The sequence below is a fragment of the Lonchura striata genome, chromosome 5, assembly GCF_050655825.1.
Source record: "Lonchura striata isolate lonStrDom1 chromosome 5, ASM5065582v1, whole genome shotgun sequence".
Classification (NCBI taxonomy): domain Eukaryota; kingdom Metazoa; phylum Chordata; class Aves; order Passeriformes; family Estrildidae; genus Lonchura; species Lonchura striata.
In genome coordinates, this window is record NC_140707.1 from 59889779 (window position 1) to 59961867 (window position 72089).

The 72089-nt window shown below is 39.4% G+C and overlaps 3 protein-coding genes across 9 annotated transcripts in view; 2 read left to right on the plus strand and 1 right to left on the minus strand.

The window, feature by feature from the left end:
- Positions 1–5157: 5157 nt before the first annotated feature.
- Positions 5158–38498, plus strand: BDKRB2 (bradykinin receptor B2). Of its 4 annotated transcripts, XM_085580688.1 has the most exons (3): positions 5159–5512; positions 14266–14407; positions 37338–38498. In XM_085580688.1, the coding sequence occupies exon 3, from the start codon at positions 37340–37342 to the stop codon at positions 38480–38482; it is 1143 nt and encodes a 380-aa protein (XP_085436814.1). In that variant the 5' UTR covers positions 5159–5512; positions 14266–14407; positions 37338–37339; the 3' UTR covers positions 38483–38498. The 4 variants fall into 4 exon arrangements, with proteins under 4 accessions (XP_085436815.1, XP_085436814.1, XP_085436813.1 ...); XM_085580689.1 differs by lacking the exon at positions 14266–14407 and having other exon boundaries at positions 5158–5512; XM_085580687.1 differs by lacking the exon at positions 5159–5512 and having other exon boundaries at positions 5519–14407.
- Positions 18218–48501, plus strand: BDKRB1 (bradykinin receptor B1). Of its 2 annotated transcripts, none has more exons than XM_085580690.1 (2): positions 18218–18314; positions 46551–48501. In XM_085580690.1, the coding sequence occupies exon 2, from the start codon at positions 46605–46607 to the stop codon at positions 47688–47690; it is 1086 nt and encodes a 361-aa protein (XP_085436816.1). In that variant the 5' UTR covers positions 18218–18314; positions 46551–46604; the 3' UTR covers positions 47691–48501. The 2 variants fall into 2 exon arrangements, with proteins under 2 accessions (XP_085436816.1, XP_021405343.2); XM_021549668.4 differs by lacking the exon at positions 18218–18314 and adding an exon at positions 43858–43994.
- Positions 48502–70864: 22363 nt separating this feature from the next.
- Positions 70865–72089, minus strand: part of ATG2B (autophagy related 2B) — a 45159-nt gene continuing 43934 nt past the window's right edge. For all 3 annotated transcript variants that reach the window (XM_085580686.1, XM_021549703.3, XM_085580685.1), the window contains exon 42: positions 70865–72089. This exon is cut by the window's right edge and continues 3189 nt beyond it. The gene's annotated coding sequence lies outside the window, so the exon portion shown is untranslated.

Below are 72089 nucleotides of genomic sequence, written 5' to 3' on the forward strand. Positions count from 1 at the left end.
TACATAACTGGTGGTTTGACTTGCTGACAGTCTGATAAGTATTGTTTGCTATTCCTGAGTTTAATCTTGCTGTTTAGCTGTTCTCCGACCTATTGTGTAAAATAGGGATTTTCTGCTGGAAACCCTTAGTAAGACCTATTAGTGTCCCATTTGTTACAGCATAGTTTGCTCAGCAGTTTGGCCTCCAAGGAATCTGTACCTTGAGTAGTTCACTGAAGAGTGAATTCACTCCTAAAGTGAAGCCAAAACATTTTCACACTGGCACAGCAATTTCTCCTGTTCCATGGCAGGGCTTGATTCCCTGGTGTGTGCACATGGGGTGGGAGAGCCTGCAAACAGCATTGCTCTGGTGGTACATGGTACTGAGCAAAATATTCATAGTGTGGTATAAATACAAAAAAATCTCTGATTTGGAGCCAAGCAGTGAATTTATGTCTGTTTAAGTTTATCCTCCACATTCAAGCCAGTATATTTAGTAGAGTAAGCAACTGAATCATAAGTAATTGAGATGCAACAATCTACAGCAATAGAACTTGGAAATTAAATTTTCATTTAGGCTGCATTAAGGTGCAATCAAACCTTTAGATAAGATGCTGTCTGTAAGGTGGTAGAAGCAAAAATGTGACAGCTACATATGCTACATCATAACCAGAACTCGAGGCTACTGAAGTTGTCTAAAGTTGAAGTCTAGATGATTGCATCACTGTGCTTGGCTTTACTTTTGAGTGAAACAGAAAAGTACTAATGTTCAGTGCTGTGCAGAAGCTTACTGTAAGAAGTCAGGATGACCTGATGTCCAAATAGCTCATACCCTCAAGAGGCATTGACTTATTTTCTTTTTGAGGTTTTATTTTAGACTGAGAATTGTTTCTAAAGGCTGAAAAGATTGTATTTTATCTCTTATTATTTGGTATAAACTGCAAGTAAATTGTATATGTCCCAGCACTGCAGTACAAATGCTTTCAACTTACTGTCTGGTTTGTGGTTCTTTTATTTGGCTGGTTTGTTGGGGGTGTTTTTGTGGGCATGCTTTTAGGATTTTTTTATTTGGTATGTTTTTTTCATTTCCTTTCTTACCCTTCTAAAGTAAATTGAATAGAAGTGGAGGCATTGTTTGTTTCTGTGTATTTATATGATGGTGCCCTGGTTCAGCTCAGTTTATGCAAAAAAAAAAAAAAGGTAATTTTTTTGTTTAACTATTTAACTTAGAATATATAAGTTCTTTGTGTAGCACTAATTCCAAGCAGCATCTGAATATGGCATCTCTGGATGCAGTGGAAATACTTGACACTTGCAGGCATAGAAAGAAATGGGTGTTGTGGTTGCTGACTTGATGAGAAAGGTGGTACATAGACTGGTCACATTACTAACAACATGAAATATTGCCACAGGCTCTTCATAATCTTCCTGGACATCCATTACCATTACAGACAGATGTTGCAAATTTGCAGGTCCTGATTAAAATAAAAGGCTATTCTTTTGATTTCAAGTAGTTTTTGGTTTTAAGTCGTTGCTAATTTAAGTGACCCTACAAGCCAAGAGCACCACCTGGTACAATGACAGGTCACCCTCAGGGCCTGGGGGCTCACATGGCCTAGAAAGCAAATGGGAGTGTGCAATTCATCCTCTCCAGGTATAACTATCCACTGATATGTTCTGAGACTCAGAAAATTGATTTGCAATTCAGTCTCTCACTGCTTGCATCTAAACTACTTGGGATTGTTTTCATGGGATATGAAGACCTGCAAAACTTCACTTCTATTTTTGAGCACAAGGCTTTGAGAAATATGAAATTTTAGCTCTTGGAGGTGAACTAGAAGAGATTTTAGATTATCTACCCTAGGCTCAGAAACATGAAACCTTCTACAGACAGAAATAGCAAATGCATTTTACTTCGACTCTTTCCAAATTCATTCAAAATACAAACAAATCTTTGCTTATTTCCTTACTTTTGAATGGATTTCCAAATTCATTCAAAATTCCTACTTCTTGATACAAATCCTCCTCAGCTGTTCTCCCACCCACCTTCCATCAGCAAGTAACCCAGACAAAAGAGGCACCTCAAGCACCTGGCTCGTGTTTCCAGGTGTGCAATTCCAGCTCCCCCGGAGACAGCACCTGCAGCAGAGAACTCAGGAACACAGCAAGGAGAGCCCTGCACGGAAAGGAAAAATTAACAGGAGCCCCCACAGAAGCTGCAAAGTTTAAAATGAGGGATTCCTGAGAAACTGATCTTTTCTGTACGACCACTGATGAGATAAAAATTGCCTGCCCTGAAAAGTACTAAAAACTAACTGCAAGCAGGGAGAAAACTGGAGCAGTGGAAGCAAGAGGGCACTCAGGAATTTAGCTGCAGCTCTCCCTTCTCCTTGGCTTGCTAAGCAGGCTCCTCAAGGTCTTGCCCTAAGAAGAGGCATCATCAGTTAAGAGACAAGGCCAAGGAGCTGAGGCAGCTGTTCAGAGCCCCAGGCACAGCCCGGAGCTGGCATGGCCCGAGCACGGCCCAGCACGGCTGCCACTGTCCCAGGAAGCTGCTCGTGTCCAGCTGCTGCTTTATCCCAAGTCTCACTTCTGAAAAGTGAACATTAACTTCAGTGAAACTGGGTCTTAAACTCATGCTTTTTCTATAGCAACCACTGCTCTATGCCTTAGAAATCCAAGGTGAGCTTTGGTGCCTGCCCACAGGCTGGTGCATTTCATTACTTTACATTGACAATACGTCTCTGAGGAATATTTACATTAGTATTGTTAATGATATCCAGGTGTGCGACCAAATCTGCACTTCCAGCTGTGAGTTAGTGCTAAGCACACAATGTTTCAGCCTCAAAGGAGCAAATTATGTCCCCTTAGAAAATCTACATTTTGTTTATCCAGTGATACAGCAGTAATAATTTCTGAGATAAATGTTTTGGTACAACTTTGAGTGCCTCAAAGTTTTAGCCTAAGGAACAAGAGCTCTGGGACAGAATTTACAGCTTTGGCTTGTTCCAGTTTGTAACTACTTGCATGGAGGTCGAATGGAAAAGGCAAAACAATGCAAAACAAGTCCCTGACATGTTTGAATAGCACAAGACACAACCAGCTAGCATAGGCACTATTGTAGATTTCAATTGAGATTAGATTTTAATGAAGAACACATCACATTTCAGCCTGTGCTACAGGGAGATGATCCCCCTTCAGCTTCCCTTAGGCCCTTGCATTTTCTTCAGTGCAACACCCCAGTTTTTTACCACATGAGAAACTGTCAGGTGCACCTGGCTCCTCAGCTGATGAAGTGTATGGTGCAAATTCTAAATGGGGCCCAGGTGTTTAACACCATCTCTTAAAAAAACAAAAGAAATGCAAAAGTTTTGATGGAGTTCTGATAATCAGCTGCCTTTCATGATGGAAGAGAAGCAGAGAATCAATAAAAGGACCCTCTCCTACCAATACTAACTATTTATACCCTTGGTGAGCTTAAAAACTATAGAGCAGAGCTTTCTAAACAGAGACATAATTTCTTTACTAATATTCTATTCCTCAAGTGAAACTGGGGAAAACCCTGGCATTTCTGGCAAGAACTTCTTACAGAAGTCATTGCCTGTTTGCTCTTAGATATGCTCATCAGTGGTGATAGACAACTCCTGTCTGCCTCTGTCTTTAAAACTGGAGGAAGAAAGGTTAAAATAACAGCTGATCACAATTAATTAAACAGTAGTCAATCTATTATTAATCCAATTTTTTTCTTAACATCTGGAGTTGATATGAGCTGCAGAAGTTCCAGCTGTGACTCACAAGGAACTCTGATATCCCCACAGACTGGCAGGACAAGGCTGATGCACAGCATGTGCATCACTCAAGCTAATATACTTATTCTCAACAGACACTTCAGATGAAAAAAAATACCAGATTTTTCTTTTGCCTGGCCCCATCTGTGGGTAAATAAAATGTATTTTGATTCACTGTTGAATTTGTTCCCTTTGCAATGGTACCATTTTAAAATAGAAGCCAGGTAGAATAATTTTCTATTTATCAATACACAAAACAAAACAAAAAAATGTTCCAAGCACAAGAAGATCTCATTAATTAAACACAAGAAATTAAAGCAAAAAATGTCAATAGCATTCTTACTTGCTTTCACTTCAAAATTTGCAAACTCATGCAGAAGGATTTGAGTACCTGCCCCTGCCAAAAGGCAAGGACAAGCTCTGACTGCAACTCAGAGTCTCTGAAGAAAAATATGGTGTGGATCTTTGCTCATGCAGAGGCTGCCTAGAAAGTTACTCCCTCACATTCAGGACTTGAACTTTTTGTGACCTATTAGTGGCTTGATGGGGCAAGGACACCAACTTCTGTTGCCTGCAAACCTCAACTTTCCATTATCTCAGAACATCAGTACTGAATTACTGTTTGGAGGTAGCTGAAACATTTATACACACCCACAAGTTGCACTAATACTCACTTTAAATTTCAAAAGGAGGTTATGTCATCTGTATAAACATGAGCAATATAAACAAAACCAAAAGAAATCCCTCTCAGTCCTTCTCACTCAAACATTCATCTTCACCCACCTCTGACCCCCACATCCAGAGAATCACAAGGAAGCCAGTGGATGACACCACTCTCAGAAAAAGCTGTGGCAAACACCCACCTAAATTAGCTCAGACCTACTGAAACCACGGTATTTCATGAAGACATCTGCAGGCAAACCAGGAGTTCAGATGCAGGTCCTGCCTCAGCAGGACCCAGCAGTTCAACATCAGCACTTTTTTAACCAGTATAAGCAATTGAGTTGGCTGAGAGCTGGGTTAGCAAATGCAGATTCAGCTGCAGTTTCTGCAACTGTGCTCTAAGACTTGTCATCAGAACAAGTTGTGAGCAGAAGTATCACTTTCCAGGCAGACTCAGAGGCTGAAGTTTGAGGTAGTCCTTAAAGATGTTCTAGAAGTTTTTCTAGATTTTGTGCATCAAGTCCAGCTAGAAGAAGACATGAATGAGATCAGATTAATGGTAAAAGCAAAGTGATAGGAGCAAAAGAGTCAGAGCATGCATACATTTCTGGTTATAAAATCAGAAATATTTTATAGTAACCTATATCTGATGTTATATTTCTGCTTATGAAGATATACATATACATGTGCATGCAGATATATCTGTATATTTGAGCATGCTCTTGGTTTTAAGAACATTCAGAAGTAAAAATCCCAGTTAACCACTAATTCAGTATTTTAACAATTCACATACAGTAGCAACATAGAGATTTAGGCTGTCAAATTTTCAGACTACGACTTGCTGTGTGAAAATGTAGCCTTTGTAATTTGAGATTGTAATATGAGAGCCAATACTTCTGTGAGGTGAGTAAATTCCATCTGTTTGCTTCAAAGTAGTATTTACAGGTTGTCATGGTTTAATGACAATGGTTTAGTTGCTGTTTAATGCTGTTGTCTCAGCCATCACAAGAGCATTAAGGCAAACTCCAGGGCTACCTGACAGCTCTTTGCAACAGAGGAGTCAGTAGCAGCAGTGGTCACAGGTGAGTCGATTTACTTTTCAATGTCTTGTAGGCAGCTTTTTACAAGCCTGACCTACACTTCTAATAATCTTACCTCCCTCCAAGATATTTGCAATAACTAAACTTGCTAACTGGAGGAAAGGGCAGAGACTCCACATTGCCCTGCACTCTTGCATTGAGGCAGCCAAGGGGATGGCAAATGCTGTTGGATCATTCATGCTGCATTGTGGAAATGGAATTAAAATCATGTATCCATGTATGGTTTTTGAAGCCCTTGCTGGCAGGCAGCACTTTCTGTTACAAGAACAGGAACAAGCATGGGGATGTTAGAAGGAGTTGATAAGCTGTAAGTGGCAGGATGTCAGACCTCAGCCTTGGGGCAGACATGTCCCAGCCAGCCAGGTCCAGGAGCTGGTCATCATGAGGCTTGGATTAGGATTCAATTTCACAGAGTTATAGAATATATTTGGTTGGAAGGGATTTTTGAAGGACATCTAGTCCAACAAACCTCACCCCTGCACACCCCTGTGCTTCCTTCCTTGATAAGGGATTTTGCTTTGAAATGTGTTTTGTTTTCAAAATCTATGGGGCCTCAGGCATAAAACAATAACCTGAAAGATTCAAAATTTCATTACCTTCCTTAACACATGGCTGAAATTATGATAATATCTGACAGGACACTTTAAATCTCACATATTCCTTGCTAAGCCAACAAAACAGCATTTAAAGGAAGTTATACACTGGATAATTAAATCCATCTCCAAATACCATTCACTCTATTTGTCTGTCCTTATTTTACCTAATACCCTTTTCCTGAGCACATGTCCACGAAGTGAGAAGGATAGATTTGCATACACAGCTAGAAGAAAAATAAATAGTTGCTCTTGTTTTACCTTAATATCTTATATCTCTGGGGGTTTGTTTAAACCTTTTTTCTATTAGAGGAAGAAATCTATCTGTTCTACCAGATTCTGGCTTCAGCTTAGTTGGAGATTGCTATGCTGCTATATCTCTACCCTCAGCACTATTACAGTCATCATAAATCATTCAGCCTCAGAAATATGAACCAGTTTAATACTGACATCAACAGAAGCCAAGAGAACTTTTTTTTTCCTTTTTTTTTTTTTTTAGGATGGTAGGTTTCAAGTATTCCACATATACTCTGCAATTTGTGTTAAGAGTTGTTTGGTGCCCCAGATTCAAGTAGCTGTTCTTATTTGTCCTAGATTCAAACTGCTTTTATTTGTTACAAGAACTGACTGCTTATAACTTTCAAATTCATCACAGTCTTGTATGATGAAGAGTCTAAAAACTAATGTGAAGATGTAGAAGAACAAATTATTTAGTCAAAATCATCTAGAGGAAGGAGGAAGCCAAGATGACTAGAGTGTAAATTCATTCAGTCTCACCTGATGAACTACCATGTCCTAAAATAACTTCTTCCCCCAAGATTCAAAAAACATCTGTGCAACAATGGGAAAGGCACATAGGACTGCCAAGCACTTCATATAATGAAACCCCTGTCCCACTTTTTAACCATAGGGTCTTCCAACATATCACCTCCTGAGTGTGTGTGGAGATTCCTCCCTTGAGTGGAGACCCCTCTCCAGGTTACTCCTTGAGGCTGGTCAAAAGAGATTTGCTCATGGTCATAGGTATGGGTGTGTAACATAAATCTCTATATAATTACTTGGCTGACTTTGATATCATGGCTTGGATATTGCTTCAGTAACACTATATTAGTAGCTATAGCTATATATACTGTGTAGTAAATCATACTGATTAATATATTCTAGTCTAATCATTATCATCATCCATTTAAAGAATCATTTTTATTCATATGAATACATATTATTTGTCATCCTTAATCCTATGTGACAAAGTGAAGGCTTAATTACGCCTATAAAGTTCTTTAGACATAAACTGTTGATTAAATCTGGATCATTGGAATTATCCTGACTTAAACTCATTAAGAAAAACATGCAACTTGGCCAATATTTCCCAGATACGGTATAAAAGATTTTGATTTCCCCCTCCCTTTGCCAAATTGCACATCCACACACAATTCATGCACAAGGCATCCCACAGTCATCAACAGACCCAGTATTCTCACTGTTTTCAGTAAAAGTTGTTTGACTGGGTCAGAGAAGGCTACTGTGGAAATCATTAAGAAACCTAAAGAAGAACCTAAAAAAGTTAATGGAAATCATTAGGGAAACTAAATACTCCAAGCAAAAGATGAACTGGACATGGCATCGTGTAGTTTGGAGAAGAACTGCAACTCTGGTAAAACCAGAAAAATACAGAGACCCTGCAATATTTAGTGATGCAAAATCAAGGGACATATGATATGCCAGAAATTTATAACACCTTTATGCTTGCAAAGAATCAGCTAAAGTTTCTTTAGATATAGACAGACACACAGACAGAGGCACACTAGACAAAGGCACACTGAATATTCTAGTATTTGGCATGAGGCACTCAAGCTACTTGCAAAAAGCAAAAAGCACAAGGGAAATATTACAAACACTTCCCCATAGATAAAAGGTTTTTAGAGTCTCCACACTTGGAGTGAGAATATCTGAGACATTTCCCTGGATCTTCTAGAGATTTCTTGAGTGGGTTATTAAAGCTCTCAAATATCACAGAATTAGGATGATACTGCTGCATTTGTGTGAAGCTATGAAATCTAAAGGGCAAAAACATGGAGGGTTTTATTTATGTTTTTTTTAAGGAAAATCCCATCCTCCCCTGAGGTACCATGTATCATTCCACTCACTCCTGTAGTTACAGTCAGGTGTAGTATTCCTGTATCTGCTTGCCTGCACATCCTTTCAGAGCTGAAGTCCCCTCACTGTCAGAGGAAAGAAAAGGATAATCCCTTCTCCTGCCCTTGCACAGCCAGAAGGCAAAACAGGGAAGGTGTTTATACATATCAGCACCCAGCAGGACTGACCAGACAGACAGACAGACTGCAGCCAGCATATCTATTCCTTCTAAGGGTCATACCACGGTCAGGAGGCGCCTTCACACTCTGAGCTCTGTAAAAATCTAAGAACAAGCAACAGTAAAACAATTCGAGCAGATTTTCTTCCAATGAGAGTTGTAAAGGGAATACGTAAAGGGATGAACTTGTCTTCTCATCTTTATCCTTCAGACTACCCTTTCTACAGTACAGTTGTAATTTGTCTTGCATGTTTATGGTTGCACATATTTTTGTAATTACAACTGATTGCAAAGATGATAAATCATTCATATTTCATTAAGTAAGAGAGGAGTGATCAGAAAGAAACTGGTGAGAGTGCTGGAAAATCAGCTTTTAGAAAGTGAAAAAGCAGTTTGATTTTTAAAAATGCCCAAGTTTGCTACTCATACAGATTAAATAATGAAAAAAGGAGAGGTTTATTCTTAACACAAGTACATAGGACAAGGGGGAGTGGCTTTAAATTGAAAAAGTGGAGGTTTATATTAGATATGAAGAAGAAATTTTTTTTTAAGGTGGAAAGGCACTGGAACAGATTGCCTATAGAAGTTTTAGATGTTCTATCCCTGGAAATATTCAAGACCAGGCTGGATGGGGCTTTGAGTAACCTGGTCTTGTCACAGTTGTCCCTGCTTATGGCAAGGTGGTTAGAACTAGACGGTCTTTATGGTCCTTTCCAAACCATTCTGTGACTCTGATTCCATGTCTTCCAAAGCTGGGTTTGTATTTCTTCTTCAAGTGCATTTCCACTTAGAAATTTAATTTTGCAGAAAGTATGTATCATTTCAGTTTATAATAAATAAATGCTGCTGACTATTGAATTTATTGTTGAATACTGAATTTTCTGCAGAGATGCAGGATTCAATAGCTAAATCAGAATTCTTGCAGCAGCTCTCTGAAACTGCTCCTTGATTCTAAATCAAGCTTCTCCTAGAGCTCAGCTGAGAAAAAAGGGAAAAGTTAGGACAGGACAGAAAAAGAAGCTGTGGTAATTGTTCTGCTGACCTGTTCTGACTTGTGTCAACATTCTCAAAAAGTGTAGAGTGACCTATTCCTCTAAAGTTAGCCTCTGAAAGAAAATGACTGCTTTTACTAAGGGAAGAGCCTGTCTGAAAATAATGGAATAGTTCATCAGAGAAGAGTTGTTAGAGGAAATCTGCTTCATAGCTCTGTCTTTATAAATGCTCAAAGAAGAGGTGCAGAAATAGCTGCATCACAGAATACATGGAGAACCAAACTTCAGTGAAGGTTTCTACAGCATGGCAGACAAAGGTGTAAGAATTCCAATGCTTGGAAGACATACACATAGACACCAGGTCTGCAAAGGATGCAGACCTAAAAAACATTTCACATTTTCATAGGATCCTCACGTCTGGAACTGCCAGAATTTCACAGAATTACAGAATTTTGTTGAAAATAGTCTGAAGGTCAGCTAGCCCAACCCTCTGCTCAAAGCAGGATAACTTCAAAGTTATATCAGATTGCTCAGAGCTCTCTCTAGATGAGTTTTGAATATCTTCAAGGACAGAAATTTGACAATATCTCTGTGTGGCAGGGTCTACTGTTCAACAACCTGTAAAGAGAATTTCTTGTCCCAGAAGGAAATATAAACTTTCTGTAATGCATTTCTCATCCCTTCCTTCTTGTCTTTTAGCTTTAACACCTGAGAAGAGTCTGGATTTCTATTTCCTAGCAACCACCCACTACACTGTTTAATGTATCAAGTATTTCCCTTCAGACTCTTCTTCTGGATTAAGAAAACAACTTCCTTCAGCTTCCTCTTAGAATGTCACATATTTCTATCCCTGTGTCATCTCAGTGGTCCTTCTTTGGACTCCTTCTGGCTTCCAGTTGATAAATCTCTTTTGTGGATAGGAGTGGGTGGAAATGGAGACGTCTCAAAATTGCAGGACAGAGGAGAATAATTGCATCAACCTGCTGCTTATGCTCTTACTAACTGAGCAGTGTGCTGCAAGGCTTCATTGTTAAAGGACACACTGCTGATTCATGTTGGACCTGCTGCTCACTAGGACTCTCCAGATCTTCTCCTGCAGGGCTGTTACCTGCTTAGCTCACCTACAGCCTGTAATGAGCATGGGGCTGCTCATCACAGATGTTCATGTCTGCTGAAAGGGACAGGGTTCCCACCAGCCAGCTCCTCTAGCTTTTTGAGGTCTCTCTGTCCTTTATCATTGCCCTGCCCCTCCACACCCTCTCCCAGCTTGGCATCAATCCTCAGGCTTGGCAGGAACTCTTTTCTATCATTTATGTTGTTGATGAACACATTAAACAGTGGCAGAACACCAAAAAACTTCCAGTTTTTCATGCACTCTGCAGATCCCTCAAGAAATCTATATCTACCCAGTTCATCTATAAGAATATAGTTAATGGAATTAGGATCAAATATTCTGATAAAGTCAAGATAAACAACATCTACTACTCTTCCTTTTTCACCCAGCCAGCTGCCATTCCTTCAGAGAAGGCAAACCAGATCAGCAGGCATCATTTGCCCTTAGTATGCTTGTGTTGAGTATTCCAAACCACTTTCTTATAAGTGTGCTTGGAAACAATTGAATTTTCTACACAGTACTCTCAGAACTAAGGTGAATATAAGCAGCATGCAATTTATCTGATCCCGTCTTTCCCTTTGGCTCTTCTTTGGCTATGCTTGATATGGCTTGTCCACTCAATAAGCATTTAGCTACAAACAATAAAAAAGAATCAATAAACAATTCAAATCTATTCTTGTGACCTCACTTAAAATCAAGGTGGATAAGAACAAATTCTATCCTTAATTTTCCTTGTCTACTCATGCTGGTTAGCAGTGAAAAAGGAAATGGACAATACATGACTCTGGGCAAATTTTGTCTTCGCTGCTGTGAAATCCAGGCTGTGGTTAGACTGGGGAAGTGCAACACAATGGTATGAAGGTGAATGTGCTTATTTTCTCTTGCTCCTACAATCACTTTAATCTCAGTACTTCACTGCTTCTTACAGTACTCTTCTTTGCTGTACTGTTATTACTACCAACCACTTGGTATGGAAAAATATACCCAAGCAATTATTTAGTTTCTGTATCAATTAATTCTCATAAATAAATAAACAAGTGAGCCCCATGGTCTTATAGTGAGTGGAAACAATTTTTTTCTATAATTTTTTACAAATAATATTTAGTAAATAACTTTTCTGCTAGAGTTATGGCATACTTCAGGACAGAGGATTATCATATCTCATTTCAGTCAAATGTGAAGGATATGGTTCCACTCTATTGGTTCAGTCTTACTCGTATGTCAGCTTAGCCCTGGAGAGGGTTGTAACAGCACTGTTAAGGTTGGGATGAAATAAATATAAATGCAAAGATGTGTTTGTAAACTGAGAATAAGGAACAACAGAGCAGGGATTGAGCATGGTATGCAAAAACAGACAGGGCAAAATTATCATCGGTAAAACTCGTAAACGCTGTAGAATGAGCTGCTCATACCAAGATCATGGCAGGGATGACTCACTAGCTGTAGGCCTGTGCTCTGGTAGAGGATGGGGGGTTTAATCATCAGTTTATAGCCCAGTGCCATTTCTCTTCCTGTTATTCAAACAAGACTATACTCTGTAGCCAGAAGATGCCCAAACCAAGAAAACAACAGAGCATTCATCATCCTCAATGTCACACACGAGTCATCTCCATCAGACTACTTGGACACAAGTACCTAAGAGCTTATGAACATGTGAATCACTAAAACCGAAAATCACGGACAAAGACCCTCTAACTAGTCAAAGTTAGAAAGTGGTATGTTTACAAAAGTGAGTTGCAAATAAAATGAGTCATTTTATGGTGTACGCTGCAAAAGCACCAACTGCCTTCAAAGTGCAGATAAACTTGCATTAGAATATTTGTACCTAAACATTCATTTGCCTTAGGTTCAGCCTGTATGGACCTCAATGTCTGTAAAGACTGCCTTGGGCATCTGCATTATCCTACCATGCAGCAAAACACCAAATCTGGGAAGTCAGGAGAGTTTTCATATAAACAATACAAGACCCAGACATAAACAGAATGTATTGTTCCCTGAGGTATAGGGCTGCTTTTGACTGAAAATCCATTAGCTTTTCAAAATAAAAATAATAAATAAAATATAACAGTTCAATCATCACAGCATCCCAACTGCAATCCCAGCAGTCTTGTTTAGGCAGATTTTCAGAGAAAACATAAGTCATTTGAGTTTGTGCAGAAATGCTCCATACTGCTATTTAAACATATAAGAACAGGACATTTTCATCCACCCATCACCACCCCCAGGGAAGCCAGCCTACAGAGAACCAGGGGACATGGCTCTCTCATTTTTGCCCTACCAAATTGCCAGATTCTGACAGTCTCTTCTGTGCCACATTGCTTCACTGCTATCTCTTCTGCTAGTAAAGGGCAGCTCATACAGCTACCCTCATATCTGGAAGTTCATAACCACTGCTATTACCAGAGCCATTGTCACAGATACAATTTTCATCAGCTAACTTAAATGGTTGATGCTGCACCTCATACTCATGTACCAAGCAAGCCTTGGTTCCTCTGTTTGCACTATGTCTCTCTTAGTGGAAATTAATGGACTAGCACAAAAAAGCTAAGAAATTAACAAAATGGTAAAATTTTGCCTGAGGAAATCAGGAAAGGAACAGTGTGCACTGGCAATTTTAACAAAGGCCAGTACAACTGAGGAGGCACACGAAAAATAAGTCTCCTTAATCTCCAGCTGGAAGTTGTACAGTGTAGTGTTGAACTACAACAGTTAATCTGGGCATGTTCAGTCCAAGGGATATTTTAGAAGTAGGATGTTTGCTTAGCTCGTGCAACATAACTTCTGTGCTTGCAGGGTTGGATACGGACAGCAGCACACTTCCTTTGCAAGGTTCTCTCAGGACACAGAGGAACTCAGCAATTTTCCAATAAGAGTGAAAAGGAGTCTGATTTTAACAAGGAGAATCAGCAAATTTCCTTCCTGAATTAGGGAACTTAATTTTAAGAATATCTGGAAAGCTGTTTACAGGATTTTAGTAATTGTGAGAATAGGTGGACAATCCAGAACCTGAGTGAGGGGGTTTTTTTGTTATTTATTCCAAGGGGAGTTGTTGAATCTTTTTCCTGGTACTTAGTGGTTGCAATTAATCCCACCCAATGTCTGCAAAGATAAAAAGGAAAAACACTTGATGCAAAACAGGAGAAAAGGAATAACCTAAACTGTAACACCCTGTGGCACTGTATGTCAGAGCTAATCCCATACATTAGCATGCAGTGGCACCCTTAGGATAAGCTTGGTGAGATAAAGCTGCTCAGGAAGCAAGAAAGAGAGGCAATTCTGGTGCTGTTTGTTGTACATTTGATGAAGAGCTGTAGAGTTACCACTGAGTAGCAGAGCTATGCCTGACATTACTGTGAGGGTAAATGCACATAACACTGGACTGCCAGCTCCTTGGGTAGGTAATCACCCCTTTCCTTGGAGGTGCAGCCAACCTGTGATTAATGCTAGAGAAGAAACTGGGCCAAATGTTGTGGTTACAATTATATTCCTTCCTATACTTCTGGATGTACTGATAAAAATCATTCTCATCCCAGCAGCATTTCCTGCTGCAGCCTGTGCAGACCTACAAAAGGTACAGAAAAGCCTTCTCTGCTCATTCCAGTGTCATTTCCTTCATCTCATCCAGCACAGATTCAACTTCTGGCTCCTCATATGACTTTTACTGCTAAAAGAGCATCACAAGGTTAATTGCTCCTTGTGGTTCTCTGTATATGCTTGCAAAGGGACAGCATGGGATCCACTTGGCTACTTCCAAAGATGAATGCACAGAACTTGCACAGAACTGAAGAAGTTTAATTCTGGCTGTGTACCTCTACAATACAAAGTATAGAAGATCCAGCTTTTGAGCAAATGTGTTTTCTCCTGGTAAGTAATCTGCAAGTATTTCCATCAGAATTGTCTTTGCTTCTCTGTTGATATTCTGCACATCTGTAGTCCAACTATATCTTCTTAGTTATATTTTAGAACTGAACTGGTTGTACAGTCCTTCAGTGGCTTATACACATTCCAGATCCTGATTAATTCAATCCTCCTTACAATAAAAGAGTACCATAATTCTGAATTGTATAAAGGAAAAAAGGTGTATTTACAAATTACTGAAAAGAGGTTTTAAATAAATGCAACACATTGAAGGACCAGAAACACATAGGAGACAAAAAAGCTGTTCCCATTCCAGAAAAATATAACTGACCAAAATGAATGGTTGTTTAAACCAGAAGACATCCCAAGAAGCCAAGGCTCAGTGATGACACAAAACTCTTACAATTGCTATAAAACTGTCCTGATACAATTTATTTAGGAGAATCAGATCAGGAGAAGGAAAAGGAAATTAATCAGCATCCTCCTTAGAGAAAGTTACCCAAATATCTTCAGTTGCTAATTTTAATTAGTGAGCCTTGGAAAAACACTGAGTTTGTAGGAGTAATATACAGACTTAGCTGCAAAAATAGCTTCTTCTAAGTGACAGATCAGTGTGTACATACACACAGAGAGATTCAAAGAGCTGCATTTATCTGAATGTGGCTTCTATCACTTGCATGGCCAGCACTGCAAGTCACCTCTCCACAAGGGGTCTGGAGACTCCTGCTCAAACACCAATAATCAAAGTTCCAGGTCTCTGTTAGAAAGCCAAGGACTGCCTCCTTCTTCCAAACCTGCAGACTTAGTAGGCCAAAAAGAGCAAAACATACTTGGAAAAAGTCAGAAACCAGTAAGTAAAACTACGTGGTAAGATTTTACTCCCCTAGAAAGTGCTTGCAACAGTCCTGAACAACTACTTAGGCAAGAAATTCTCCCCTAATATTTACTCTTTATTCACTATTTGTTATCTTGAGTTAACAGAGCCAACTATTGGCATACATTCCCTCAGTTCCTTAAATAAATGCTAACTGAGCAGCAATGTTCCACATAACCCAGTTCAGAGTGTATGCCTGGTGCCAGCAAGGTCCAGTGACATAGAGAAACAGAGATGCTGCTCATCACTGTAAGGAGAAAATTCGTGTGGCCAAACCTCCACTGGACTTGAAGCTTCCAGAAATGTGGGGGACAATAAAAGTTTATCCAAGTATATTCATGGCAATAGTCAGTGTAAAAACAACATCAGCCCATTCCAGGATGAGGATGGTCACCTCATAAATAGGGACAGAAACAAGGCATAGGCATTTAATGCATTCTTCACCTCTGTCTTCAGCACCAGTGATGAACCAAGGGGTTCTTAGAGCCCTGAGCTGGAGGACAGTGACTGCAAGAATGATCAGCTCCCAATATACTCTGAAATTTCATGGTATCTGCTGCTCCAGCTGTGTCAGAATCTTTGGTATTGATGATTCCAAGATTGTAGAAAGTCTCTGTCTGTCAGCCCCACTGCCAAAGCAGAAGCCATAATTGGTCTGTGCTGTTTCCAGGTTGTTTATTCTGTTTATCTCTAACATGTTCTGCTGCCCTGCCCAGCTCTGTCCTGCAGGGCAGCGTGTGGGGCTCTGCCCTCAGTGGGATGTTACAAACATTAAATACCAGAAACTCCCTGGGCTGGATTTACAATAACGTGCCAATATCTGTCACCTACGTTGGACAGTGTGTCCCCAGCCTAAACCAACAGAAAAATGCCAACACCACAGTGAAACATGGAGGGCATGAAGAAGGAGAAAAAGGACAAGACACACCCAATTTCCTCCATCTTGTCCCCTTTGAACCCCTAATCTAGAAACCTAAAACTATACTTTTGCACCTGTGCCACTGTGCCACACTTAATTATTACTCATATCAAACACTCAGAGCTGGTAATTCATCCTGTAAGATTGAAAACTCTTTTCCATGGACAGAGATCCCAGACAGTGTCTCTGGGGGCTCTGTACAGGGGGTTCCTGACCCCTGCCAGGGTCCCAGACCTTCCAGGGCAGCCAGAGGGAAGCCCTGGATTCCCACATCTCCCTCTCCTATTTGAACCAAGAACACTTCTTTGACAACTTTGTCCATGGTCTGCCTCATGCACTGAAGCAAGCACAGCACAAGCATCAGAAGAATTACAATGCCCTATAATTATATACAACTGTTTTCAAAATCTCCTTCTACAACTGTGAAAGGTAAAATAAATTGAACACACCATCCATCTAAGATTTAATTTTTCTCCAGGTGTGTTTTCTCTTATGATACCTCTTCAGATTTATCACTCTTATGTCCATGTGTTCACAATAGATGTTCAATTGCTGCTTTGTTCTCATTTCATATTGTTAGCTAACAAATCCAGCTGGGTTTTATTACATCACTACAATTGAGCCAGTTGAGTCCCTCCTATAAATGCATATAATTTGTCTAAAAGCAGAATTTTGAGACACTGTATTTGAAAAATTATGTTAATATTTAATATTAAATATATGACCAGCCAAAAAACCACAACAATCTAGAGGTAGTGCATAGGAGTTAAAAAACAAACAAACAAACAAACAAACAAACAAACAAAAAAACAAAAACAAAAACAAACTGAAAAAAGCAGGTGGAATGAAGATCTTTGAGATTGTGAGTCTCAGGATTACACAGCCAAACTGTAACTGGTGCAGGGTACTCAGGGACAGACCAGGGGGAGGTATTGCTGATAGAGCATGACTCAACTAGTTCAAATAAACACAGAAAATGTACCAAGCATCCATTCTGACAGATTCTGAGAAAAAGAAAGAAAAGGAAAAGTACTGAAAAGCAAAGTAGCAATTCCTGTCAGAGTACACACCAAGAAAGTGTATTGCCCTGGAACTGTAAATGGCAAACCAGTGGAGGGTGGGGGACAGATATTTTCACTGGTAGATACCACCAGTCACAATATAGACCAGCATTTTTCCTGAACTGTTCACTTTCAGAATTAGAATTTTGTGGCAAAATAAGAGAGTAGACTGTTATTTTCTCTGTTCAATCCTCCTTTGAACGAAGATATGTCCTTTGATGGAATTCTGCTGCCATGGTTGCCCTTTCAGATTTTAGTTTAATTGCATAAATATTACAGGAAAACCAGCTATGCCTCTAATAAATGGTCTAAAATGAGCTCTCTGTTAATCATCTGACATCCAGAATAAAAATCAATGTAGTAAGTAAAAGGGTATGCTCTGATGTTTGCCTATAATTCTGATTCATATAGAGATTTCATCCACAGCCTTCAAGATATTTTGGTCCAGTAAATCTTTAAGTGGTATTTGGCTTCTGTACTTGTTCTCAGCAGACCGAGTAGTCAGAGAGAAAGAGCAGTGTCTTCCAGAATACAAATAGTAAATTTTTTCCCATGGGAAAAAAAAAATATATCTTAGACTGTAAATTAGATATTTATCTCTTCTGTTTTAAAGATCCAAGTCTGCTAGAAAGCTGGCTTGTTTAGCTCTAACACCAGTAAAATAAAAAATGTTCTTTTCATTACCCTAATCAGGACAAGAGCCATGTGTTTGTGTGTGCATGCTCATGCACAATTCTGGAAGCTGCTGTACAAACACATGACTGTTTTATACACATACTGGGGAACATCAGTGTCTTAGCTGTGTTTGTGTTGTTTGCCACCCATACTAAAATATCGGTGGTCTCATAATGGATACAGTAGATAAACATTGTTTTTAAAATATAGTATGGGAGAAAATCCAGGAATATGATGTCATCAACAGAGCGATGAGTCTGCTGTGTTCAGGGAGGGGCAGTAAAAACATAAGTTAGACTCATTCATACTAGAGAAGGAGCTGTTCCCAGAGACGTGTTGCACTTCACTCATTTGTATCTGCTCAGTGGTGAATTTTCAGACAAGGTATGTTTTTTCATTTCTCTTTCATATGAAAACTTATTATTAAAATTTGGTGTGGTTTGCTGCTTCTTGGAAACCACTTATTGAATTCTTAATATGTTTCTGGTTCAGTGACAAAAGAGCTGTTATTATTTTTCCAGAAAAACGGAGGAGAAAAATAATTTTTGCTAATGTGATTTTGTAACTTATTGGGTTTTGCAGAACTATAATTTTTACAGAAAAATGCTTTATTTCAAAGTATCCAGTGTATCAAAGCCACAGGGTACTTCACCTGCCACAAATACTGTCCCATGTACTGGAGGGTAAGGATTTCTCTTCTCCAGATGACACTTCATGTCTGTGATCATACCATGGGCACCATTTCTGTAATCTCACAAAAATAATCAGATAGTACAAGCAACTAACTTTGGTTTTGGCTGAGAAATTACCTACAAAATTGTAGGGAGAAACCAGAGTAAATTGTTTTTTGTACATACTGATAATTTTTTCTTTGTTTATTATTTTGATTGTAAACTTTGTTGGGCAGGATGTAGAAGTGCATGTGTGTGTACCTTACACCACTAATCTGTCTCATCTGCACTGATTGAATGACAAAGGCTAAACCTTTGAAACTTTTGCAAAGGAGAAAGGTTTTGGAAGACATTTAAGCTATATTATTAGTTTCTTTTTAAAATCTGTATGCAAATAAAAAAATCAGTAGGAGCTTGACTTTTAAGGTTCTGATGAAAACAAAGAGATAGCTGTGGTATTGTTATTAAAATAACAACAACAACAAAAAAGATTGAAATATATGCTATACTTTTAGCTATTCATTTTCCATTACTCAGTATCCTAAGCAGCCTTCTTAGTGTAATAATAGCAAATAGCCATAAAGCCAAAAGTGTTCAAATAGTTAACCATTAGAATTCTTCTTTTAATGTTTTGTTTGTAATCTTAGAGATGCCATCTCCTAAGACAGGAGTACACTTTTATCTTAAACAGCTGTATATATTTTCTTAGAATCTAGAAGACAGTTATCTAGGTAAAAGAAATATCTGTTTTCACATATGACTCTCTAAGACTCAAGTGTCAGCATATTGAGTAATATGAGTCATATAACTTCTACCTATCTGGTAGTGTGCAATCATTAAGAAAAAAATTAAGAGAAGTGTCTTAGCACTCCAGGTTCTTTTATAGACTTCCAAATATATTGGTCTTGTTTTCACTGTGAATAGTGAAAATACAAACAGAAGGTATAAATACACCCAAGTTAATAAAGACCTTGGAATAGCAGATCAGAGACACCTCCAGAAAGTCTTTGCCAGGTTTTCCATTGGGCCCCTGAGTACATGCAAGAACAAGATTAATTGAGTTAGTCAGTGTTACCTGAACATTTTGTACCGACAATCTAACAAAAGAACCTCCTTTCCTACTGAGTTAGAGCTTCCTGAAATAAGCATCCCATCCTTGCACAGGAAAACAGCTTTAAAAATTCTTGTAGCTATTTAATATTCCAAGTATTTTCTCAGGCAGAAAACAGTAGGAATTTTGGTGAATTTTAGGGCATTCATGATGAACACCCTAAAACTTACTGCTTAAGAATGGCCAGTGCTTGATAATCTGTTTTTCATTAAAAGAAGGGTGTAAAAAATCTCTTAGGCATTCCAATTCCACTGTTTTTAAAGTCACAGTAGGGGAAAAAAGCATAATACAAGTCTAGGAACACTTATCAGAGAACAGAGCTTTGCTTTCAAAACAAATTCCCTCTCAGTAACTAAAACAGCTGCAAAAGTACACCTGAACCCATTAGCAATGCTAATCAATGTAAAGTTTGGAAAAAAAAAAGAAACAGAAAAAAAAAATAAACAGAAAAAAATGCCACTTAGCTAAAACATCCACTTTTCTTTAAAATTATTCATAAGCCTTTTTCTCTTGTCGCTCACAGTTTTTTAAACCTCCCTCTCAAGCACTCTGTACAGATGAATTTCCCCCCACCTCATCAAAAGGCTTATCTTCCTTCTTGCATTTAGCACCCTCCATACACAGAGATGGAAAGTTGTGCCTGTGCCTGGCTGATCCCAGCTGTGAAGGAACAGGGTAGTTCAGAGTGGAGAGGAGAGCTGTCCTTTGCCAGCCCTCTCTGGCTTTTAGGGACATGGATGCTGCTCAGGAATCACCCCTGGGGCAGCCTTTGGGCACTGGCTCCCAAACGTGGCTGAGCCAACTCCTGCCCTCAGCTGGTGCAACACACCTTGTAGGAGTGAAATGTTGGACAACAGGCACAAATGGGATAGGGAAAGAGAAACACAAGGAGCAAAGTTGCCAGGTGAAAGCATTTATCTTCAGTCTGATGATAGGCAAGTCCAAAGCATGCTGCTGATATGGCAAAGCTTCTATATAAAACTTTACCAAAATCCTTAGGACTTTTGGTGATCTCTGAAAGAGTGGATTTGACTTACTTTTGCTGCTGTGCAATATTTAAGTCTCCTCCATGTTAACTCCTCGTCTTGATTCAGCAAGGTTGGGTTGGTTTTTGTGACCCCTGCAAACATATCTGATCATCCAGGTTTGCAGATTCAGTAGCTTTGCACACTAAGGTATGCCAAAATGGTGAGAGTATTGCAAAGACACAGTTCAGACTATGGTTAATTTGCAGAGAAGGAAGCTGTCAAAATGCAGAAATCCATTTTTCTCATTCATTGTATCTGAGATTACAGTTAAATGCCACCAAAAAGTGAGTGATCCATGGTAGAGAGCCAGGTCTTTTTAACAGGATTTATGCATGCATGCCCAGAGGCAGAACTGGTCATAGATGCTTTTCCTCCTGCAGCGTTCCTGCCTTAGCAGAAAGGAATAAGCCCTTTGGGGCCACACCCCAGTGTGGAGGTTCTGTCGCTTTGCCATGGTTGTAGGATTTCCTATCAGCTGTCTGACAGGCTGAAGGGCTGCTGCTCTGAAGTGTCACAGGTTACCAAAGAAGGACAGCAGGTCCCTCCACCCACACACATGGAGCACAGCAATGTGCCCCTTTCCTGATGTGAAGGATAAACTCCCTACAAGTAGTGGGGCAGGCCACCAATCTGGAAGTGTTTCATCAGGTATCCTGAGCTGTATACTGTAGTACTTGTTGTTAGATTTTGGCTCAGCTCTGCATGCACCTCTCACCTCATTCTGCAGCAGTCTTTCCCTATAATGTCATATTCTATACTCTGCATTATATTTAGATTCTGCTTAGATTAGAAGTTCCCTGAGGCACAGCCTGTCCCTGTGCTTGCAAGACTTTTGCACACTGATCATCCCCAAAGCCCCTGGCCATCAGTGTAACACAGACACTATGTCAGTGTCTCCAGAGCTGTGCTCCTGGTCCTACCTGCTAGACAGCAGCAAACAGCTCACCAAGAAAACAAGCCAAATGGAGGCAGAGAAAAAAGACATACAGGTAACTACACAGGCTAGATCCTCAACTGGACTGAATGTTTGCACTGCCCCCCAAATCAGCATCAGCAGAGTAATGACAGATTATATAAGATAAGGTCTTATGGATATATCAGGAGATCTGAGTGGCTTGCTCACTGGTGGACTGCTTAACAAACATCATTGACACATCCTCTTGTCCTGGCCTTGGAAAGGTCTGTGGAAGGCTGATTGTCCACACTGTGAAATTAGGAGATTACAAAGAAATGTATGCCATACATGTCCCTTTACCCATCACAACAGACAAACCCAGCTCTGGGACACATAATATGCTCCAAGTCAAATTCTATCTTTTGTAACTGTACAGCCTCAGTTCAACACTGAATTCAGACAATGGATCTTACAATCAGCCTAGTGTCATCAGGTTTTGTATCATAACAGTCTCATCTCTGTCTGATACCTGAGCTCAAGGATGAATTTTTCTTTCTTTTATTCCTTCAGATTGAGTCAACTAACACAAACCCACCTGACACTGTTTGTACTCTGGGGAGTACACGTGCTCCTCATGCAGAATCCTGTTTTACCTGTTCAAGACCAGCTTGCAGATGGCTGTTCACCTTGGCATCACCTAGAAAAGTTTCCTGTGCCTGGTCCTACTAGTGCTGGGAGTGCACACAAGCCACTTTCTCCCTGAATGAACAGCAAAAGACCAGGCAAAAGGTGTGAGGCACTGAAGGTGACCAGAAAGTGTCTGCTTTGTGGAAATTCTCTCTATACACACACAGACATATATATATGTGTGTATATATATATAACTTTCCTCCCAGATTTTTGACATTGCACAAAACAACCATCAAATATTTGCATCAGAGGTGTCTGATCTGTGCATCTGTTAGGATCAAGACATTAGTTGCATTTTTAAATTTGTTTTCCTTTTCCTGGGCAAGGATCTTATTTTCTACTCTCAGTTAATGCCAGAATTTTCAAGTCATGAGGAACTGGGACTATCCCTCATGGGCAGATAAGTAACCAAAAGCAGTTATCTTCTTCCAAGCCTGTAATCTATGTTGAGATTTGTAGTAAGTAGTAAATTCAGATAAGACAAAGAATTTGGAATCACTCTTTACCCGAACAAGGGAACCACTTTAAAACTTAAGAGCTTTCTCCATAGCTGTATTTTTTCTTCTCCTTCGCAAGTTGCAATGCCATTTTCAAATTATATTAGTGCATTCTGACTAAAGCAGTCATAATGAATCAGACATTAATGCAGTTCATTTATGAATGGCTGGGATATTGGCATCAGAAATTTTAACTTATAACATAGATATTTTTTAAAAAACAGCATGCGGAGACAGGTCACATAAGACAACTCACCTTCTGATTGTATCTTTCCTCTGAAAAACTTTTCTTTTTTTTTCTTTAGAATAGTCATCTTATAGCTCATAAATTCCAGGCAGCTGGGTCAGTAAAAAGGACATTTCCCAGAAGTAGAAGGAAGTAGAAGTAACAAAGTGGAGTCAGTTTTGTTTAAGTGTTTCCTGTAATGCTTTGGGAACAGTCTTTTTTGGAAATGTAGAAAATTGAAATGGAAAGACAACAATTCATTTTGTTCTACAGAAGAAATATATGTAGAAATATTTGTAGACCACAATAGATGTAGTCTACAAATTGGCATTTAAATCATGCTACAGCTCATAACTGTACAGTGTGAGACATCTGGAATTCCAGTCTTCTACTCTTTGCCTCATGTATTTCTACAGACAGGTTAAATAGTTTCCACTGCACACTTGTCTCTAGTTTCAAAAAAGAGTTCAATGTAATATATTGATAAAGTTTGTCTTAGAATAAATGTACTCTGGTCAAATAACTTTAAAAAAATCAAAGAAAAGTTTAAATACAATTTTAAAAAATCAGATTTTGCACTTTTTTGAAGCTGGGTAAAATATGGATCCAAACTCTGTAAATTACCTAAATTTTCTAACATTTTAAATTAAATTCCCAGATGAAGCTTCCATAAGCCTGATATATATACCCAACTTAGGCAAGAATCCTTATTCATTGTTTGGTTTGGAACCCTTTACCCTCTTGGGAAATTAAATCCCTCTTTTTCCTTTCATTCCTTTCTGCCGTTTCAACATTTATATTTATCCTTTTTCATCCCTTTTTCCTTCCCACAGCAGCACTTTTCCTTTGCTTCCTTGAGCAGCGTTCTGTTCCCTTCCAGACCTCACATCTGCTCATTTCCCCTTGGCTCATTCCTGCCCTGAGATCCTGCCCTGAGCCTCTGCTGCCTGCTGCAGAGAATGTCACACACAATTCTACACTGAGCTTTCTCTTCTACAGTGCTGACAAAAGTGATGGGTCACAAGGTCAACAGCGGCATGGTTAACTTAAATCAGGATTTTTTTCAAAATTAACAAAGCTGGTCAGAAGACAACATTTCTGTTCCGGAGAAAAATTGGTGAAAGGGTCTTAACATTTTTAACAAAAGCAAGAAAACAAACCACAGAAGAAATGCACACACACAGGATAAATCTGCTCGGGAATGGGGAGCACTGATAAGGGATTTTGAAAAAGGCATCTTTCTTCTTAAGCAAGTGCCTGAAGGATAAACTGTAGTGAATTGCACTCTTGCAGTCTCTGGTTTTTGTTTTTTTTTTGTTTTGTTTTGTTTTTCTGGAACTACTCCACTTTTAAAAGATTGGCATCAGATTTAAACTCTTAGTTGTCCAGAGAGAGCAAGAGTGGATCTGGGTCACCTGCTAAACTGTAAGCAGTCAGCACATTTTGTCCTTTGTTCAAGATAAGAAATGACATCTTTAAAACATTCTCTGTTATACTACCCAAATCTTTTGTGAAAATCTTTTTTTTTAAATCAATTTCTCCAGAAATTTTCTGGTTTGATAGTCATTTTAATAGGAAAAGAAAATTGTCCTTATCCAACACTTTGAAAAGTATCTCCTAAATAGCTGTAGTAATATGTGAGTTTAAGGTACCAGAAAACTTGATCCAGCAACTGGTGCAGAGCAGAGGGGCAGAAACCCCTCCCTCGCCCTGCTGGCCACTCTGCTTTGAATACAGTCCAGAGCACATTTGGCTTTCTGGGCTGCAGGTGAACACTGCTGGATCACATCCAGCCTCTCACCCACCAGAGCCCCAAGTCCTCCTTGGCAGGGCTGCTCTCCATCCCAGCTTCTGTTGATATCAGGGCCAGGGGCAGCAGCTTGCACTTGGCTGTTGAACCTCCTGAAGTTTGTGTAGGCTCACCTCTCAAGCATCCCTTCCCTCTGGGTGGAATTCCTTCCCTCTGGATGGCATCCCTTCCCTCCAGTGTGTCAGCCACCTGCATCACACAACTTGGGTCATTGGCAAATTTGCTGAGGGTGCACTTGATCCCCTGTCTGTGTCAAAGATATTAAACTATCTTTTGTTAGCTTTGGGTACAATAGTTCTTTGAAGGAGCTGTGGCATATACTAAGGGAATCTGCCTCTCTAACTAAATTGTTACTCTGTATTTTTTTGTTGGGTCTGACATTCCGGAAAGAGCAGATAGTACATATATTCATTGTGAAAACCAGTGCTCAGAACCCTTATACACAGAGTGAAAAACAGCAGGGTTCTGTCATTTCCTGCTGCTAACAAAGGGAAAACAATAAATTAATACACAAATTAATTTCAACACTGGCAAAGCATAAAAAGGCAAAATTAAAATGGTAATCCAGACACTGATTGTTGTAAATCAGCATTGTAAATTATACTACTTCTTAGCTGGAGAAGTGTCCTGAACCTTCTAGATCTCTCAGTGTTGAAAATCATATCCATGTTTGTACAGTTCAATCACCCAATCCCTATCAGCATGTATTTGAACACTTAAGTTCTAATAGACATAGGATGTATTCCCACTAAAGAATTGCTGTCATTAGAGTTCCCCTGCATCTGCAGTAGAAAAACAGGCTCCATTTGGAGTATATCTAATTTTCATCTGCTGTTACTATCAAGATAATTACCATAAAGTTTGAAGTTCACTCTATGTGAATTACATACCATTTCTAACAGGTACATCTGGTTTTGAGCTTTTCTCTACAATATATAGAGTATGGGGATTTCTAACTAAGCTATCTGAAAACTGACCTCTTTCCCTTTGCAAATAGTTAATGTACTGGCAAAGTAAGGAGCAAATACACAAAAATAATATTAAATGACTGTCCCATCTGCTCAAGAAACAGCAATGTAGGAGGATGTGTTTGACCTAGGAAGGACAAGGCAAAATGGCTTTCTGAAGTTTATCATTTAAGAAATGAAGCACGCTATAGACTATGCTTGTCCTTGAGAAGGGAACTCACCACTGCTCACACTGCCATGCTCTGATTTTAATTTTTAAAAGAATATGAAATTTAAAATAAACAAACAAAACCCTCAAATTCTTTAATAAAGACAACCTGTCATTTAGACAATGAGTATCATGTCACATTTATGTTGCTTCCATGACACAAATCAGCAATGCTAGGGACCTTTCCCTGTGATGATCCACAAGAAAACCTATTCAGGAGGTTGACATCTGAGTTTATAGTTTAGTGTAGCTGCGGTCAGAAGTTCTAAATTAAACTAGGACCACCTTCAGAAACCCATGAAGTAGAGGTGCTAACCTGAACAAACTGGGTAAATATAATCTCCTCTGAATTTCATCTTTTCAAAATTAAAGCTGTAATTTCACCTAAGCATTATAGAGTTATAGCTAGATACTTTCTAGCCTGCTCTGTTGTCAGAGCCTGAAATGCTCTTTGGAAACTGTGCCATTACTCAGCAAAGCCGTCCATTCCACCCTGTGGTGACAGGGATTAAGAAAACACAAGGCATTATTGCTGATTTACGGGGAGGACAGATTCTGCTGTGATGCCCTCTGTGCTAAGGACTCCACTGCTTGCGCAGGGCCATCAGTGTGTGGATCAGCAATGGAAAGAGCAGCTGTGACTCAAACATGTCCAGCTGTTGGCAGGGATGGCTGTGTAGCTGCAAATGTGGTTTTCAGATAAATTGTGGCAGGTTAAAATGTCTTTTATGTTTTTGCTTATTAGAGCAGAGTGAAATCATTAGTTACCTGCATTATAAGAAATGAGGAATGCAGTAGTTGTCAAAGAAATCATTATTAGACTTTGTGACAGCAGCCAGTCAGCCATGTATATTGTGAGCTTCTCTGGGAGCTCTTTGCTGTTGGAGACACTTGGGCTTTCCTCACCTTTGTGACAGACAGTGGTGAAAATGTGCAGGAAATGCTGCGTAATTGCAAATACCTGGCAACAGCGTAAATATTATAGTGGCTGGAGGCACTCAAGATAGCAAATCTCTTCTTTTTCCTAAATGGCTTCCAAAATGTCCTCAAGGTGCTAGAAGTGCTTTCAGGGCACAGAGCCAGTTCATATGAAAGGCAAATCTGTCCATTAAATATTTAAAGCTCAGAGGGACCAATACTGAAAAATACTATTAGGCCATTAGACCTTCACATTTTACATAGTTATGAGAACCTAATGCTGTTACCCAGGGAAAAGAGCAGTATTTCAATTGCTAAGAAAAAGGTGTGGCTCAGCTGAGCTGAAGAGGTCTGGTGGGAGCAGTGCATCAAAGGGAAAAAGCTTTAAAGGACATCCACGTGCACATCAGGGAGGGAGCCTTGAGTAGAGGTTTGTGCCCTGCTGAGCAGCTCTTCTGTGCCTTCACTACAGCAAGGCAAATAAAAGAGCATCACTAACTAATATTCTTGGGGAACTGGTATGCTTCAGGACTTACAGCCTTTCCCTCTCTGAGGCTTTTCTAATATCATCTGTTTCTCTCTGTAGGAAATTCCTATTGCTCTCTGTAATGAAGATATCAAGCAATTTATGTCACTGGCATGGTTCATCAGTGCTCTCCTGTCTTTCATACTGAGATCAAGACTGTAATTAAACTAGATGATCCCCAAGACCAGTTTTGAGAACCCACACTAGGCATGGCTCAGCTCCTCCAGCCCATGTCCCAAAAGTTGTCATCAGCCAGGTGAAAATTCTCCTTTTTCTTTTCCAGTTTAGCTGGTTTGGGCCTGGTTCTTGCAATGGATTTGAGCTATCTGGGTTTCGGGAAAGACTGTTTTCTAAAGCAGGAAATTCTCACTTTAAGAAAGAAATATAATCTAAGTGCACAACCTACTCTTGATATAATCACTAGCATTTCATTTCTTTATCACTGGATACCTTAGCTATTCACTGGGCTCAGGGTATTGTCTGCCATTTGAGAGGCACATTGTATTGTTTGATACCATCAAACCTGTCATTTCACATGGTATCAGACTCCTGCAATGGATATTAAATTCATCTCACAATGCTGGTGTGTTAAGCACTTAATTTTGTAGTGGTGATGGGGTACAGCAATCTCTTGTCTACACTAGAGAATTCTTGTGGTGCCTGCAGAGCTCAGGGGAGTAGATACAACCACCTTTGACATTGTTCCAACTTGGTAAATCTACATGTCATATTATAAAACTCAGGAAGTTTATAGTCCCTTATTTTCTTTGTACTTCACTTAATTCGTGCAAGCTTTGTAGTCAGACACCCTGAGTGCAAGAGTGTTAAGGGACGTGCAAGATTTCTGCCCCAGGACAAGACAGGGTTTCCCAGCAGTTCCTGATGCCCAACAGGGAACCCTGTGAGGCTCCCAGGGCCAAGGCATGCTGCTTTCACTCCAAGCACTGCTTTGGCTGCTTCTCTCCCTGTACAAATGTGCAGTTTGGCTTGCAAGATAGTTCAATCAGGGGAGATATTATCAAGCTAGGCAGTGAACCAGCTAGGAACAGGAATAAATTATGTTAATATATATGTCATCTTCTCAAGCATAAACTCTGCAAATCTTAAAAATGTAAGCAAACCACAATCCGATTATAGCTCCTGTTTGCAGGAGGCCTTCCAGCTAACAGTAGAAAATACAAAACATAATTTTGACCAAATATGAAAACCAAGTAAACAAAACCCAAAAGATCACAAGTCAGATATGGCTGCAGACCTTAAGTATGCTCAGAGCTTTCTGAAAGCAAATGCTAACTACAAATTTCAATATAGCAGTATGCAAAAGTAGGCTGATCCAATATTACGTACATGGGAAAACACAGAGAACTGATAATGCTCAGTGTCAGAAACATGATAAATACATGCATGGGCCTGACAGGGCTCACCCTATCTCTGAAAGAGCAGACATAGCCTGTCACTTCCCTAGCCCTAACCTGAACTCTAGGTGTGGGCTGAATCTTATCCTATCCGTGGTTCCCATGAAACTGTTCTCAAGGATGAGTTCACGTGGATGACTGCTCTTCATTCCTGCAGTGCTTTTGCAGTCCCACTCCTACTGCAGCTCCTAGATTTCTCACTCTCCTGACACTAACCTAAATGCTAGTTGTTGACTGAGGTCTGGACAATGAGCACTCATGGTTAACCTTACCTGTTCTCATATGGAAATGCCAAAAGAAACAAACCAAAATAACCTGCCAGCCTTGCAGAGTGAGCTTGTGGTCAGTTTTCTCCTGTTTGAATATTTTCTTCTCAGTTGTCAAAACATTTTGACCAAACACAATACAATATACACAGAAAAAGTGTAGCTCCAGCTGTGACTTGTGTTGTGCAAGATTTATGTGCTTTGCTGTTAGAGTCAGAAAGTCATCTTGGTTCAGGGACACCGAGCCATGGAGCCACATTGTGTCTAAGGCAGCTCCAATAAGATCAAATCCTGAAGAATTAAAGAGAAGAGCAGCAAGTATTCACAAGGAGGGGGGAGAAGGAGTTGGGAGACTGACATTGTAAACCTCAAAACTGATGATATTTCAAAGGATGGGAGATTCAGACTCAATATTTATTTAAGTATCTGTACTATTTGAAAATAGGTTCATAAAGATAAATACTCTCAATCAATATTATGCAATAAGCTTGTGGCCTCCTGGTATACAAAGATATGAATCAATTTCCAGATTTCATTCCAAGTTAGCAGAGTAGAGATTTGGAAATAGATCTCTCATCTGCCCAATGACTGCAAAGAGAGGAACAAACTGACTTATATTTGTTTAACACTCAGATTTAAGACCTTCATATACTTCATTTCTTCATAGACATATGCGGTCTTGAGAAAGCTAGAGATGGGGGAGAAAATAACTGTAAATCAGAACAAGTTAAACTTTCTAAGCTGTTTGAGCAGCAGAAATTGAAATGTGTACTGGGGAGATGTGGAAAGTAGTGATACCTGTTTTCAGAGCATTTAGTTTTGGAATTAAACTTCTTTCTCTGCTCATGAACTACAATTATAAAAGTGGCTGAGAAGCATAGTAAGTTCTACTTCAGAGTAGTTTTACTGTGTTTACTAATCCATCATGTACAAAAGGGAAGGGAAAAGCTACACATCATTAGCATAATAGAAATCTTCAGGAAAACTAAATGCTAAACCAGTTATTCAGGTCTAAATTTAACTTACGGAATTGTTGCTGTGAGCACATCACCATGAACATGTTTTGTATGTATCACATTTTCAGTTCTTGATGGCCCCACAGCTGCAGACCTTCTTTATTTTATTGATAAACCCTCTCTAATATTAGCAGATGATTTATTGTTTATCCTCATATTTCATTCCTTCATCCAAGCTGTGCCTTGCTATGATATGTTTCATAACAACTCTAGAGCACTGTTCAAGGGACTTGGCATCTCCCATTATTTATTCGCTTATACCCTTCCCTTTTTAATTAAATGATGCTTTGATGCAGCCTTTCTCTGCAAAAGGAATGTCCTCACTCAGTGTATCACCAGCAGCAATGTTTTCCTGGCTATTTTCTGCAGGTTGGGATTCATGAAAAATTTCCATACCAGGGGAGTTACACAGCTCCAAAGAACAGCCCAGTGAGTTAACACCTGCAACAAAACTGCAACTAAACCTTTATGGCAAGAGTGCTCCATCTAGCCCTTATGCTCACCACTGGCTGGGTGTGCCCATGTAGCCTTGTAACAGCCTCGCTGAGAAATTTTCACAGGAGACACTGAATCCACTCACTTTTGTAAAGTAATCTTAGTAAAATTACTGCTTACTTATTACAATAGCACATGACATTTATAAATATTACAATGGGAGTGATAGGTCATCAGAGCTGCCCACGGCAGGGGGAGTGGAATTGGACGATCTTTAAGGCCCCTTACAGCCCAAGATATTCTATGATTTTGTTGTTGGCCTTAATCCAACTGTAATTTTCCTTTATTAGCACAAGAAGTGAAAATTATGGATTTTAGGATAATGTGGGTTAGAAGGTCTGTTGGCCAACCTCTTCCTCAAAGCTCAGTCAGTTACAAAATCAATCTACGCTACTCTGGGCTTTTCTAGCTGGGTCTTTGAAACTTCTGAGGATTACAAGGCTAAAATTTAATGATTTAGTGGCTGGAGATACTTGCAGATTCTGTGTTTTGACCTGAAACAGCCCTTAATGTTGAAAGTATTATTTCTCACTTCAGATTAAATAGAATTTTTATAATAAATCTGCTCTTTCAGAATGACAGCAAAATCCAGCATTGGTGACATTTGCAATGTTTTGGAGGTTATCTTAATAGAAAAATGTCTAAATATTGATGGCAGCAAGCCAAAGGTCAAACATGGACTAACTCAAACATATCAGATTTCTAAAGCTAAAAAATATAGGATTATTTTTTTAGACAATTGTAACTCTGGGAAATTTAAAGTAAGAATATTCAAAATTTCCACTTGGGAAAAAAATGCATTATGAAAAGTGCTCTGCATAAAATTTATATATAAAAATATCTTATGCATTGCACTTGACTAGATTTCTGCTCTTTCTACACCTTTCTTTAGCTTCATCTCCCACACAGGGAGAAAAATTAGTAGCCTCTTCTCACCTTAGTTTCATTGTTATTGAAATAACTGCTTTAACAGAACAACTTTTTTCCCCCATCTTTCCTAACACAGTTGATGTAGATACCTTTAACGGTAACTGCAGAGCAATAGTTTCTTTCCATGCTGTGTTTCAAGATTACACAACAAATATTTAAAAATTACACTTTTGAAAGGTAGCTCCTCTGTATATTTTCTTTGCTGCCTTAGTTATCTGGCAAACTACAGAGCTGAAAAAGAAGTTTATATTTTACAAGGCTTTTTTTGTCCCAGGCAAGTTCCTGAATCTAGTTCAACATGAACTTCATGAACTGCAAGGGCAGCCATAAGGAAAAAGGGACAGTGAAGAGTAAATGAAAAGCAGGAAACCTTTAAGTTAACACTGCCACAAAAAGCTTCCCCTGTTCTACAACCCCCAGTGTTGTAAAGCCCATTAGAGATTCATTATACAAACATTGGAAATTAAAAATTAATGTTGTGGGATCTGTGAAAGCAGAACATTTTAGGAATGTTTCCCACACTTCCTCTACCTCTTCAAAATAAGTAATGCCTCCACAGTAACACAATTAAAAGGACATTCAGAGAATATTTCAGAACGTGTTTCAGAGATGCTACAAGAGTGATATAATTTTACCTTTCAATATTCATCCAGCTAAAGATACAAAGCCAACCCATTCTGAAGCCAGAGAGAGGGGTATGAGCAGTCCCAGTGGGCTTGGATTAGTTGGAAACAAGAGTCTCTGTGAGCTGGGGATAGATGACAAAAGTAATTTTTTTTCAGGAGAAAAGTTGCAAGGAGACCAAATTGAAATTGAAGCTTTGAAAATAAACCTTATGGAGAAGGTATAGAATTTATAAACAGGCTGGGTTGCCTGTATTTTTGTTGATACTAAATTCTGAATGTATGAGTCCACCACTGAAGCTCAATCTTCCAGCACACCTTTGGCTTCTTGCTGAGCAATGCCTCTGCTTATGCCATCCTATCACATGTTCTTCAAAACAAAAATCTCCTTTTCCTCACAAATAGACATTGTCTTGGAAGCAAATCCTCCAAAGCAGTTAAACTTCTCTCTCTCTCCTTAACCAGCAAATACCTGTCTGATGGTGAAAAATGAGGCAGTTTAGAGGACATCACTACAGCCTCCTAGCAACTCGCTGAGTCTATCAGCAAGTATCCAAGCTCCTGAGGACAGCAGTGGTTCCTGCATGGAGCCTGCAGGACTTCCAGGCTTCCTTACAGACCACACTGCAGAAGACTCCCTTACCTGCAGCAGCTTTTGAATTCCTGCTATTTCCCATTTTGGTCACAGCAGATCTGTCAGGAAAATACCCTTTTTCCTCTCATGGCTCTGGCAGCTCCTGTGTTACACTGACTGTAGCTTTTATATTAGTGTGAAGAAGCAAGGCTGCCTGGCAAATAGGCACCACCAGGGCTCAGAGATGTTCAGGAGGACAAACTCACACAAAAATTACAGCATCAAAGCAGGCTGGGCTCTGCAGAGAAACAGGGAGCCAGAGGAGACGCTGGGGAAGCTGTTGCTATTTCTTTCTGCAACTAACATATCTTCTAAAATATGAGCATGCCAGAAGTCAGCCAGTGCCTTTCAGTTTGCAGCCACTCGTTCAAATCCATATTTTTGTTCCCAGCTTTTCCCCTCCTCTGTGCCACTGACCCCCAGCTGTGCATGGACCTCTATGTATGTGTGGCAAGCTAGCTGTTTGTCTCTGAAAACACTTTTGGCTACTGACAGCACTTAAAGTAAACCAGGTAATTGTAAAATTCTGCTAGGGATGCTACAGTCTGGGTGTCATACCTATCCTTCACTCGGCCTTGCTAAGAAATCCCTAAAATAAATGAAAAATAAGGCTGCATTAGAGGCAATTTTCATCATGCATGTTCATCCATCAGAGAAATTCCCCACTTGGAGAAGACTAGTGAGGCCTTGAGACACTCTGTCCTTTGTTCTTGCAAATTAGACTGTGTAGGAAAACATCCTACACTGTGTGCCTATGCTGTTTAATATTCTGTCTTTTGTTCCAGCAAACAACATTATAGCAGCTAACATCATAACAGCATTTATCTGTTTCAGGCTCCACCTCTTCTCTCTGAGGACTAAATTAGCAAGATTCATATTTCAACAATCTCAGAATATACTAATTGCAAATGTCACACCTTGTTTCTGCAAAACATGCAATCAGCAAAGTCACAACAGCTGTAAAATACATTACAAAGTCTCTCTCTTACTCCCGCAGAGTAGATTAGTGCAGGTGACATTGAAATAACCTGAACTCATTACTCATTTCAGAACTTGTCCTTGTATAAGACATGACTTAGACCATCATGAGACATTTAGTTATTCACTGTATGAAAATGTTTAGCATAATACAAGGAAAGATTAACACCACTGGCAATACTAATAGTCATGAGTTCAGTAGCTGTAGGACTTCATCCAGACCCAAAAGAGATGGTGAAAAATATTCACCCGAAGCAGCATACCCCATCTGAGGAGTAAAGCTGTGCCAGAGTTTGCATTAACCCAGTAGCAGCATTAACTGAGCTCTGACCTTTTTTCCCCTATCCTTCCATTGTTTAGCTCATATCTCTTGATCCTAAGAGAACATTTTGTTCCAATTCAACATATTCCCCTCCTTTTCTTTCAAGAACTTCCATAGGCCCCGGCACATGTTGCTGTACCATGGAGATTTTCCCTCCACATTCCAGGATTAACCACTCTGCTGCACTCTAGGTGCTATCCTTGGCTTGCTGATTAACCCACGCCTGTCTTCTGCCATACTCCCTCCAGTTCTGTCTGTGTGGGTCAGTCCTCGAGCAGCAGGACATCCCAGCAGTTTGGCAGGAGACCCCAAGGTGCCCTGGTGACTGCCCAGCCCTCAGAGTTTCAGGCTATGGCACTGGTGACCACCACGTTTTTGGAGTCCTTCTCCACCTGCCTGTAATGACAATCCAACAGTTGATCAGCCCCTTCTTCCCAGTCCCTCTGCAAGGAATTGTATTTGCAGCACTGGCAGGATTTGCCAAAAGCCAGAGAACACCAGGAGCCAGCCCCAGAGCCCTCCTGCCTTGCTGAGGCCGGTGACTGCAAGAGGCACAGGGCTGGTTGCCACCAGCACGTCCAGGCCATGACTGCTCCCTCCCACACAGGGCACCCTGAAACACCCTCCATCAAACCTTGTTGTTTATTCTCAATGCTGGTAAAAAAAATACTCCAGAACAACACGAGAACAACGTGAGAACAACAGAACAACATGACTGACAGTGGGTTTTATAGACTGCCAAGGAGGAGGTAACTCACAACAGGACGTGAACTCCATCAGGTTCAAATTTATCCCTCAGAGGGGTCCCTCAGAATCACTAGTGATGGATTACTTCAGCTGGGCAGTATTTCAATCAAGGCTGCCACATGAAATCTTATTGAAAGTCCCTGCTGAGATATGAGGCTTGTCTTGCATTGAACAAAAAGTATTTGTAGAGAATGGATCACATTTATTTTCACCAAAATATGAGAAGAAAACAGCAAAATCACTGCCTTCTGTAAGCTGTGGCTTTGTCAATCATAATTTATTCAGCAATCACATACTTTAAATGAGTCTTCTGTGCAATATAGAATAGCATCAAGCACATAATTTTAACCCTAAACATTAGGGCTTGTAAATTGATAATTTTACCTTGTTCACTCCCCCATTTCTAACAATGCATTATGGAAGGACTTGAGCTAAGGACCAAGGAGGCAGGTTGCCAGAAGCCCCATGTCATGGACTTGGTGGCATCCTAACTAGTCCTTTCACACTGTTCCTTGACCACAGTAATATGATATAACTAACTTATTTTAAAGTATTCTAGTATTCTAAAAACAAAATCTGAAAGAGATTAATTGTAGAGAAAATACAGATAAATCAATATGCAGTTTTGGAGCTGCTATTTCCTGTAAATAAAATTCTATAAATTAATGTAATGAGAGAAAATCCTAGGAAAAGCCAACACAACTTTTGTGACCACTCTCTGAATTACTAATGCTCATCTTATTAAAAATGTGCATACATCCAACCTCAAAGTGTAAAATAATGCACTTTTTTTTTTTCCTGCTGGTTTACAGCCTACTACCAGCAGAAGAAACAGTTTCTGATAATTGCATCAGGCAACAAAACTTCTCTATTCTCAGATGACATCTTGTTTGCCATCCATTAGTATTTCACTTCCTATGTGTTTTTACAGTGAAAGTGCCAGCACAGAAAGAAAGGGAGACTTGAAACTGCTGTTTGCAATTTGTTAGTGAGAGCTCTCACATCCACATAAGCTGGGCTTTGAGATGTTTAAACGCTAAAGTGTTTTATTAACACAAAGTACACAAAATATGACAATCATTTTTCATCAATTTTGCAACAAATAGCCAAATTTCTGTATGTATATTAAGCGCTGATACTTACCAGCCAACAATACCAGCAACCAGAAAACAAGTGAGAACTCTCATCCTTTCAGGAATTGCCAAGTGTGTGCCTTTTCACTGCCAAGTTACCAGTTGAATAAGACAAATGTCTTAATTAAAAATACATTTGAAAATCTTCCAATCAAATGATAATATAAACAGTGGTTATTATAAAGACCTGAAAAAGACAAACAGTACTTCTGTCACTCAGTCCAGAGAATTATATATACAGATCTGGGAAGCCAATCTTGCATTTGAATAGTATCTCAGCATTCATTATCCAAGAACACAACAACAAGAAAACACAGTTAACATTTTATCTGTGGGTGAATGATGCTGCACACTCAACTTCTGTTTGGTTCTAGTAACATTAGTACACATCTGACATTTCTGCCTGTAAATAGCTCCCTGTATAATCCCAGGCTGTTCTGATCTGCAGAATGTTTGCAGTGTTCTGATTTTCAGACTGTGCTCTTGCACTCAAGCTGGATGACTGCAGACAGGTCCTGGCTTATAGGATGGCCACTGTCTCTACCCCATTGCCAAACCCACCCACTGTGCACCTCTTAAAACTGATCTTCCTCATGAAGGTTGTGCCATTTATCTCTACGGAGCTTGGCTGCAGAAAGAGATTGTAACACAGAGACAGACAATTTCAGTGAGAAGCTGAGAAAGGCACATTGCTGGCAAACACTGATCCCTCAGCATTCTCAATGCAAACTAGTGTCTGCTTATTGTACAGTAGAACACTTTGGAAAAATATATGGTGTTCCTTGGGAAGTAAGAACCACTGAATTCCACTCAATTCTTGCTCTACAGGGAAGGGTGTAAAATGTTGCAGGTTGTGACACAGAACTAGCAGCTTTACCATGAGCAGCTTGACACACAAGGTACCTTAGGAGACCACGGCTAATGACATAAAAAGATAAGAAGGCAAACTAATGATGAATATCCTCAAAGAATTAACAAAGACTTGCTGCAGCTCAGTTCCAGAGAATAAAGGATTCTAAATGTTCTCTTCAGTTAACACATTCATAACAATATCTGTTGTTGCTACATCCCTTCTGTTTTACTTGCCTAAATTTGGTCCAGGCAGTCCATAGCAATGCAGTCTGTAAAATATTCCACAGACACACCCAGTGTCTATGAGAAGCAACCCAGGGAGCTGTAAGCCTGTTCAAAAGCTATGCTTCAAGGACATTAGGAAAAGCAAAAGAGCTTTTCTTATTGTGTCTTTTGCAGCAAAGATCTAGATCTGGCAATCTCATGTCACCTATTTTTCTCTTCACAGAAATGGTTTCCATCACAACTGAAAATGTTACGCAGCTGTACAACATGACCACCCAGGAGCTTACAGTCAGTCCAGAATATTTCCACAATAATTCAGGAGTGCATCAGATAGATCAATATGAATGTGTTAGTGCAGATGTGTGGAAATGGCTACAGGATTACCAGCCTGTATTTCTCTGGTTTATATTTATTCTGGGATCAATAGAAAATTCCTTTGTGCTCACCATCCTGTGTTTCCACAAGAGTAGCTGCACAGTGGCTGAAATTTACCTAGCAAACATGGCATTTGCTGACCTAATGTTGGTCTGTACTTTACCTTTCTGGGCCATTAATATTTCTAATAATTTTCATTGGCCTTTTGGCCAGTTTCTCTGTAAAGCCATCAATGTTATGAGTAACATGAACTTATATTCTAGCATTTATTTCCTGACACTAGTGAGCATTGATCGCTACCTGGCCTTGGTGAAAACCATGTCTCTTGGGCGGATGAGACGAACTGTCTGTGCCAAATGGAATTGTTTTGTGATTTGGACATGTGCACTGCTGATGTGTTCACCTACAATGGTGTTTCGAAATTTGCGCTATTTTGAAGAGTACAACATCACAGCCTGTGTTCTCCTCTACCCAGCTAGCTACTGGGAGCCAACAAACAACTGCTTGCTCAATACTGTGGGGTTTGTGATCCCATTCTGTGTAATTACCTATTGCACTGTGCAAATCATCAAAGCCTTACGAAGCAGTGAGCTACGAAAAATGCAGGTAGTCCAGACAGAGAAGAGAGCCACCATGCTGATCTTTGCTGTGCTCCTGATGTTCATCATTTGCTGGCTTCCATTCCAGATCACCACAGCCATCGACACAATCCGTTACTTCTCACCCACTCTCAAATGCCTGGAAGACATCAATGACATACTGACCCAGATAGCCACATACTGCTCCTTTAGCAACAGCTGCCTGAACCCAGTCCTGTATGTGATTGTTGGGAAAAACTTCCAGAAGAAGGCTGTGGAATTCTACAAGGACTTGTTCACAAAGAGGTGCAGAAAATTACAGTCTGTGCAGATAGAAAACTCCCTGGACACTTTAAGAACTTCCATTTCAAGTGAATACTCAAGGAAAAAGTCTGGTTTGTCATTACCCCAATAGCATAATTTTAGGAAATCCTTAAAGAAAGAAAGCCTTTTAACATTATCAGTCTCTACTCATATCCATATGGTATGGGTCCACAGAGTAAACATGTGGTAGTGTTCATTACGTGAGGGAAAAGAGTGGTTTGATCTTAATGGAAATTCCATAAAAAGACCTGCTTGAATCCCATTTTGTAGCTTACTTACTTTTTCATGGCTGAATGATACTTGGTGCATGTATCACTTGGAATGTTTTTCTAAGGTATACATGCAATTCTCCAAACAGAGCCCCAGTACAGAAGCAATTGTCAGGATTGTGCAGCTACATATGGTACCCATAATAGTGTGCTAGATAAGGTTTTTGATTTGGGAGGGGCTTGTATTTGAGTAAATTCTGATAAGTAAATCCTGTAGGATGCGCTTTTAGATGTGTCCATCTTTTTGGGCTTTTAATTTCTCTCTTCAGTTATCTGAAACAATCTGATTTTTCATTGACAAGCAGTGCCTTTTTGCAACTGCTCCAGTTAGTTACAGGTTTACATGTGCAAGTACATATGAAAAGTAGCTGAAAAAAAGGTAAAGCAGTAGTGGAAGGGAACCTGCACCCACCTGCATGAAGTTGGCTGAGTTTTCTTTGTAGAAGATTCATTACCACTTCTACCTTGGATGAAAGCATTCACTTACTCCTTTTGAGTGGGCAAATGCAATTTATATTCATGCTTACACTTCAGCTCAGAGACTCTGGTTTTTAGTATTCACAAAGCATAATTAATGTTATTTAATGGGTATATAAAATCTCAGCACAACTGGTATAATCTCACAAATAGAAGAAACTGAGAATATGAAGGAGAGCATCACCTAACTGCATTAGAAATCTAACTGAAGATAACAGGGGACTCAGAGTATTCAAGAATGGCTTTTTCAGAGTCTAGCAATACCTACATTTTATTTGTAGAGTTAATCTGTGAGATTTTAATACAAGACAGCTTTTCCCCAGTTGGACTGTTATTTTGAGCTAAGTTGATTATACACAGAAAGAAACTCATAGTGTACTGAATTGTCTGTATGCACTTTAACCTCTAGGAACCTTGATGAAAACTGAGTGGAAGATGATCTAAGATAAGCTGAAACTAACAGTCTTTATTCTTTTCAAAGCACTTAAGGTTACAGCTTCTAAAGCTACCAAGGGAAATGGAGTTTGGTGACATGAGTAAACTCAAATGGCAACTACATGGTCTTTATCTGTCAGAGCTTGAATGGAGCAATAAAATTCATTTGTATTAAACCTTCAAATAATTAAACCACAAAATATAAGTGTGCAGATGTGATTTAAAGACTAAGTGATTTAGGTCACTCTATATGATTTATAGGAAATTTCCATGTTTTTTCTTTGATAAGCTAGTATGATATTAAATACTTCTATTGCTCATCCTTTTTATTTTCTGAAGCAATGGGGACAACTATGATGAAACACTGCAAGGCTTTCTGTTATATCCAGTGTTATCATACTATCTCATCCATGAGCATGCTGTTCATGCAACCCTTACACAAAAGGAAATCCATACAGAGGTTATTGAGGCAACAGAAGTTATTTTTGAGTATTTGGTACTGGGCAGTGAAATATAAAATTGTTAATATCACATTAATTTAAATAATGTAAATATATAGCCACATTTTTTTTTGCTATGCAGTAAGAAAATAAAGTATTTTGAGAAATGAGATTTCCTGGCACTTTCTTCTCTAGCCTGTATCCTGTTACATGATTTGTCAAGTGTTCAGCTGTTCCAGATGCTTACTTGGCTTCCTGGTACGCCAAGGGAAAGTGAGCTGAAACAACAGAATTTTAGCTACTTTGGAATCTTTCTTTTTAGGGCCCATTTCTGAGTGCTGTTGACCACCCTTGGTCCCTTTGGAAGTTTAAATCAGAATTAAGGCAGATAAGGGTAGCTTTAGTATTTCTGGTAGCTTTTCTCTGCCTGCTGATAGATCAATGTCCTTTGCAGACACCAGCAACAATGGAAAGCCCCTGCAGCAGCTTCTGCACATCACAGAACAAACAGTATCAGCTCACAAAATGTTTCATTCCCATTTTACTGACTCTTCAGTGTGATGACACATTTGTGGTATTCACATGCACCATTTACACATGCAATAAAAAACCCCAAGAAAGAAAGTGTAACATCCAAGCTACATCTGACCTACTGACAGTTTCCAGTCACACTTGGCTCAGTTCTGTTCTTACAGAAACATGACAAAATATGAGAAGGAGTTTTGGTAAAATGAAGTCAGTCTTTGTCCTGATAATGTCAGAGCTGAAGACGGCAAACAGTAATCGTATCAGTTTATTCTTCTTTATCCTTTATATCTTCTTTATCTTTCTTTATCCTCTTTACCCCTCTTATCTCTGCTCCCATCTTCTCTTTCACTGAGGCTGCCACAACTATTCTCTAGACTTTGGCCATGCTGACTCCCCGTTCAGTCTGACAGAGGTGGGGACCATGGCCAGAGGAATGGCAAGGATATCAACAGCCAGATGATATTTCTGGCCTTCCGCATTTACAGGCAGGAATTATTCTCATCTCCCCACTCTCTCATTTTTCACATGTATTATTGTCTTCACTTGAAAAATTAAGAGTTTAAGAGCTGTTACACAAGCTGCAGGTGCTCACTGCAGACAGGAGAAAGTTGCTGTATTTTAGACAGGGTTTCAGGCTGGGATCTTGGTTCAGGTCTCCCAAATCCCTAAGAAGTCTTTAGCCATTGAATCATCTTTCCATTCCATTCAACCTAGATTGATTCCTCCATATTTTGCTGTTTCAAGCTCTGTAAACTGTAGTTAGTAGGGCTTGATTATTACCACACTGTGGTGGTTCTAGCATCATTCTTTGGGAATTGTAAATGACTGCACCAGAATTTAAGCTCTCCTTAGCAATCTCTATAGTTTATATGAAGAAATCCAACAAAGCTGAACAAAGAGTTTTACCTCAAAAGGTCATATCAAAAACCTTCTCCGCTGTTACAGAACTGATGAACAGATATAGCAGATAATTAGGCTGATTTGCCAAACATTTCAATAAAGAAAATGAAATATTAAAACATACTGATCCAAAAAGATATTTTTTCCCAATCGTTAAAGGCTCCAACCATCTTAAAAGGAAGATTTTTAATGGCTGAACTATTGGACCAGAAGCCAGAACTCTGGACACCTTTGAGATTTTTGGCATTTTCTACCTTGTAATGTCTGTGATAACTAAACAAAGATTCTTACCTCTAAGTTCAACACTTTTGTTTAATCATTCTGATCACAGAGGCTCAGGTAGCATTTGTGAGTTCTTACACAGCTCTAAAAATGTTTACTTTCTGCAGGAAAGTCTGCCTAGATTGTGTGACTAAAGATCATTCTAGACTAAAACATAAAGCAACATGCTGTGAGTATCCTGAGCTGAAGGTGCCAATAGATAGATGTGCTTTTTATAGTAAAAAAACCCTTAACTATTGACTCCTACAGATATTTTTAAACTAATCCTTCAAATTTCTTCATTCATGGTCCATTCCCTCTGTGCAAACTCTGAAATGTTACCAGACCTTTATATAATTTCTATAGGTTGAAATGAGGAATTAGGTTGTAAAGACACAATAAATTAAATCCCCTTTCTATATAAAGTTACAGCTTCTTCTGTAGACTTGTTCTAAGATCTTTAAATTACAGAGCTACTGCAGTGCCTATTCACTTTTTCTACTAAATGCATACACTTCCAATTTTGAATCTCTCTCTATTACTGAAAAATGTTCCAAATATAGCAATCAAAACCAACAGAAAATAAGAGACAAGATTTGCAAACATCAGGATTTGCAAAACCACTCATTTTAATGTGACAAGTTTTATAAGATTTGTTATTTATCACATAAAATTTAGACATAGCTGCAGTTTTTTATTCAGCCTGTGAGTAAATGTGGAACTTGGCAGATCCTAGAGATTCATGTCCAAGCAAAGAAAAATTCCAAACTTCTTGTTATTGCTCAAATGTTCTTCATTATGGAAAAAATAACTTAAACACGGAAATGCAGTAGTGTAAGCAAAGTGGAGACTTTGGAAAGTCTGTGACGAAGATCTCGTGTCATATTGCACTTACCTTTATGAGTCAGTGTGAGATGAGTTGTTTCAAGATTTTCCTTCTGTAATTTGTTAGGATTCCCTACATAATATGTAAATACCAAATTACATGTTGTGTTTCAATCTTTGCCAAAATTAAAATTTTTAAAGATATTAAAAAAAAACCAAACCAACATTAAATCTCAAGCTATTTAGAGTTTTCTCCATTGTGATGGTTTAACTGGAACATTTTTTGTTTATCAATTTTAGCACTGTTCACATAACTATCTCATATTCTTTCATTAATAAAAATTTGGAATAAAAGAATTTTTCATGATAGGGAAGTTCATAATAAGGTATCACCATTCAGCCTCCCCTGCCTTTTTATTTTAACTTACTTATCAAACAAAAATGGACACAACTGAATAAAAATCAAGATATATGGCGCATGTATTGGTTAAGCAGCCAAAGAGAAGAATATTTTCCTATACATAAATAGCATTCCAGTCCCTTGATAATTTCTCATTGTTTGTTGTTTTTTTTCCTTCTTGAAAACCTACATTGTTTACATGGCTGTGCTTAAGACAGATTTGCATGTAAAATCTGAGACGAAAGATATTATCTTTTTTAAATATTGCTCTAATCAGTGGATAATCAGAATGAAAAATATAATAAATAATTTATAAACCACCACTCTCAGGCTACTTGGTACCAGAAAGTAATCAGAAAAAGAAGAAGCTTATTTGGGTACAAGCCTGAGAAAATACAGCAGTCATAATGAATATTACTGAGAAGTAATATTCACAGAGATTCATGCCCTGGATGCCTATAGGGGGGTGCAAAAACCAGTGCTTTTCAAAAAGAGTAAAGTGAAGTTTAGCAAGGTTCATGTTTCAGCAGCCATTCCCACCTCCCTGTGCTGCTTTACCCCCAGCTCCTTGGCATGGCTCCCCTCATGTCTAGCAGAGAAAGGAGCTCCCAACACAACAAAAGCCTAATTCTAATTTCTCCGTGTGCATTGGTACAGAGAAGGCATTTCGGAGCTGTTAATAAAGTTCTTATTTTTACAGACATTCACACAATGGAATTTTTAATTGCCAAGGACAATTTGAGAGCTTTAATTAGTGGTCAAAACATGACAAGAGCCACAACACATGGTTTGTCTTATTTCACAATGACAATGAAATATTTCACATCTCTTGAAAATTACTTCAGCTGACGTCGGGGAAAGTTGAAAAAAAAATTCCTGGGGCTTTCTTCCAAAATGTAACATCATACACATGGTATACAGCCAGCAAAACACTCAGGACAGCCCTCAGTCACTCAGTTGTGCCTCAGGATGCATCTTTGAATTCTCTCAGTAATCTCTGTACTGCTGTTTATCAACTGTTTCCGAATTTGAAACATTGCCTGGATTGCCAGGAAGGACGAAGAGTAGGTATGCCTCTCTTTTTGAATTTATTATCTTTATTAAAATAATTTCTATCTTTTATCTTAAAAAAATAATCTTTTGTGCTCTCAGTTCTGATCTGTGCAGTCTAGTAAGATTTTCCCTTTCTTTTTCACCACAAAAGTAATTCTGAAGTCCAGTATTAGTTTATGTGTAAAGCCATTATCCATTTTACCTAATTGCTCTGACTGGCTAATGAGTATTAGTAGTAAAAAGGGTGATAGATGCATTGTGCATGGAAATTCATCAAAAATCAGATCAAAGTAAAAAAAAAAGGTCATTATTTGTATAAAAGATGACCGGAATATGTTAAGGACAGAAATTGGAAACTATTCATGAGTCTAATTTTCCATTAGCACTAACTACTTCAAAATGCTTACAGAAATTACATAAAATAAAGTGCATTTTCTATTAAGAGAACATTTGGAACTCTAAATTTATAAAAGGCTTGTGGCTTGTGGTAGTGCTTAGACATTGATTAGTAGACTCTGGAGAAATTTTTGCAATTAAAAACTCTACAGAATCCTCAGGTACTATTACTAGCTGAACAAGAATTTGTATTTAGCTGTGAATAAAATCTAAGTTGCAATGAAAAATAAAACTTCCAGGTGTTTTTAGCTGAGCCCATCATGAATGAATTTGTGGCTCCAGCTGAGAGATCATGTCTGAAGTGTGCAGAGTGGCTGGCATAAGCTGATAGCAAGAAGTCATCAGGAAAAGGGTAAGCAAGGACAATAAGCATTTATTTTTATCCTATATCTAGTAAAATAAATAATTCTGTTTAGGTTTAACTGCTATCTTTCTTCTACATTATTTTTGAAATATAAAGTTACAGATTTTCTGCTTGCTCTCTCATGCCTTAGCCAGCCTCCTGCTCCAACAGCACTAGATTTCTGCTGTCTCACAAAGAGCTTCTCTGGTGCTAATCAGCCATTTATTTGCTGCATGTGTTTTATCTGTAGTATTAGATCCTCTCAAGTTCTCTTCATTTACGTGAGAGTTCTGTGAGCTAGGTAACATTGTCTGTTGTGAGGGAAATCCAGGGAGCTGTGCTGACTTGAGTTGTAGCTCAGTTCCCCGTCAAGGCTGCCGGCTTGAGTGAGTTTATGAACTCAGACACAACTTTGCTGCTCACCTAATTCTGCAGCGATGAAAAATGTTCTGTGCCTTAGTACCAGATAGCCTGATGTGGACTATTAATACTTAACTTATTACTAGAGGCATCCTAAAATAAGTACTGCATGTTGCTCATATACAGAAATCACTGAGGTTTACGTATATCTAAAAAAGATGAATGATGGTCCTAAATTTTCTCTTCAGAAATTCCATCATTAGGGGTCTCCTAGGTGTAAAATACAGCGGCTGAAAGGGCAGAGTTAAATAGCTACAGCAGAAAGTCAACATTTAGAATGACTGATTGCAAAATATTCATTTTTTCAAATACATTCTTTTCTGTGATTGACATGCTCCACTTGCATACAAAGTACTGAAATGTCAGAGGGCAGAACAGGGTCAATAATAACTTGCCTACTACAAATTTCTGAGACCAAATGCCTGTAAAAACCAGGATCTAGGCACTATCATCGAGCATGACAACATCAGAAGAATGAAGCAGGAGGCAGCTCTGACAATGGATCTCTGACAGAAAGTCCAGTGGATTTTCATAAGGTTTTACCCGTGTTCTTACTCCTGCACAATCTCACATGGAGCTACCAGAAAGAAATAAAGGTATTGCTGATGCTATGATGAACTAAACACTTTGGAGCCTGGGACAGCCAAACTCAAATGACATTTTTGAGCTGGAGAAAAGTGCTGTAAATTTAGAGCTGCAGAGGCCCTTCCTCCAGGCATGATTTTTAGCGTAATATTTTGGAGAAGTCTTTGTTTATTATTCCAACCACTGATATTTGAAAGCAATAAGATGTCTAATCTAATAGCAATTTTGAACCCAAAGTTCAGGGTGGGAGGAACTGAGAAAGAACAAAAGAATGTAAAGTTCAGGCAGCAAGTGGCACATACAGCGAGTGAGCAGCTTTCCCAATTCAAGGAAACAGGCTTCAGCAGGATAACAGAATATAATAATATAATAATATATTGAACTACATATAATATAGTATATAATACAGTAACATATTAATATACATAGTATGGTAAATAAGAGTAAGAGAAAAGGCAAGGAAGGATGCAAAGCTGCCTTTGTGTCACCAGTATGACTCCCACTACTCTCAGGGAGATGGAATTCTCCCATATCTGTATCTGTCATCAATCTGGAGGAGATGTACAGAACTATTTACACTACTTTGTCACTTTCCTTCCTGTGTGCCACTTTAAACAATGGAAGCAAGGAGAGGAAACTTCATGGGATGTAGAGGAAGTTCTATCCTTGCTAATAATGGGAATATTTCCCACCACTGCACATATCAAGAATGGCTTGATCTAGCCCATAATAATCAGTAAGGACTAATAAAGAATTTGCAGCAGTTAAATGTTTGTTACACCACTCAGAGGAGGCTACTTTTGCTCTTTTATTCTTCTTTTTTGCAGTTATTTTCTTTCATTTTGAAGACACCTCCTGTTCACTTCCAAATTTTTTAAAAAATGACTGAAACTCCTCTACTGAATATTCCCTCCTCAAACCAGAGTGAAAATCAGAGCAACTCAACTGTTTGCCCAGACTTGAATGACTGGTGGGACATTGTGTACTATATAGGACCCAAGTACATCAACACTGTCTGTGTTATTGGTATGCTTGGAAATGTGTTTGTTCTCTTCATTTATTCACTGCACAAGGGCCCCCTGAAGATAGCTGAAATCTACCTTATGAACCTTGCTGTTGCTGACCTCATCTTCCTCATGTGCCTCCCTTTCTGGGCAGAGAACATCAATAATGAGTTTAACTGGCCGTTTGGCAGTTTCCTGTGCCGCAGCATCAGCGCCTCCATCACCTTGAACATGTACACCAGCATCTACTTGCTCGTGGCCGTCAGCGCGGATCGCTACTTGACCTTTGTCCATACCTTGAACCACCGAGAGATGTGGAGCAAAACTATGACCAAAAGGATCTGTTTGCTCATCTGGTTCTTTTGCATCCTTCTCAGCATCCCAGCTTTCATGTTCCGGACTGTGAAAGACTTTCCCCAGTGGAATATTTCAGCGTGCACTTTGGACTTCCCCACCCCATCATGGGAAATTGCTGAAAGCCTGGTAGGCAACGTGGTGGGGTTTCTGTTGCCATCCACTGCAATCATCTTCCTCAATTTCTCCACCATTAGGTCCCTACAAAAAACAGCAAAAGAACGAAGAGCACTCAGAGCAAAGGGTTGCAAGAGGCACAAAGGCACAAAGGCAACCAGGCTGATCCTCACCGTGGTACTGATGTTTCTTTTCTGCTGGACTCCTCACCATTTTTTTGTATTTCTTGATACATTATACCATACAGAAGTGATCAAAGGCTGCTTCTGGGGGGAACTGATTAACTTTGGGGAGCAGTTTGCTTATATGCTGGCTATCACCAACAGCTGCATTAACCCCGTGATTTATGTCTTTGTTGGGAAATACTTCAGACAAAAGGCTTTAGAAGTTTTTTCACAGTTTATTCCCTGTGGATTTTCTTCGAGATGGGTATCTTTCAAAGAAATGTCTTCAAATTTCAACATGTTTCCAGTCAAGAGTAGTTTAACATAATGGGTCTCAGTTCCTCTTTATTTTGATATTATAACTTATTTTATGACACTGCAAATGGCATTAAAAATTAATATGAAACACCCTGATCTGGCCTTCACAGACCAAGCTAATTATCAATTAAAGTAAATTACGTGATTGATTGCTTATTTTTTCCTCAGGATTGCTTTTCTAGTTCTGTGTTATCCATCCAAATGCATGTGTGATACCAGAATTTTTTACCAAATGATCTAATCTGTCATACCTATTAACAGTGGCTTAAAAGAAAATAATTTTTTTACAAAATACCAGAAACCTGGTTTCTCTGCAGAAAGCCATAATGCAGGTGAATATTTTGTTGCATGGTGTCTGTGATGACAGCTACCATACCACCTATAACACTATTCATAAAATTACAACAGGTATTATGGAGCAAATATGAGCTTAATCTTTGGCTGATAAGTGCATTTAAGCAGGTAAGGGATAACTCTGGTTATTTTGAACAATATTTTCCCCAATTTGTATTTTCACAGTAAGATATAGAGAATTTTAATTGTTTTTGTGCACTTTAATTATGTGCAGTGCATAACTATTTTACAAGAGCATGTAACACAAAGTGTACATAAATTGTAAAAAAAGCAAGGTAACACAATAACTTTCTCAAAACCTGACTTTTGCTGATCCAGGAAAGTATTGCAAAATTTCTCATAAAGTACTGTAAAGTTCCTTTTTATGTATCTATGATGGCCATTGATACTGTATTATTTTGAGGCAAATCCTTAGATACATATTTATATGTTTATGAATCAAAATTAATAAACTACATAATATCTTATTTTGCATCATAGTCTTGTTCTTTCTTATATTTATTTTTATATTTTGTATCTTTCCCCCTATTCCTTTGGGGAAGAGCAAATATATAGTTCTATGATTAAAAATCCTTGTTGCTACCAGAACACAAACTCTCATAGTAAAAAAAACTTATTTTCCATCACAGCATCACTGGCAGAGTAAATGTAAAGCAACTGAGATCTGTTTCCATGACTCTCAAATTATGTGTATGTACAGACATGGAAGAAGATAGTGCAGCCTGTTCAGCCAGATGTGTTGGTGCAGAAGGGAGCATCCAGACCCATCATTTGTATAACAATTTATTTAAGTCCTCACTGTAAAGCCTGCTCAGTTCAGCCTTTACAGTTACTCACTGTAACACCACTGCATTTTCTGAAGTTCTTTTTAGTGTTTCCATTTTGAATATGTAATTAATCTCTTATTTGATTATAGAAATCTATCTATTTAACTCCATTGCAATAAGATTGGTGTTAATTTTTAATGGTTCTTTCAAACTTTTTGAATCTGAGCAGTGGAAGCCTTTTGAAAAGGCTTATCTTCCTGCAATGATGGTTTAAGGATTAAGGGTGGATTAAGGGATCAGGGAGGAAGAATCTGTCATAGGTTTACTACTTCCACTGCTTCTGTGACAGATGTTTTTAAAACAAATATCAGGCCTAAACGCCACTAATAGCATCAGCATGTGAAGTCCCCTGACTCATCTGAAGAGAAGGGAAGGGAAGGGAAGGGAAGGGAAGGGAAGGGAAGGGAAGGGAAGGGAAGAAAACGCTGAAATAATGAAAAAGGTGTAGAAAAAGAAGTTCCATTTTCTCACTACAGATGAGGACCTTTAAAGGGCAAAATATCTTGTCTCATCTGACTAGCACTTGTCCATGTTATTAAATGTATAAAGGGGAAAAAACAGTTCTTGAGTATGGTGGCATATTTGGGCTATGACATAATAGATTGAAAATTAGTATGAAATCTGGATTTAATGGGAAACCTCCTTTTTCCATCCATGAGAAAGTGCCTAGGACTTTCATGAAAGCAGTGCTTCTTTTACATATGCTCAAATGTCAGGAAAAACATCTGTAATTTAAATTCTGCTTTAAACCACTTAACAGAGTCTTGCAAATCAATGGATTTACTCTCCAGCATGAATGCCTGTAAATGTATGCATTTCTGACTGTGTGTTAGGGTCTGGTGCTGGTTAGTGGCCACTTTTTGCTGGGGTGCTGCACTGCACTGACCTCACTGAACTGTGCCCAGGAAGGCTCTGGTGGCAGGCAGGGTGGTGGCTGGCCAGGGCATTGCTGCTGTTTCTGTGCTGCTGCACTGGACAGGCTGGGACCAGTGTGACCTTGAGCTGAAGGGATGTGGATGAGCCCGTGATGGAGCAGAGATTCACCTGCAGCCCTTGGAGGACAGGGGCTGGAGCAGGTGGATGCCTGAGGAGAACGTGGCATGACCCTGCAAGAAGCTTCTGCTGGAGTGGGTTTTATGGCACGATCTGTGACCTCCTGGGGAACCTATTCTGGAGCAGTTTGTGAAAAACTGCAGCCCTTTAGAGGGACCAGCACTGGAGAAGTTTGAACAGGACTGTCTCCAAGCAGAGATTCCCTTCCAGCCCATGGTGAAGGCCATGGTGAAGCAGTGTGCCCTGCAGCCCATGGAGGAGGATGATGATGTAGACTATTAATGATGGACTTCAGGGGGAAAGAGCAGGGAGGTCACAGTGACCAAAAGAAAACATTGAGGGAGGAGGAGACAGGGACTGGCTGGACCAGGGGACAACAATATGTTTGTGAAAGAGAAATGATCTTGACAATGAACTGGGACAGAGTTGGGACTTGATGGCAAGGAGGTCAGAGGAAATTGTAAAAAAGGGAAGAAGTAGATATCTCAGGATGGGACTTGGAATATTGCACTCCCTCAAAAAACCCTGTTAGGATTGAAAACACTAAAAGAAGTTAAAGAAACTTGAGTTTAGCAAATCAAACATCCAAGGGCCAGGAAATATTTGACCTAAGACTGTCCCTGGAATTTCAGTGTGGGCTCCTTCAGGGTATGAGTTATAATATGGTCTTATGGTCTTATGACTAAGCTTCAAATTTCCAGCATTGCAGTTTATCCACTTCTGATTTAGCCTTTTGTCACCCTGCCTTATGTAGGAGAGGAACACACTGACATAAGCCAAACAATACCCTCAAGAAATTAAATCATCCATCCTGCATATTAAATAAAATCAATGGTATTGATAACACACATGCTGCCTTGAATTTTACCCTGAGAAATCTTTGAGAAAACATATCATTAAACTGAAAAATTTATTTCAGTAAGGTTATCTAAAAGGAAATTAGTCTAATTATCATGTTTGATCACAACTGAAAAGATTAGAAGACATTGTAAAATAAGAGAATATAGGAAAAATATTGTCATCAGCAAAAAAGTGGGAAGAAACATCCCCCTATCCTTGTAGCACAGTAGGATTCCTGACAAAGAGTAGACACCCCTTTTGGTCACTGGAAAGGATTTATCAAAACACCTTCATCACAGAACAGCAGGCAGGGATTTGGGTCTGTCAGGAGGGCAGATGAAGAGAAAAACAGGTTTCAAAAGAAATCTTCCTCTGGCAGCTCAAAGAACAGATGGAAATACACATCCTGGGACTAGACCATTCAAGAGCAGTTTGCTTTGGGTTTGTTTTTTCTTTATCATAAGGGAATTTGAAACTCTCATGCAAAAAAATCCATCTCAATTAGACAGTTTATTTTAGTATTTTAGCTGTTTTATCCTTTGACATTGCCAAGACTTATATTTCACACGTGACTCAGAGTAAAATCCTGGGTATCTTTCCCAACCTACTGGGCTAGATGAGGAACCTGCCCCCTCTTTCCTCAGCCCTAAACCACAGGAAGCCCTTGCAACTAGTGTGTTTATCCTGGAGGAGAATGGCCATGGAGCCATTTGGCCACAATTGCCATGTTCTATTTGAATTTTGCAGAGGACACTGCATCGCAAATATCCATCATGGTGAGTGAGAGAAAATGTCAGCAAAACCCATTCTTGAGTTTCAGCTTGGTTAGTAAGCATGGCTTGAACAGATCCGTCTCCATCTCCATCTCAGGCTCAATCCATGGGCAGCAACGCATCTCTCCTGATTTTGGCTGGACTAGAGTTAGTTTTCTTCTCAGCAGCTGGCACAGCACTGTGTTTAGCTTTAAGAATAGTACTGATAATAAATTGATTGCTGCCAGGGGACAAGCTGGGCACTGGACAATGAGTTGTGAGCAACTTACGTGCATAATTTGTTTTTCTTGGGGTTTTTCTCTCTCTGTCCCCTTTTCATTACTATTATTGTTTTTGCTATTATAATTTCTATTATCATACTTTGCTTAAATTATCACTCTTATTATCTCAACCCATGAGTTTTATCTTCTCTTTTCTGATTCTCCTCCCCCTCACACTGTCAGTAGGGTGTCTAGTTGCCTGCTGGAACCAAAACTACATCATACTACCTTGTGTGGACACTAAGAGGGGAAAAGCCCGCTTTAGCAGTTCTCCTCAACTTCCAGCAGAAGAACTTTGTCCACACAACTTACTTTGGCTATGCTGTTGCAAAAAATTCAGTAAGTCCCTTGTGCTATCAAGCACTGCTCATGGAGAGTTATTAAATGACATGACTCAGTATAAGGAATCCATTAATTCAAAACTTCCTAGTTTTATGCATATATGTGGCTGGTTGCAGTGCACTCTACAGGAAAAAAAATATTAGGAAAAAAACATGAACTAATTGCTCTAGAAAACCCTCTGCTGCCATCTTAATATTGCTCACGTCAGGTTTGTTCCAGCAAAATCTTTACTGTCTGCTACTGATATTTTCTTTCAGGATCGAGGCTTATTTCCCCAGTGTTCAGCTACAGTTGGAAAAGATGTTCTCCTCTGGGAAGTAATTCACACATAGAAAAGTTCACATTTGGCTTTCAGCTCCTGCACAGAAAAATCTTCAGACACGCACTAGAAATGACAGCAGCCACCCCCATTTCCCAGAGGAAGAGCTGGAATAAATCTCACATCCATCACACAAGACTAACTCAATAGATAAACTGCAAGGTCCAAATCCTGAAAAAACTTTTCAAATTGTCACATTTTTGGCATATGGATAAATATATGTGCTATGTAGCTCTGTAGTATCATGGAGTGAGAAATGCTCTTCAGCACTGGAAGGAGGATAAGTAGAAATATTTAATGCCCCAAGCATTTCTTATCTGAGTGACAGAACTGTGCTGTGAATAACAGGTTAGAGGCCAAAACCTTACTTAATATACATTACAATAATAGAATGCTGTACATATTTGTAGCAGATAAAGGACTAGTTCTGAACAGAGATAGTGATCCTTAGTGCTAATCATTATATCACGATGAAGTTACTATATTTTTTTCAGCGACAAAGAAATTACATCATGTTATAGTTAGCATAATAAGAAATAGTCTCTGTCTATTTTTTTTTCCTCCTATGCTCTTTAGGTATTAAGATTCTAATAAAAATATTTTTCAGTGGCAAAACTGCTGGTGCACACTGTACTGGGTGTGATGAGGATTTGCCCAGGACCAATCAGGACAAGAAAGTTCAGCCTCCAGTGATAAAGTGTGACACTTGGTAAGCTCAGATTTGAAAAAGATAAGCAAATTTAAAATAAAAAATTAAGATACTATATTTAACAAATTAAAAAGCATCTAAGACATTTTCAGAAAATGAGAAACCCAAGAAAAATTAAAGGTGAGGCTGCCTATTCTACAAAACTTTAGTCAGACTCTTATGAATCAGAGGAAGCACTGAGTCCCTGAGCAAGGCTTCTTGCCAGCATTGCTCAACCCTTATCTGCTGGTTGCATGCCAGCTCCCCAGCATGGATGCCAGTAATTCATAAAGCAAATCACCCACTGCCAGAGCACTGAATGTCTCTGATGTGGCAAGTGGTTGTCAGAGAATGGATGATGGTCCCTCTGATGGGGCTTAACACCCTGTAAATATCCTTCTAAGGCAGACATTTATTGCAGATACATAGTAACCTAGTAAAATAACCAAACTTTTTTGTAAGAAGGTCTTATGAGGTCAATTACAGCTTTGTCTCCTTCCTTGCCTTAGACTTTTGGATGTGAAGAGCTGCAAGCTCCATTGGGTGTCCAAAAACTGTCAACAAACTTTCTTCTTCCCATGGTGTGGGAGAAAAGAAGTGCTCTGATAAAGCATCACTATCAGGATATAATGGAAATGGCCATTGCCCAGTTAAGAGAACAGGGAGCTAATGATGGCAGAAGATGAATGCAGCAAACTGACTTGCAGGTATATGGAACATGAGGAACTTTCCATTTCTCAATGGTATTAAAATCCCTACAGCCAGCCCTGGTATGGTCTTCATGATCATCATAAAGGAGGAAGAGAAATTCAAGCTAATGGGGAAATACTTAACTGAAGCCAGATCCAGAAAAGAAAAAGTGTTACTTTTCTAAAATAACTCCTAGGTGTGCAGACTGCTGAGACTTCACACATCCTGAACTTCAAGGATATTCCTTGCTAAATTGTCACTGCAGATCAAGAGCAACACTCAGGTGTTCAGTGATGCATTAAAGACACACTTTCCTTCACACATGGCCCTGTTCAAACCAAGACTTATCTTTCTTAGGCCAATACACACACTTGGAGCCCAAGGAGGAAAGACAGTGGTCTAACTACCAATTATACATCCAGTATCTAAGTAAGGAAAAACGTCCCAAAAACCACAGTGCACCAGCTCTGGTGCCAGCTGTACCTACTCAGCCCTTTGGCTTTCTGCAGCAGCTGTATTAGCACTTCTCAGGGACCCTTGAGGGTTGGCTTTCAGCAGCAAGATTGTGGTCAAAAGTGTTCCATGACTGAGGCACAAGGGGGATTTCTGAGAGACAGTTTCAGCTCTCCCCCCTCTATAGCTTTTTGTTTTTTGGTCTGCAGATGGGTAGGGGCAGATGGGGCTCTAATTGCAGCTTTGCAGCCTGTCCTAAGCAGTGTCAGGTAACCACCAATATAATGAGGCTTCCAAATTTCACACGTCTTTATCACAGAATGTGCTGGGTTGGAAGGGACCCATCAGGACCACAGAGCCCAGCTTTGACTTGTGCAGGACACCTCAAGAATCACACCATGTGCCTGAGGGCATTGTCAGACATCAGATGCTGTAACAACAGAGATTACCAAGTGCTTCATCAAGCCAATAAAAGGTATTCCACCTACTGCCTGTGAGTATATTGCACTTACTTTAAATGTAGAACATTTGTCCAAAACTTTCCCACAATACCTGTCTTGCTGGCGTGTTGCATCCTCAGAAGTGGCTGCACCACTGTTTTTTTCCTACCTATGTTCTAGGTAAAGGTATAGGTTTGTATTTGTTAGAAAAACATTATCTATAGAAGAAGTATTCATATGTTTTACTGTGAGAATAACCATTTACTTGAAACAGCAGGACATAAATTAGAATGATTAATATTCCATCTTTCATGCTCTGCCAAAAAATCAAATATCCTACAAGTATACCCCATGTTGTCCAAAGCATAAGAAGTCCTCTAAACAGCATTTGATGTCCCTGAGAAACTGCACAAAACACAACTGATGGATCACATTAAATGTAGTAGTCCATGGAGAAAACCTGTAAAGCAAGGGCACAGCTTCAGCAGAATAAAATTAGATGTGTGATGTTAGACATGCATTGTTCTCCCTGCCCCTGCTCTGCTTCACTTCCAGGCATTCTACACAACTCATCCTGTTTATTCAGATGAGGTGTGAAGGGTCTGGAAGAGTTATTTTGGGATACTGTTCCAGACTTTTGGAATACTGATGTAAGACACAATACCCTTCAGGCACTGGATTCTTTCACTGCTTTTTTGTCAAATTCTAACTACTCAGACTCAAACTCATGAGTGGAGTTATCCTGTGTCCTGATTTTAGTGAAACCCTTCCTTTTCAGTTCAGTATGTTGTTTTCTGATGCACTGGGCAATATCATGTCCACTGGTGTTGTTGGAGCTTGTCTGGAGTCACCAGGCACCGGTGAAATCAGTGGATAATGGCAGCTGTGTCCTGCAGCAGGGCCCCACAGCCTCTCTCCAGGAGCCACTTGTAGTAAGGGGCTGCTCTGAGGGCAGAGAACTGGGAGACAGGAGCCAACAGCACAAGACAAACGTGATGGACTAGTCAAACCATCTTCCTTTTAGGAATCACCAGCAGTATCTTCCTAGATGTCCAAAATATTTATTTTTTACACATGCTAATAGGGAAATCCCTTTGTTTGTCCAAGGCTGTTGCCATATGAAATTATGCTTTCTGTACACCTTTCAGGAGTAAACAAGGCAGCAAGACACACTCAGTTCTCTGAACCGAGACACAAATAGTTCTTGAACGTTCTCCTGAGGTACGAGGAGAAAGACTGAACAGCTCTGATGCTATTAGCCCAAATTAGAGTACTGAATATTAGTCCTAAACCCATTGCAAGGCACAGCAAGACTGTTCAATGTTTGGAAAAAAATGTGTGTGTCATGGAAAGGAAAGTTAAATGTCTCATAACTTGACTGTGAGAGCAGGGGCGTTGAGGGAAAGCAAATGGGCTACTGCATTTGATAGTGGATTTACAACTGTGTTTACATGCTGAAAGAAGCTAAAGAATAAAGAGCAAGAGCCAGAAAACCAGAGGACTTGCCTCCTCTTGTCAGTCTAGGCCCTGAGAGTGATAGGAGGAAATAGACTGCGAGGCAGTAATTATTTAGTCATGCGTGTGAACAGAGATGGGCTCACAGCATGAGAAGGTAAATGAAGGTAGGGCAGACAGTGGAGGCTGTTGCATTTGGTTGCTTTCTGCCATTTGTCTTGTCAGTGTTATTTGCATTATTTTGCTATGAAGAGTTTATGTATTTTTATATACATATGGAACTAGGACTAAAATACTTTTTAGTGTTTAATAATACATTTCTACTTCTACAGGAAAATGGGGAGAAGCTACAGTGCTCTGTAAGGCAAATATTTTCTAATTCATGAGGTCTAAAACCCGTCAATTTACCATTTGCAATATTCTAGGGTATCAGTTCTTCCTCCTTCCACATATGCACAACAATAAATACTCTAAATTTCCCTTTCAGCAAATTTGTTTTTAGTGTCTGCTAACATAACTGACTGTAATTACTGTCTGACACTGAATTATATGAAGATAGATGGGTTTGATTAGAATTGGTGAACTGATTCTAGACAAGCTTTTTTTTTTTTTTAAATACAGCCACTATTTTTCCTTACCAAATATCTATGCCTTTCAAATGCTCATTGTTTGGAATTATGCAGTAGATGGTATATATTTCAGCATACTGAACAATGATTAAGTCTTTAATCTTGCTGCTTGCAGTTTCACATGCTTATTTTCAGTGTGAACAGTCATCCAAATCACTTACCTTCCTTTCTCTTCCATCAGCCAGGATACTTTCAGACCCACTAAGCAGAGCCTGTTTTGACAGGACCCCCTTCCACAGGAATAGTCAAGTCACTTTGTGCAGATTGGCACATGACAGAATAGTTGGGGAAGTGGGGGGAGGATTATGTGAGTATGGAAAAGAAGAAAAGGTGGCTCCTTTGCTTTGCTGGATTAGTAGTAGCCCTTAAAACTGCTCTGCCTCTGTGGTTCAGCTGGACATTCCTGCTGAAACCTACTCAGGTTTATTCCACCCAACCTCTTTGAAGCAATTTCTGTGTCTCCACTCACTCTACATACATGGAAATTAATTCAGAGTCTAAGTCTGTTTTTTGCAGGAGCACTTACCAAGCTGGAGGAGACCTTCCCAACAGACCAGCACAAACAGTGGCAAGCTGCACACAGTGCTGTGCTGTGTCCTGAAGGACCTTCAGCACAGTTTTACCAGCAGCTGCTAGCCTGAGCTATTGAAATATTGGCAGGTATTAGGGGCTTGTGGTGAAATGCATCTCTTCAGTCTCAAGGAAAGGCCCTATTGTACATTCTGCTTGCTGCTTACTGTGCTGCCTGCCAGGTGTGTCTCTGAAATACTAATGATATTTACAGTGCTTCATCCACATTTGAATGCAATATTTTCATTGTAATCTCATCTAGAATTCAGACCACCCCATAGGATGGCCTTCTCTAAGCAAAACAAAAAAAAATTCTGCCAGTGAATATGATGGGTAAAGCAATTTAGAGCTTCATGAATGCCTAATTTCTCTAAGCCTTTTAAAATTGCCATTGTAACTTATAAAAATTTACAACTGCAATTTATAACACATAGACAGAATTTCAAAAGCTATCACAGCAGGTCTCTTGTGCTGCAGCCCAGACCACTGCTGCAGAACTCTGCAAGGAGCTGTGATCCATATAAATTTTTTGCCCTATGTGAACTGACAAGCCAGAAAGCACTGTGGAAAAGCTCTTACTGGAATTGTCTGTGAGCTGTGTTGTGCCTCTCACTCCTGCCCAGTGCTCCCAAACACCAGCACTGCCCAGCATAGCCTGTGTGACCAAATTAAAGAGTGCAGCAATGCTGACATGGCCTCCTTGTTCAATCCCAATTCTTCTGCACACCTTCACATCTATCACAGAGCACAAAGGCTGTCACTGAAGCAACTCTGACAGCTGAGATTAGATGCTACCAGTATGAGACATGACAATGCCACAGGGCAAGCCAGGTCCCCAGCTATGTCCACACTGATGGAACCTTGACCTATGGTTCACTGCCTATTTCAGCAGTGAAATCACCAACAGATTATGTATAGAATATACCATTAAAGTTAATACACCTGAAAGAAAAATGAAGGGGAATTGCACTTAAACAGCAAAGTAGAGGGACCAGAAATGTGATTCAGGAGCAGTCAGATGAAGCTGGATCTCTCTGATCCATTCCAACCCTTAAATTGCTTTGCTCACCTTGTATTAGAGGAAAACATTGGAGCATCAGGCAGCTCCCAATGTCACCTGCTTTGTTGGATAGTCCTTGTCTTAGGGGTCCTCTGGCCTGCTTGCTCACCCATCTCTTATTTGCCTCAAAGGAGGATTGAAGGACAAGGTAAAGAAGCTTTCCTGAAAGTGAGTTAAAAGTGCAGAGGCAGTGGCTGGGGATGGGTATAGGCATGTTGGGGAAGTACAACATACATATTTTTCTTTAAGATTAGATGAAAACTCCTAATTCTCCTCTTGTCAGCTGTTGAAAATCCCTTTCTAATTACAATCTGTTTTGTGCTGATGTGATTGTTCTGAAGGACTTGACCCAGCAGTCAGGCAGTAGCCTGGCAGTAAACACCTGCACTCCATTCCTCTGAAGAACACGTGTATTCCCCTTTCCTCACTCTCTCTCTCTCTCTCTCTCTCTCTGCTACCTGAGAAACTTCTGCTATTATTACTTAGGCCCACAAATGGAGAGTGGAGCTCTGTTACAACACAAAAATTAAAACTGAAAGCAGAAGCTTGTGATTCAAAGCAAGGTGTGCTCATTGAACAGGTACTCACTGAACAACCCCATCTCTTTTCAAAGGCATGACAGAGACATACCTATCACATACTGTCTGTAAACAACCTCCTAAGACCTGTGAATTTTAGGATATCCTCAGGATGCCCATTTCTTTCCACCAATGCAGCTGTCAATGATACTGCTCTGTGCCAGTGAATTCTTGTGCCACATGGCCCAGAAATTCAAATAACTGGTGCAAGAGGACTTTAGTGGATGCCAAGTACATGAGGCTATTACTGCCTTCCCAGGGGTGAAGTGACAATATTGTCGACTCCTTAGAAAAGAGGAATATTTGTCATTCATCAGTCACGTTTGAGCTGCTTCAGGGACCACATCAGAGTAGCACAGTGGAAACCTTGTCTCTTACAGGAGATGTACATCTGAGTTCTCAAATACGGGACAGAGAGAAGCAGAAAGACTGTGTGCATGAGCATGCATGAGAGAGGAGCTGGGGAATAGAAAACTCCTAAGGATATATCCTTAGCTCACATGCTAACAGTTAATGCCCTTCCTGCAGAAACACAGTCAGAAATGCTGTTGCCAAACAGTTAAAGAAGCCCGAAGAAGCTCCTAAGGATACTTATGCAGAATTTCATGGTAGCCTAAATTGTTTTGCATTAGTTTTGCTAAGTGCATATTTTGTATTAAGCAAATCCTTAAAATTGCTTCATTTAAATATTTTAAAGTATTCTCTCCCTGTTCACAGTTTAAAGATGAAGAAAGAACACTGCCAGATGTCATGTTAGTAATCTCCTGAGATTTCAGCATCCTGCTGTATAAATACTCTGTAACCACAGAGAAATTGCTACCAAGAAATGTGTACCTAGGACTAAAGTTCACATTATGAAGTCACAGAATCATTTATGTTGGAGGGGACCTCCTGAGATCACCTAGTTTAGGTTTCCAGTCTGTCTTAGCTGAAGGAGAAGACACAAACCTGTGCCACACCTAACCCAAGAGCTAGCAGGAAGAGCCCTTGCTGTGGGCTCTGAACACACCACACTGAGCGGGCTCCTGACCTTCTGCATGGATTAAAAACTCCTGTCCTGAGGCTCCCAGCAGAATTTAGGATCAAGATATCCACTCAAAAATCAAACTCTGCCAAGGGTTGTGTGACTCTATGAGTTCACTAACAAGAGTGACCAATTCCCATGGGATTTTTAGGAGCAGAAAGTTAAAGACCTGTATGATTAGTCAGCAAAGCAGTATCAGTGAATGTACATTTATGTAATGAACCTAATGGCCAAATTATCCCTGTGGATGGTCTGGTTTCTCACCAATGCAAATGCTTTGTTCTTGTTTGCCTTTTTCCTCTCAGCTGTAAATAATTCACAGCCAATTTAAGAATACTGGAACAGACCTAATGTGATGGCAAGCAGCTTGCTTAAGTCACTTTACTGGAATGGGGTTTGTACCCTTGCTCAGCTCTAAAGACCCTGGGGCAGAATGCCGTGGCATTTTTAAAGTTCTTTTGGCAGAAACACAGGTTCCCCAGGCAATAGTCAAGTTGCAAAAACACTGCTTCCAAAGTACTGCTGCCCCTTAGCTGCCTTCTCCAAGGGATGATCCCTTACAGACTCATCTCTAACTAAAGGCAGTGCCACGTGTGAGCATGGAAAACTTGAAGGCTACAGAAGGAACTCTCCAACAGCACAGATCCTTTGTCTGCAATAAGGCCAGTCTGGTTTACACCTCTGTGAGGACACAGAGAATCAATCATGTATCTTAGATATTAGTGGAAGAACTCTTGCTGCCTTGTCCTTTTGTGTACTACATTTTTAATGAATATTACCTGTGTTGTTTGGTTACTCTCAAACATTCCAATGCAGTATTTAAAAACACATTTATTGCCTTGCCATGCACTCTCTATTCAAAAAGAAGCACTCAGGGAAGCAGTTCTTGCTTCCCTGAACACACAGCTGGACACTGATGGTTTCTAACACCATGCAGAGCTCACTGACCTGCTTCCCAAGCCCTTAGCTGCCGTATCTCCTATGGAAGAACAGAAGTAGAGACTATTCTGTCCTGTCTGAACTGCCCCAGAACCATTGCAAAGCATGTCTGATGAGAATCAAACACCATGGAACATTATCAGAACACTAATGACTTTGTTTCCTTTCCATTTTCACTCTTGCTTCCTCATGTAAATGGATATACAAATACATGCAAAGGATTCTAAAATAATCAGTGCAAAACTCAGAACTGCAAATGGGCACTAAATATGAGTTTGCATGGTGTGGAACAGCATGGAGAGCACATCTCTGAGGTGGAGGATGATGGTAGCTATTTGACTGGTTTTCTTGTGAATCAGTGTGCTCAGGAGATGTTTCTGGACCAGCATCCAGCCTGATTTTCACATCCACACAACATTGTATGGACTGTAAACCCTGAACTGAGCACTGATCTAGTCTCTTGGATGGATGGTAACTGACACCCATTTAAAGAAAGCTGGAAGCTTTTCCAGATGTCTTGGTGTTTAAGGCACCACTTGGAGTTGGAAAAGAAAGCTGTCATGTACACACAACCTTCACCTCACTTCTGCAGCTGAAGGGTAATAAAAGAGATCTTAGAAAGATGAAGATAGTCATCTTTAACACACAAAGTATGAGCTCATAACCAAAGCATTGATTTTCTGTGAGAAACATCTGAGAATAAAAAATTGACACTTGGACTTCTATATCTTGTGCTTATTCTTGACTCAAGTGGGAGTGATCATGGAGGGCAGTAAACTGAAGTCTTACAGATGAAAAGCAAAGTGTCCTGGAAAGAAAAGCTCCCTGAAACCCAAAAACCCCAGATCAACAAAACTCAAACATAAGAGGGGCTGTAGCTAAAAAAGGGAAGAAAAAAGAATGAAAGCTCCATCTTTTTTTGTGCCAGAGTATAATGCACACTTTTTGCTCTGAAGTTTTGAAGCCAGTCAGGCCCAGATCCCTGGTGACACAAAGAGAATTTTTTTCACTACTGTGTTCTAGTTTGCATTAATTAAAGACAATGAATGAATGAACAGAACTGCCTCTTTATAACTCATGATGTGTGGACACACAAGACTCCCCTACCTTATATGCTTTGGCAGTGTAAATCAAAATCATCTCCTCTCAAGAGCATGTTCATAAGTTTAACACCTTGGCAAGTCAAATTCCTTCCTGCTGTGTGTGGACAAATAGCAACCACTAAACCTGCACATACAAAGAGCTTCGGGGTGTTACAAGTACCCTTTTTTCTAATGCTCTAGCACCTCTGACTCTATCAAGCAGGAAGGAATTTGACAGCTGCAGCAGGGTAGGACAAAGTGGAGAGAGCAACTGCCCCCCTCTGTGCCACAAGGGAGGACACAGGTCACCAGGTGACACAGGCTGTGTTCAACAGGTGCCAAAATCACCACTGACCTACATCCCTTCCTGCCTGGCCCTCCCAACTCACCATCTCTCTCTTCCATTTGCCCCATCCTTGATTAGAGACCAGACCATGGCCTGCAGGCACAGCTTTCCCAGTCTCCACTCACCTCCAGAAGGTGGCTGCCTTATACCAGCTGAGCAGACACATCACAGGGAGTCACTGTGGCTGCCCCGGGCCATACACCAAGACAATAGTGCAAGATAACAAATGTATTCTGTTTTGAAGAGTACAGCTAGAAATCCTTTACCAAAGAAGTTCTCGGACAGAGATGATGCAGAACTCCACCCATATGGGAGGACATCTGCTCCTGGATGCTGAGGAAATGTCCCTGTCTTGCCAGGAGCTGGCTGCAGTCATGATCAACAGCTTTGAAGGGCAAGTGGCCATGCAGGGAGCTTGGCTGGTCCAGGCTGGCAGATGAGGAGGCTCAGGTTGCTTTGGAGCACGACCAAAAATATTGGAGCAGACTTTGTGAACAAATCTAAGAAAGCCAAGAAGTCTGACAACATTTCAAAGACCACTGTTATGGATGTCTATGGCAGCTTTTCCTTCAGTGTTTCAAGAGTAAGATTAACTCTGGTACATGGGGTTTGCAATGTGAACCAAAACAGCATGGAATTTCTTTGGAAGTATTGCAGTGCTTTGAATTCTCACTTCCTCTTCTCTGCCAAAACTGCAAATTACTCAGTTAGTATAATAAGAAAAGCCATAATGGTATGAAAAGGGGATTTAAAAAATACTATTTTATTTATTATAATAACAATACTACAGAAGTTAAATTATTGAGCTTTATTATTATTTAAATTAATGAAAGGTGAGGCACAGAAGGATGAAGACCCAAATCAGAGTCATTGCTATTGTTGAGTGAAAGACTCTACCCTATGACTGAAGTTTCAGAGCATCATATGAGGCTTGATGAGATAATGCACATGCACACACACAGATAGGAACCTTTCCTATGAGGTGCCTGAAATTTGGGAGGCACATCTGTGAATATCATGTGTGAACATCTGACATACACAGATCTGGAGCCCAGCTAGGCTTTTATTCTTGGACTTGTTTTGCAATCAAGGAACAGTTGCTGAGCAGCCCCTCCTGGTAGAAATGAATTACTGCTTCTCCAGAAGAACTGGAATTCAAGGTGTTTAATTCCAGCTACAGTCACTGCAACTAAGTTGTTCTCTAACACTTTACCATGCTGTCAGTGAAAACCTGGAGGGATTTAAAAACACACCCTAGAAAATCATCTGTTAGGCTGAATGTTGGTGAAGAGCCAGAAGTGCCACTTCCTAAAATCAGGTATCTGAGAAGATGAATCCATTGCTTTAAAGTGTTCATGATCTTCAATGTGTCACACTCCACACAGTGCTGTGAATTTCAGTTATTTGTATAGAAATCGAAATCTGTTTTCAAGCAAACACTTAAGGACATTTTCCTTTATTACAAAACCACTTACACGTATTGCTAACTTCGACCGACTCCTGTTTATCTGTTCTGCTAAATCTAAACATTAGACAAGATTAGTCACAGTCAGGCTTTGTGGACATTTAAATGTTTGGTGGTTTAGTCATGTAGAAACAATAATAGCACATAAGATGCACTTTTTAAGTTACCTGTGGTGTAGACAAAGCAAGTTATATATTTTAATATTATTGAGTTTTTACCAGTCTCCACACTACCCTCTGAGCTACTGGCAGAATCTGACATTTAGACCAATTAGACTACTATCACAATTGGCATAAAAACTGCATTGATGTAATCTCACCGAGATAGCAGAGTATCATTTATCCCAGCACAAATGGAGATGCAGGCAGAATAAAAAGCATTGTTGAAAGATGCTAAATATTAAGGCTTTTTCTAGTAAATTAATGTAGCAAAAGAAATACTAAGAAAAGAGGTCTTATTGTGCAAGATTTTTGTCAAGGCCAATTCACATATTTTAGAACAAATAAACACATGCATATCAGTGTTGACTCGTAAAGCTCACAATCAGAGAACAGCAAGATAATGAGAGCTCTTACATTTCATAAAAAGAGAAGAAAAGGAGGAAAGTGATTTTTTAATTGTGCTTTGGTTAACAGACAGAATGAGTTTGATAAACAAGTGTCAGACTGTATTACCAAAAGCAATAAGAAGTAATATCCTGCTATGACAGATAACAACAACAGATCCAAGTGCTCATAGGCAGTCTGCTTACAAGTTGGTAAATACTCTTTAATTTTTCCCAGAGAGAAAATTAAGACAAAGATAACTGATCTTTGCTGAGGCCACAGTTTCCCATATATTTTTTTAAGGACTCTGTTGGTTTATCCTAACCCAGATGAAATTTTTCTTCACTCATTTGTTCTTTCTCCTTTAGCTGAGGCAGGACAGAGGGATGTGTAGATGTGTGATGAACTGAATCAGGAAAGTGGTCCAGATAAAACCCATTAATTATCCAGTTCCAGTTCTAATGCACCTTGTAAGAACAAAACCAGGTATCCAGGCACAGCTTAGGAAGCAAAGCAGGACATGGATGAGGTAGCTACTGGAAAGAAGGGTGAAGGACAGAAAGCCACTCTGTGACCTAAATGTAATGCATTAAAAAAAAAAAAAATACAGTACAATGTCACAGGAATTACATAGATATAACTTGTTCTTCTTCTCAGGTAAAATCATGGATCCTGCCTCTTTCTTAGAGATTATATTTTTCTGGAAACAACTGGTTTATCATCAATTCAAAAGTATTTCTATGCATCATTATTAATATGTTTGTGCCAGTTATAGATGTGGACAATAACATTTATTTCTAGCAGAATAGCATCTCAACAAAAACCTCACATTTGTAAAACGACCCCCATTTCCTCATTTGCTAGGTAAAAGTGAACTGCAGCATCTTTTTAAATTAAGAACTGAAAAGTATCCAGAGAAAGCACAAACTTTCTGAAATATTGTCTTTTCAGGGTAGGAACTTCAGTGCAGAACTCAACTCTGACATCAAGGCCACAGAACAAGGTGGTTTTTTGACTAGACCAAAAGCTGGTAAGCAGGAGAAATATTTTCCCCATATTTCATCTTATTTCTCCTGCTCACCATCTTTGCCCTTTGACTGAGTGTCCTCTGGTGAAAAATATATTTACCAAGGGAAAACATGTCCTGAACTGTCCAAATGACACACAAGCTTTTTAGCAGCACCACACCATATGAGTGTGAGTCAGGCCACTAAACTGCATCATGATATGTGCTCCATTATTGGAGAGAGCAACATCTCCCAAAGTTAATGTCACACTGCACCATCATGATTCAAGTTATTTGACTGTAATACAATTTTCAGTTCTCAAATAGTCTTAGTGCAGTTTTCAGAGGCTCTTAATTCTAAACAATGCATTTAACTATTTTTAACATTGCAATATAAAGCAATTATCACTGTTCCTTGAGAGGCCATGTAGATATATACATATTTTCTAAATAAGCCTTTAGTCATTTCCTCTGTTGAAAGAGAAGCTAATTTATTGTCAGTAATTAATGCAGCTTTGGTTATATTAAGATACATCACTTAGTTGGGAATGGCTTGGGAGACAGCACTACTTAATTTGCTGTGACTTTCCCTGGTCTCTGTGAATGACTATGACTAAGACACAATTTTCTCCTGTAGCAGCCACTTCCTTGTTTGTGTTTTCTGTCACTATGATCAGTTTTTTCTGAAGTCATAATCTCATCATTTCATTATGAACAACTAAAAACTTCCCCTTTGAAAATAATAAAATTTGGGGAAATTACTGATAAGCATTATAAGACATTTTCTTTGTCATTGCGTAAGCTGCAATGTCTAATTCTCTTTCATACATATCTTGACTTCCTGGAATATTATTATCATAATTACAATTATAATCCAATATGGATGTAAATTTTTCCCAGCTAGACGTACATATAATACACCTAAAATTGAACTTAGCATCAACCATAGATCTCAGTGGTAATTATCCACTCAGGACTGTGTCCTGAGTGACTAGAACTCATGAGTTGTCCTCTACACAAGTAGCTTCTGTCTCACAATAGATATATGGGATGAAGTTTGATTTATAAAAGACAACATTTTTGCTGATTTTTGTTAAACAAGAACTATTCTAAAAATACGATTCCTTTTTTTTTTTTCTTTTTTTTCTTTTTTTTTTCTTTTTTTCACCATAGAGACAGCTGCTATTTATGGAAACACTCTGTAAACAAATTCAGGATTTTTACATGTTGGAGTAATGTAAGTTCTTGCTGCTTGGAACACAACACAGTGGACTTGGTCTTAAACAAAAAAGTGATGTGAAGAAGGAAACAGCTTTCAGCACAGCAGACTCAGTCATGTGGAAGTTACCCTGGAGACTAACCAAACTCTGTCAGAAAGCTCCCAGTTCTTTTCCTTACTCTAAGCAGGTCCTTCAATTTTCAAGCAGTAAAGAATTTGAAGGAGTCTTCTCTTTCAGTTCTCCTCAAGTTCTCACTTAAGCCTTGCTAAAAATAGGTAGGGACAGAGTTTTTGTTTTTCAGTTTTGCTATGGGTTTCTAAAATATTTTTCAGCAGCTGAGACTACAGGAATAGTTAGGAGCAGCCTGACACCTGCCTCCATGGACACTGGTGTAAAATCAGAGTCCCAGCATCACATTTATTTAATTGTGCAATGCAAGATCAAGACAGATTTATGTATTTTTTAAAACGAGAACAGGACAAAACCAATTTGAATTTTGTGGTAAAAACAAGATGTACTGAGAAGCTGGCTTTGCTTAGCATTCTCTGGCAGTTAAGATTTTCTCTGGCACACACCATAGATTGGCTGAAACAGAAACTCCTTGGGAAAAGGGGGTGATATCAGCATGTTACAGAGAGGAAGGAGAAAGCTGAGTGCCTGCCATGCCCTGCACCTGATGGCCCTGCCCCAGGTGCACTGCAGAGCACTCAGGGTAGGTTCCCTAAAATACAGGGGAAGCTCAGAAAAGCTCTGTTTTCCTACAAACAGGAACAGACACAGATTGTGCTTTAGAAACAAACACCTCTGTGGTTCCTCAGGATGGCTGGATGCTTACACCCAGCTTCCTCCTCAGCTAGCAGGCTCTGTTCAGGCAGCTGAACTCACCTCACTCTCTCTCTACATTAACTTTGCTGCAGAGATGAGTTTTGCAAAAGCAACAAGTATCAAGAGCTGTTACTCAGCACAAAGAGGACTCCAGCGAACGTGTTTGAATAGCTACCCCTAAAATGCGTAGTGAGAAAAAAAAAAAAACAAACCCCAAACATTTCTCAGATATTCAATGTTACTCTGAAAAATCTATTGTCTCTTTATCCTGTCTGCATGGCAAGCTAAAATTCAAGTGGATGTTCCTGCAGTAGCTGGATTGATCAAGAAATTCAAAGACAAGAGCACTTACCAGCAAATCTCAGGGGTGGCAGAAATAACAACATTGCTCAACTTTATTCATCAACCTTCCTTGCTTTTCTGCATCTTCACAAATATCTGTTAAAACTATTCTTGGGGCTTCACGCTTAATAGGAAGCAGCATCAGTAAAAATTCAGGTCGAGGACAACAAGGCAAGATGGTTATGATGAAAATTGCATCTGAAAACCTTCTCTCTTAACGTCAGTGTGGATCTTCACATTAAATTATACGAGAGGCTCAGGGCAACGATGTAGAAGCATTAATGGTTAATGTAGTGGGACATGCTCCCTTGTAATTGCCTCCTGTCATTGCTGCAGTGCCTGTGAGATATTGTGAAGAGACAGAGCCCAGTTTACAATCCCACGTCAATGGATCTTTTTAAACTCAGAGGTAATTTTTCTTTTTGAATGAATTGTCAAACTCCATTGTATTGACAAGTTTACCTGGAGGGGCATCACCTCTGGTTGGGAAAATAATAAATTCTTTCCTAAGAATTGTAACTTTTTGGCAAGAAGTTACAATTCTTAGGAAAGAACAGTAGCAAAACCAAAAAGACATGACCTGGGACAGTACTTTTGGCTGGTGTAAAGAGAATTCAGTTATCAAGTAAAAGAGAAGAGAACTCTCTAACAGAATTTATATAATTGCTCCCCCTCATTTACATTTGTTGCATTTGGCCTGTCAGATGTTCTGAGGACAGTAAGCACTCAGAGACAGGACAAAGAAAAGAAGAAAAGGAGCAAATATTATTACAACAAAGTAATTGAAAGGTCAGGAGAAATTGGAACTGAAGCAACAATGCCTCATGTCTAAAATAAAGACATATTTTAAAATAAAAGAAATACTTTTAGGGCCCTAAAAGACAGTTCTAGCACTAAGTACACAGAGACAAGCCATAAAGAAGGTGCAGCGTTTTATTTTATTGAATAAAATAGGAGATGTTTCAGATCTGTTAAATATCACTAAAGAGATAAATGATACTGGAAATTGTAACTTTAAAACTTCTATTGATATAAATAATCTGCTTATAAAACTGAGCACGACTTTTGCCATCCTCTCATGGCATACTCTGCTTTTCTATCACTTTTCTATCCACAGTACCAAGTATTCTGCAGATGTCTCTGTTGATCACTGCAGGTCTCTGTGCTATCTTTCCTTCAGCTGCAGTGAATCCAGATCTGTACAATACTCAGCAAAGATAAACCCATGCTGTGGCCTTATCAGCACTCTCAGAGCATACCCTGGGCCATTTCACCTCCTGGGGTTCAGCTCACCGTGCCTGCACCTGCCATTTGGCCAAAGACTGCCAGTGCAGAACTGGCAAACATCCTCAAACTCACAATCTGAAGTCTCCCTGAGACTGTTGTACACACAGTAGGAAGCATTTCCAAACTCATCAGGGAGAAGAAGGAAAAAAAAGAAAGTCATCCTGGGAGATTCATGGAGTTGTTGGGGCCACCAACAAATCTTCAAAACCAAACAATAACCAAGTGTTGAAGTCTAAAGGTACAAGTTAAAGGTTTCAATGGAAAAAGCTCCTACTTATTTCATTTTTGTGCTCATGAGCTACAGTGAACCAAGCTCCATCTTACTGAATTCTGTGCCATATCTCCAAAACTGAGGTAACCTTCCTCCTGCTCTAATGGTTTCACATCTCTTTTCCTCCTTGGAGGTTTCCCTCCTCAATCTTCAACCTGCAAGAGCCAAATTTAACACTCGTGCTCTTAAGAAAGAAAAAAATCAACAAATGAGCAAGTAATTAGAAACACAAATAAAAGCCTGAAAACAGAACTATACTACAGATATTTCTCAAATCCTCACAGCAAACACCTAAGAAGCTTGAACTGTTTACTTGCCTGTAGGGCTATGAATATTCACTGATACCCTTCACTAAGTTCTACTTTCATCTAATCACTCTATTTCAGGATGAAATAGCTCTGAAACCTCAATTACCTGTTACAAAAAGACAGTTTTATTACTTTTATAATCTCTGTTAATAGAGATGGTTTAAGATACTATTTCCCAGAAATACAAATTGGCAGAAAATACCTCACTATTTAATACAACGTTTCAAATGTTGCTAACAAAATTCGTTAATGGGAGAATAAAACAACACTTGAGCCTGGTTCATCCTCAACTAGGAATAGAGATCAAGGATACCAGCTCATGTTGCTCTGGGTTAGTATGACTTCCCTGTGGCTTTCCATAAATTCTCAGGTAGTTGGAGTGTCCTAAGTGTCTTCTGCTCATCTAGGGGCTAACCTGCAGACATCAGGATTATCCCTGGTATACCCTAGTATTGCAAAGAGATGAAGAACCCAGATACTTTCCTTTAATCCACCATGAGGTCTTGTTGAACAAAAAGGGTTGGGGGAAGAGAAGCTACACAGGATGGGAGTCAGCTCCCCTCTTAAATGGAGGGTCACTCTTTGCCAGAAAAGTGACCCAGCCTTATACAGCGACCACCCCTCACCCCCGATTATAGCATCATTACAAAACACAGCAGAAAATTGTTTCCACCTCTCACATTATTCAGGGATCTGGCACTAGCACCAGAATTCAATATTGCCTGGTACTCAGAACTCTAAGATTTCTTTTCAGATGCTTGTAACTAAACACCCATGAAGTGGGCATGAGAGAAGAATCCTAAAGCGATTTAATTATTTTGCATTCTTCACAAGGTTTGGAAGCTGATGATGCTTTAAAAGCCTCTCTTGGGGTGTGACAAGCCTCCACTAAAAGCAAAGATAAAAAATACATTCTTAATAATTAAATGCAGCAACAGGTTTATGGGAGACAAAATCTGATCATTCAGGTAAAGAGATCTTTGTTGATGTACAACAGAAGTGGTTTCAGGTTATATTGAGTCAGCTTAATTAATTTCCCACCTTTTATCCTCTGTGTAATTTTAAAACTTTCTCTTTTTGAGTCAGTGGAACTTTTGGTTTTTTAGGTACAATTCTTAGCTTTAACAGTTAATTCTGGTACTTTGAGAGACTGTTTTCTGTGTCGGTTATATTCAAAGGTAGAGAAAACCAACTCAAGGAACAAATTAAGATATTTATTTTTGCATTGTTACAAATTTGGGGGGGGGGATTTTCCATTAAATGTATTTAACAGACAACCTATTTGCACTCAGGCCTTTCAGCATTTTAATAGGCCAAAATATATACTTTTGGTGCCATACAAATTATGGTTAAAAATAATTCTCAAGGACATACTGAGGGGACAAGAACTTTAAGCAAAATAACTCAAGTTGAAATAGTCAATTCCCTTCAACAGTGGTTTCTATTTCATGAGATTATATTCTTTACACTAGCAAACTATATACAAACAATACCACAAAACTACCATAAGTGCAAAAATGTAAAAAATATACACAAACATATACACAAATTGCTGTGTTTCTGTCTGAGCTCCCTTACAGTTAAGAAATCCAGTACAAATGCATGATTTGTATTTATGTATTTGACTTGTAAGTATCTAATATTTAATTGTAAACAAGATTCAGCATGTAGAGCAACTTAAAACAGTTGTCAGAAGCTCAAATCATGAGGCCTGGAGACTGAAGAACTGTGCATGCTAAGATCCAAACTGACATACATACCCACACATTTTGACTTACCCTGCAGGGGCATTTAGGGTACTTAAAAGATTCGGATGTAACAAATTCTTGGATTTCATTGTTTTACAAAATGCATACATTTCAGTGTTCAAAGGAAAATCAGTATCACATTTGCAGGTGCAGGTTTTAATGTTTGGTAAGAGTGCCTTGTTCATAACCACTGAATAGCTTTTTGGTTTATTAAGAAACCTTTCTTGGCAACTCAATTAAGGAACAGTTAATGAAAGCAAGCAATGGATGTTCACAATCAACCACTTAGTGAGCAAACAGAAGCAGACACGTGCCTTAAGCACAGATGAACTCACAGGGATTATCCAGGGAGTCACTGACAATGCTGTTCATTAGGCAAGTACACATAGGGCACACTGAACTGCTAAAAACCTGCGGGATTTAGAAGAGATAGTGGAAAGAACATGGAAGCTGCCTTTGCATCGATGTGATGATTTGCTGCTCTCAGTCACTCCTAAGATTCTTAGCAAGAATGGTTTGTTTTACAAAAGATGGCTGTCTGTTTTTCAGGTACTTCCAGGCCACTTATCAATGTATTATTTGAAACACCTGGATATTTAATAAAACCCAGGATGACAGTTCTATTAGGAAGATGCTGAGCAAGTAACAGGAATAGCAGTAGTAGTGTTAG

What these genes read in the sequence shown, in the direction of transcription:
- BDKRB2 (XM_085580689.1), top strand. Translation starts at nt 37,340, where the DNA reads ATGGTTTCCATCACAACTGAAAATGTTACGCAGCTGTACAACATGACC.
- BDKRB1 (XM_085580690.1), top strand. Translation starts at nt 46,605, where the DNA reads ATGACTGAAACTCCTCTACTGAATATTCCCTCCTCAAACCAGAGTGAA.